The sequence below is a fragment of the Molossus molossus genome, unplaced genomic scaffold (assembly GCF_014108415.1).
Source record: "Molossus molossus isolate mMolMol1 unplaced genomic scaffold, mMolMol1.p scaffold_m16_p_9, whole genome shotgun sequence".
In the NCBI taxonomy this organism is placed as follows: domain Eukaryota; kingdom Metazoa; phylum Chordata; class Mammalia; order Chiroptera; family Molossidae; genus Molossus; species Molossus molossus.
This window is the reverse complement of record NW_023425403.1, coordinates 17,649,254-17,721,342: the sequence shown is the minus strand read 5'-3', so window position 1 is coordinate 17,721,342 and position 72,089 is coordinate 17,649,254.

Sequence of the window (72,089 nt, the reverse complement as noted above, 5' to 3'; positions counted from 1 at the left end):
TCAACAAAATCTTAGCAAATCAAATCCAGCAATATATTAAAAAAATTATACACCACAATCAAGTGGGATTTATCCCAGGGATGCAAGGCTAGTACAATATTTTAAAATCAATAAATGTGATACACCACATAAACAAAATGAAAGATAAAAATCATGTGATGATATCAATAGATGCTGAAAAAGCATTTGAAAAAATTCAGCATCCATTTTGATAAAAACTCTCAGCAAACTGGGAATAGAAGGATCATATCTCAACATAATAAAGTCCATTTATAAGAAACCTCCAGCCAACATCATATTCAATGAGCAAAAACTAAAAGCATTTCCCTTAAGAACAAAACAAGACAGGATATCCTGTCTGACTGTTTTTAGTTCAGTTTTGGAATAGTATATGATTCTAAGAATTTGTCCATTTCACCGCTTTTATTTGACATAATACAGAAGTCTTTGCCACAGCAATCAGACAAGAAAAAAAAAAAAAAGGGATCCAAATTAGAAAAGAAGAAGTGAAATTGTCATTATTTGCAGATGACATGATATTATACATAGAAAACCCTAAAGACTCCATAAAAAATACTAGATTTAATAAATGAATTTAACAAAGTAGCAGGATACAAAATCAACATCTAGAAATCATTGGCATTTTTTTTTTTATCCTCACCCGAGGACATTTTTCCATTTTTTGTACAGATAGAGTGGGAGGGAGAGAGAGGAAGAGACAGAGAGAGAGAAACATCGATGTGAAAGGGACACATCGAGTGGCTGCCACCCGCACGACCAACCAGGGCCGGGGACAAACTGCAACCGAGGTACATGCCCTTAGCGGGAACCGAACCCGGGTCTCTCCGGACTGCAGGCTGATGCTCTAACCGCTGAGCAAAACCGGCCAGGGCAAGAAATCATTAGCATTTTTATATACCAATAATGAACACAGAAAGAGAAACTAAAAAAACAATCCCATTTACCATTGTAACAAAAAAAATTAAGATACCTAGGAATAAACTTAACCAAAGAAGTAAAGGACCTATTTTTAGAAAACTACAGGACATTGGAAAAAGAAATAGAAGAATATATGAAAAAGTGGAAGCATATACCTTGTTCATAAATTGGAAGAATTAACATCATTAAAATATCCACACTACCCAAAGCATTCTATAGATTCAATGCAATCCCCATTAAAATACCAGTGATATAGTTCATGGAACTAGAACAAATACTCCAAAAGCTTATATGGAACCAAAAAAGACCCTGAATAGCTACAGCAATCTAGAAAAAGAACAAAGTAGGAGAAATCACAATACCGGATATCAGGTTGTACTATAAACCCATTGTAATCAAAACAGCCTGGTACTGGCACAAAAACAGGCATACAGACCAATGGAACTGAACAGAGAACCCAGAAATTGACCCAAGACATTATGCTCAATTAGTATTAAACAAAGATGGTAAGAGCATACAATAGAGTAAAGACAGCCTGTTTAATAAATGGTGTTGGGAAAATTGGACAGCTACATGCGAAAACATGAAGCTAGACCACCAACTTACACCATACACAAAAAAGAACTCAAAATGGATAAAAGACTTAAATGTGACTTGTGAATCCATTAAAATCCTAGCAGACAATGTGGGCAACAACATTTCAGACATCACATGCAGCTGAATTTTTACTGATATAGTGCCTAAGGCAAGAGAAACAAAGGCAATAATTAGTAAAGGGACTACATCAAGCTAAAAAGCTTCTGCAGAGCAAAAGAAACAAGCATCAAAATGGAAAGGGAACACACTGTGTAGGAGAGCAAAATTGCCAAAGATACATCAGATAGGGCTTAATTTCCAAAATATATAGAGTGCTCATACAACTCCACAAAAGGAAAATAATCCAATTAAAATGGGAAGAGGACTTAAATGGACACCTCTCTAAACAGGACATATAAATGTCCAAGAGACATATGAAGAAATGCTCAACATCACTAATAATCAGAGAGATGCAAATTAAAACGACCATAAGGTATCCCTTCACACCTGCCAGAATGGCTGCCATCAACAAATCCTAAAACAAGTGTTGGCGAGGGTGTGGAGAAAAGGGGACTCTAGTACACTGCTGGTGGGAATGCAGGCTGCTGCAGCCACTAGGGAAAACAGTATGGTGTTTTCTCAAAAAATCAAAAATTGAATTGCCATTTGACCCAGTGATCCCACTTCCAGGAATGTATCCTAAAAGGCCTGAAACACCAATCAGAAAGGATATAAGTACCCCTATGTTCATAGCAGCACTATTTACAATTGCTAAGATCTGGGAACAGCCCAAGTATCCATCAATGGATGAGTGGATAAAAAAGCAGTGGTACATATACACAATGGAGTACTAGGCAGCTGTAAGAAAGAAAGATCTCTTATCCTTTGAGACTACATGGAGGGACCTGGAGAGTATTATGCTAAGCGAAATAAGCCAGTCAGAGAAAGACAAGTATCATACGATCTCACTTTTTTTGTGGAATATAATGAACAAAATATGGTAATGAACAAAATATGGTAATGAATAAAACAGACCCAGAGTCATGGAAGTAGGGTTCAGACTGACAAACTTCAGAGGAGGGGGATGGGGGAGAGAAGAGATAAACCAAAGAACTTATGCATATAAGCATAACCAATGGACATAGACAACAATGCTGGGGGGGGGGGGGAGAGGAAGAGGGACTCAATGAGGGAAGAGGGAAACATCTATAACAAAAATAAATTAATCAAATAATAAAAAATAGATTAATAGAGACATATTTTATGTTCATAAATAAGTATAATTAATATTATTTTTATTTATTCTATCCATAAAGATAATACAATTGTAATAAAAATCTTGAAATAATTTGGCATTTAAGAGGACGATTCTAAAAATGCATAAAAAAATCAGAGCCTGAAACAGGTAAGATAATTTTAAGGAAGAAAAACTTAATGGGTGCATTTTTCTTGTTATATAGACATATGAGAGAAAAACAAATGGCCAATAGTACAGAAATAAGGAGTCAAAGAATTGACTCACGTGTGTGTGTGTGTGTGTGTGTGTGTGTGTGTCTATATATACTTTATAGATGACAAGTTTGACATTCTAGAAAAAAAAGAAAAGAGAGGAAAAGAAAGAACATTTTAAAATAATTTAAATGAAAAGATAATAGAAAATTTGTAGAATTTTGGAATGAGAGGGGAGATTTCTTAAGAGAAACAAAGCAAAATGCTAAAGAAAATGATTAATAAATTTGACTGTTTAAAAATGTCCGGGTAGCAAGAGACAAAAAAAATAAAAAAATAAAAATAAATAAAAAGACCGAGACAGTCTGGGGGAAGTTATTTGGAATGCAAAAAATTAACAAAGATTAGTATTCAAAATAGATTTTTCAAGCTACAAATCAAAATGAAAAAGAAAACAACCAAGTAGAAAAATAGAAAAAGATATGAAAAGGCAATTCACAGAAGAGGAAACACGAATGGCCAAAAAACACACCAAAAAATGCTCAACCTCACTGGAAATCAGGGAAATGCAAATTAAAGTCACAAAGAAATACCATTTCTCAGCCCTCATACTGGGAAAAATCTAAATAGTCCAACAATAACAAATGCTAGTGAGGACATGAAGCAACAGGACTTCTTTTCACTGATGAAGAAATATAATTTTAGCCATGCCAGAGAGCAGTTCGCTGTTATCTGGTAGATTTGAGATGTGTATAACTTATGTCTCAGCAATTCCATTTCTAAATGTATATCCTACAGATTAAGGAGACTCGTATAATAATGATCATAGTAGCATTGTGAATCTTAGCAAAGAACCAGAAAAATAAAATGTAATCAATAGGATAATGAGTATATACATTAATGTGTGACCACCAAAAGTAATAGAAACATCAGTGAGAAATGAGTCAATAAGAGGTAATATATGCTCTTGGATGGGTCTCACAAATATTATGTTGAAAGGGAAACAGCAAGTTGTCAAGGAATTTGTTTGTTTACTATGATCCATAGAAAGTTTAATAATCTTAAAGAGTATACTATATATGGTTTAGGATATATACATATGTAGTTAAGGACAAAGAAATGCTTAGGAATAACTAAAACTAAATTCATATAGAGGCAACTCTATGATGGAGGTTGGGAAATGTATTTGGGAAAGGTATACAGGAGGTTTCAATTGTATTTATAACGTTGTTGAGTATATGGTTGCTTATGATATTATTATTTATGCCTTTTTATATGTCAGTATGATTTCATAACTTTTTTCTCAAAGGATACACATTCTAAAACCATAAAAATCTAGTATGTATCCATTGATTGATTGATAACTGAGACCTAGAGTCAGGAAATACCTTACCACTACCTAACTGGTTAATGAAAGAATTAAGACTAAATCCATGTATCTGACTCAAACTCCAGTACTCAAGAACTCCTGTTACTAAGCAACATTAGAGAATAAAATGTTTAGCTCCTTTTTGCAATTAGGAAAATTGACTCTGAGAGAAATTTAACCAGCTGTCTTAGGGTTAAGAATTAAAAAATAGAACAGTGTTTTTTTCCACCATGGCATAGTCAATAAACAGATTTATCAACCAAAGTGGCTCAAATGGCTATGATTTTTTAATCAAATAAAAGATAAGTGTGATATATCTGACCTTCCAATGTAGAAGTTACCTGATTTAAAAATGTCCACTAGCTGATTCTGACACATTATTTCCCATCGCCAATGGAAGGAAGGGCTTAGGGGGAAATATTTCTACCCATGAAATAGAGCAACAACTCAATTCAGAGGAGTTCTGAAAGTATCTTTGTTGTTGTTTATTTGTTTTGTGCCGTGAATGCATGAGTAGATTAGTTATATCTGTATAAGGTGTGTGCATGTGTGCTTGGCAAGCCTACACATTTTCTAAGTTGGAGGTAGAGAAGGGCATTATCTATAAATTTTCAATTTAAGAGGGCTTAAAGAATTAGGAGTGAGGATGGAAAATGCATATTAAGTAAAATCTATTGGTCAAGTCAGGAGTCCAGAGAGTCAAAGAGGGTAGGTACGGTGTGGCCCTGCAGGTAAAGGAGAGAATGCGCCTCCCACTGTGGAGTCTACCTAACGGGTGGTGCCAGTAATTCAAACACCGGTTTCTTACTTCATGCGTTAGACAACGTCCAGGTGAGGAAATGAAAAATGTAGAAGCTGAGCAGATTTACTGAGATTCCTTTCACGTTGTTAATCCTTGAGTTACAACACAGCTACTGTAACATTTTACAAACCCAGTAAAGCGACTCAGATTGGTCTTGACACCTGAGAGGTCTCCTTTCTTCCACTGAATCAAGCGAGCTATCTGCCGTCTTCTGTTTTGGTAAATAGAGATGGAAGTGGACGGCAATAAACACGCTCGTGTTGGGGTTCTGTGAAACTCCCAGGCAAAATGATAGGAACAGAAGAAATCAAGTAGAACTAAATTAAGTAGAACTTTAAAAAGTCAAACTCCAAAATTAGTAAACCTAGCAGGATTTCTGGAATTAGCAGAACAAATATGGGAGGAAAAGAATCAATTTGGTAGTTTTATTTTTATCTTTTTTGAGAAAATTTCTTTCTGTTTTCCATAATGGCTGTACCAATTTGCATTCCCACCAACAGAACACAAGGGTGTTCTTTCCCCCACAGCCTCTTGCTTTCTCTTATCTTTTTGATAATAGCCATTCTAATAGGTGTGAGGTGTTTTTATTTGCATGTCCCTGATAATTAGTGATATTGAGCACCTTTTTATGTACCTGCTGACCATTTGCATGTCTTCTTTAAAAAAAAAAAAGTGACTTTTGGGTTTATATTCAAAGGAAACAGAATCACTATTTGAAAGGGAGGCCTGCACCCCATTATCATTACAGCATTATTTAAAATAGCTAATACATGGAAACAACATAAGTGTCCACCAATGGATGAATGTGGTGTACAATATTATACGATTAAGTCAGGCAGAGAAAGACAAACAGTGTATGATTTCACGTCTGTGTGAAATCTAAGACAAACTCATAGAACCAGAGCGGAGTGGTGATTGCCAGGGGCTGAAGGGGTGAGGAAGATGGGAAGATGTTGGTCAGAGTCTAAACTGCCAGTTACAAGATGAATAAGTTCTGAGGATGTAATGTACAGCATGGCGATTATTTCAAACAACACAGTTTACTTAAGATTTACTAAGAAACCAGTAGATCTTAAATGTTCTCACTACAAAGAAAACCAGGTGACCGTGTGAGGTGATGGATGTACTAACGAACTTGATTGTGTTAATCATTTCACAGTAGATACAAGTATGAAATTATCACATTGCACACCTCAAATTTATATAATTTTATTTGTCAAGTATACCTCAATAAAGCTGGAAGAAATTAATTTGCACTTGGGTTTTTACCAGTGTAAGGAGAAGAGCTACCTAGGCTTAGCCTGGTAGAGAAAGTGGTGGCGTACAAAGGTGGTCCAGGTGGTAGTGGTGACAGCATCTCTAGTTAAAAGATGAGTGCTATTCCAAGGAGAGTCACTTTAAGGAGAACACTGGCAATTCAGATGTTACCCTGTATAAATACAAAGAAAGTGGCCAAAAATCTCCTTACTCCCCCAAATGAAGGTCCCCCTTCATCTGACACCTGTTAAGGGTGTGTCTAGGGTCAGATGGAAGAGATGCTGAAAGTATAGTAGTCTCCCCTTATCCACAGTTTTAGTTACCCCCAGTCAGCTTTGGTCTGAAAATATTAATGCAAAATCCCCCAAATAAACAATTCGTACATTTTAAATTCCCTGCCATTTAAGGAGCTTAATGAAATCTTTGTTGTCCAGCTCCATCCTTCCAGGGACTTGAATTATCCCTTCATCCTGTGTCTCTGTGTTGCAGCCACTTAGTAGCTGTCTTGGTTATCAGATTGACTGTGGTGAAATTGCAGAGCTCGTGTTGCTTAATAATGGCCCCAAAGCACAAAAAGTAGTGATGCTGGCAATTCGGATATGCTGGAGAGAAGCTAGTAATTGCTGCCTTGAAGTGAAAGTTTTTGATGTGAGGCATTGTATCATCTCACATCATCTCAGGAAGGGTGACTACATTACAATGAGGTGTTCTGAGAGAGAGAGACAGCATTCACATAACGTTTCTTACAGTATATTGTTATAATTGTTTTATTTTATTATTGGGTATTGTTTTCAATCTCTTAGTGTGTTTAATTTATAAATTAGACTTTATTATAGGTGTGTATGTATAGGGGAAACATAGTATATGTAGTGTTTGGTACTATCCGAAGTTTTAGGCGTCCACTGGGGTATTGGAATGTAGCAGGCCAGGCGTGAGGAGTGGTCTGTAGGAAGGGCATTTGTCACTGATCCCTTAACTTGGCAGAGAAAAGACCTAGGAAAATGGTCTCTTGTAGTAGCTGCCTCTGAGCCCCAAACAAGGAAGGAGAGGGAGCCCTCATCTGCAAAGCAACCTACTCTGTCCATTCAGGATTCAAAGCCATTATATGGACCCACCTCCAAAAAGGGCAGGCTTTGATACAGTAAAACAAACAAACAAACAAAAAAAAACAGCCAAGTTTAGTCAAATTCAGGGAATAAGTCAACCGAAAACCAGCTGGAAAATTTTTAATGGCTATATTAAGAAGCTGAAGGTCACATGTGTCTAGCTGGACCCCAGCAAAAGTTACAGATGGTTTTATTTAAAAACGACTATTAAAAACCTAAGCCTGTAGTTTCAACAACCACCGAAAGGCTCATTCAAGGAGACTCAGGATTTACTATCAAACCTGACACATTGTCACCAGCACTGTAGCATTAACAAAGGGGGATATAACAAGACATGACCCAAAGACACTAAAATCAGTTCACTATTCCTGACTCAAATTAAAGAGTTGGCTAATATTTTCAGGTAACTGCCAGTGACATGTAGCTTTACAGTACTTTCAGATTCTGGTACTGGGTGTTATCTCTCATCCAGGCAGTTATAACCTAGACACAGCAGTCAAAACTGACAATGCTTTATTATGACCATTGAAAATCAGCTTCTAGATACATGTTCCCTCAAAAAAAATCCAAATAAATCACTTTATAATTTTTAAAAATTTTTGTTATGTTAAGCAGGGATTTTTTTTTTAACTCATGTTTATTGTTGAATGTATTACAGATGGTCCCCCCTTTTTTCCCATTGACCCCCTCCCCCCCCAATCCTGCTCCCCTCCTGCCTTCCCCACGCTTTTATCTATGTCCATTGGTTATGCATATATGCATAGAAGTTCTTTGGTTTATCTCATCCCTCCCTCCCTTCCTTCTTCCCTTTGAGGTTCATCAGTTGAACAAACAATTTGTACTTCTTAATTCCTTCATCTTTTTCACCCACCCCCCAACCCCCACCCATCTGGCAAGCAACAAAAATTTCTCTGTATCTATGAATCTGTTTCTGTTCTGCTTGCTCATTTTGTTTGTAGATTCAATTGTTGATAAATATGTATTTATTGTCATTTTATTGTTCATATTTTTGTTCTTCTCCTTCAAGAAGACCCTTCAACATTTCATAATACTGGTTTGGTGGCGATGAACTCCTTTAGCTTTTTCTTGTCTGGAAACTCTTGATATGTCCATCGATTCTAACTGATAGAATTGCAGGATAGAGTAATCCTGGTTGTAGGTCCTTGCTTTTCATCACCTTGAATATCTCTTGCCACGCCTTTCTGGCCTGAAAAGTTTCTTTTGAGAAATCCGCTGACAGTCTTCTGGGAGTTCCTTTGTAGGTAACAAACTGCTTTTCTCTTGCTGCGTTTAAGATTCACTCTTTGTATTTAACCTTTGGCATTTTGATGATGATGTATCTTGGTGTAGACCTCTTTGGGTTGATCTTGTTTGGGACTTTTTGTGCTTCTTGGACTTGTATATCTGTTTCCTTCACCAAGCTAGGGAATTTTTCTGTCATTATTGTTTCAAATAGGTTTTGAATTTCTTGCTCTCTCTCTCCCCTCCTTCTGGCACTCCTATGATGCAAATGTTGGCATGCTTGAAGTCATTCCAGAGGCTCCTTACACTATCCTCATTTTTTCTGGATTCTTATTTTTTTCTATTTTTTGGTTTTTATCCTCACCCAAGGACATTTTTCCATTTGTTTTACAGATAGAGTGGGAGGGAGAGAGAGGAAGAGAGAGAGAGAAACATTGACATGAAAGGGACACATCGAGTGGCTGCCACCTGCACGACCAACAAGGGCCGGGGACAAACTGCAACCGAGGTACATGCCCTTAGCGGGAACCAAACCGACCAGGGCTGGATTCTTTTTTCTTTTTGCTCTTCAGATTAGGTGGTTTTTGCTTCCTTATATTCCAAAGCAATGGTTTGCTTCTTGGCTTTACCTACTCTACTATTGATTTTCTGTAAATTATTCTTTATTCCAGTTAGTGTATCCTTCATTCTGACTGGTCCTTTTTTATATTGTTGATGTTATCACTAAGTTCCTTGGAGGTCTCCTTAAGTTCCTTGAAGGTCTCACCCAAGTTCTTTAGCAACCTTGTAACTAGTGTTTTGAACTCTGCATGTGATTGATTGCTTATCTCCATTTTGTTGAAGTCTTTTCCTGAAGTTTTGTTCTTTTCTTTCATTTGGGACATGTTTCTTTGTCTCCTCATTTTGGCTCCTTCCCGGTGATTATTTCTATGAATTAGACAGAGTTGCTATGTCTCTTAGGCTTTGTAGAGTGACCTATTGTTGTAGGTGTCCTGTGGGATCCAGTGGCACAGCCTCTCTGATCACAGCAGCTGGGCCCTCGAGGTGCACCCCTCATGTGGACTGTACACCCTTCTGTTGTAATTGAGTCTTGATTGCTGTTGGCATGTCAGTGGGAGGGATTTCCTCAGGCTGTTCAGCTGCAAGGACTGGCTGGGCCCTCTGACCACTGACCTCTGACTACCTTGGAGGATCAGCTGTGCAGGGCCCACCACACAGAGCAAGACTTACTTCAGCAGGGCTCTGGTACCCACTGAGTCTGATCTTTGAATGTGTCACTTGTGGAGGTAGATGGGTGGTGTTTCGATGTGATGTAAAGCTGTCCACTTGGTGTACTGGCTCTAGGGCAAGGTCAGCCACTGCCTGTGTTCTGTCCAGGGCCACCTGGCATAAGCTACAAAATGATCTGCCGATGGCTGCTTCTCTGCTGGGCTTGGAGGTGCCCAGGAAAAACCAAGTTGTGGACCAAGGCTGGCTGCTTCTAGTGCCAGGCCTGGGGCCACTTAACAAGCAGTATGGGGATCACTGAGACCAGATCCTGCTTGTTTGAGAGATTTTAGGAAACTTGGAAGCAGGATCCAAGACAGGCCAATGCTATGGTAAAGCCTTTGGAAACAGCTTGGGTGGGCCCGAAATTTGGGTGGGGCGGGGCCTCAGGGAATCACCAGGGCAGGGCTAACAGTGGGAGCCAGGTTGCTGGAGTCCCAGATATGGTGGGTGTCTGCTGCCCCAGGGAAGGGCTCCCCAAAGCTTTCTCTCCAGCCCTTGTCCCGAGGCCAAACAGCTCAGTTCTTCCCTGTATGTCTCTGGTGCCTCTCAAACTGCCTCTCCTTGGAGCTCAGAGGGAGGGAGTCTGAGTAAATCCATGTGCGGGTCCTTTAAGAGGAGCTGCCTGGGGCTCCAGAGACCTCAGCCTCCCTCAGCCTCCCTCAGTCTCAGTTTTTGGTGGTTTTATAGCCAGAAGTTGATGGGGATTCTCTTCCTGGCACTAGAACCCCGAGCAGGGCACCTGGTGTGGGATGGGGACCCCTCACTCCTCAGGGAGGACCTTCACAGCTGAGGTGTCCCTCCTGATTTTTATCTGCCACACGTGGGTGTGGGACCAGCCCGTCCGCCTCCGCCCCTCCTACCAGTCTCCATGTGGCTGCTGCTGTAACTCTGTGGTTGTAGGACTTCCATTCAGCTCGATGTCAGCCGGTTCTGAAGGATGGTTGTTCTGTAGTTGTCATTTTGATGTGGTTGTGGGAGGAGGCAATACTGCATTTACCTACCCGCCATCCTGACCAGAAGTCCCCCCAATAAATCACTTTAAACATATACAAAAAAAACCACACCCTAATAAAACACTTCAAACATATACAAAGTGTAACAGAAGTTTAGTTAAATCTCCATTGAAATTAGCTTGATGCTAACATTTTGTCCCTTTTTTTGTGACGATGTCTTTATAGTTTTTAAAGAAATATTTAAAAGCATTCAAAGTCCTTTTACTATCTCTTTTCCATTCATCTTTTCCCCAAGTAACCAATATCTAGAAATTAATGTTTATCATCTTCACATTTGCTTCATTATTACATGTGCTATTTTTTAAGTGTCTGAGACATACTAGCAGTATTATGAATGATGTCTTCTGCCAATTACTTAAAAAATTTAACAGTATATTTATTATATTTTTATCATCATTTATTTACTTCCCCATGTTGATTTGTTGATTTTATTTACACTGGTTATAAATGTTTTGTCTTTCATGTGTGTACAACTATCTCCTACCAGTTTATAGTTTAGCTTTACATCTTATTATGAAGTTGTTTATTATATGCAAGTTTTCTATTATTTTCTAATGTTTAACTAGCCTTATATTCCTGGGATAAACTCAGTTGATATGATGTAAGATTTTGTGTGATTATTTTGTACTGTGCTTATACATTGTTACTATTTTGTTTAGAATTTTTGTATTTCTTCTCTTAAATGAAGCTGTGCTCTAAACTGTCCTTTATTCATTTTATACTCATCAAAGCTTTCCTATCATAAATTTAGTTAAGTCCTATTTTCTATGTTCTTTTCTTTAAGAGAGTTTGTATAATGTGAAGCAACCTGTTGCTTGAACACTTAGTAACTAACTGTATAATTGTCTGGGCCTGATGATTTTGTTGCGAAGTGAAGATAAATTTTTAACTGTGAATTCAACTTATTTAATTATTGTTGGTGTATTCATGTTGTGTGCATGTGTGTGTGTGTGTGTGTATACCACCACATGTATGTGTACATGCATATACATTACATATGTATAATTTGTATACACACATACATTCTAGGAAGGTCCCTATTTATGCACCTTTTACATCTATTGTCATAAAATTATTCATCTATATTTGTAGTTCTCTATTTTTTATTCCTAATAGTGTTTTTTTATTGTTTGTCTTTGCCTTTCTTATTCAAACTCTCTTTCTAACTTAGCTCATTACTTTTATTTTATACTAGTGCATGAATTTAAGGCTGTACGTATTTTTGGTGCTAATATAAGCTATATTTCACAAATTTTGAGATGAAGTACTTTCATTGTTATTTTGTTTTAATTATGCTTTATGTAATATCAGATTTTTTTCTTTGACTTATCAGTGATTTGATCACCATATGTGTTAACAGTTGCTGAGTCTTTGCTAGGTACCAGGTACTATTCTAAATGGCTTAAATGTAATAGTTTATTCATTACACAGCCCGATGCCATAGGACCTCTATTCCCATTCTACAAATGAAAAACTGAGCTTGAGAGGTTAAGTAAATTGTCCAGATAACAAGTGACTATATTGAACTTCTAACATAGGCAGGCTGTCTCCAGAGTCCTTACTTTTAACAGAAATGTATAATGCCCCTCATTGAGAAGATGTGAGTGTGTGTGTTTTAATTTTCCAAATAAGAAATATGGAGAGTTATAGAAGATATCTTCTTATTACATATTTTAAACTGTTGAGTTATGGACAGAAAATTAAGTCAATATGAGAACAATTTTGGGGGTCTTTATTGAGAATAGATTTTTTTTTTTAACCTAGCACTTGTCTAAAGAATTCACATATGAGGGAGGGGGGAATCAGTGGGGGAAAAAGGAGAAACATCTGTAACAAAAATTAATTAATAAAAAAAAAATTAAAAAAAAAAAAGAATTCACATATGTTTGAATAAAAATGTCTATCCTCTAATAGGATTGTTAGATTTAAGGTCCTATATATTTCTAGTAAATAAAACTTATTTTTTGTTCAAAGCTTCTACATCCTTTCTTTTTTTGGTTACTTGACCTATGTATTTCTGAGAATGGTAGCTTAAAATCTCCAACTATGACAATGAATTTATCAATTTCTCATGGTGATTATAACAGTTTTTACTGTATATATCTAGGGTATATGTTTTTAAATACATACAGATTCAGAATTATCATATATTTCTGTGAATTATTTCTTACACTATAAAGTGTTACTCTTATTCTTGAAATTGTGATTATACTAATATTTTGGATATTATTACAATAATATATTTTATTTATTATTATTATTATTTTGCTTCAGTCTTTTCCTGATCTATCTTTCACCATCTTTTCCTTGGAACACATACTACAAAAATCTCACTAGCAAATATATTATGATTTTATAAGATGAATATGTGGGTGTTATTGGAACTAAATCTGTAATTAAGAATTCATTGAAATCCAAGAATGATAACATTAGTCTAGCAGCTTGTCTGAAGACATATTAATAAGATGAAACAGTTAAAGACAACAGTCCTTTATTCCTGGAAGGTGTGTGGTGATTTATTTTTTATTTTTCTATGACTGCTACTTTTGATGTTAATTTTGATATGTTGCAATTGTACCCTTGTACACTAACCTCGGATATTTTAAATTAATTCTCTCTCTCCCGCTCTGTCTTTGATTGCACATTGATTTTTTTGGTCACTGGTGGCACTTTGTAAGTGCAATTGGTAGGTGAGGTGTATAATTTTTTAGGGACAATTGCCATTGTCAAATAATTAACAGCGAGTGAGGTTGCCATCAGGGAGAATAATAACTATGTAACTATGACCAGTTACAAAGAAGTACCTCACAGACCCTGGATAAATTTTATTATGCTATGGTTGGGCAAGATCTGCGCTAATGGATTATGGGAGAATTTGAATAGTATCCAGTAAGGCACTGTATCAGGGAAACTTAAAGGCTCCTACTCAGATGCCACTGTTAATAACAATACGTCTCCGTGTCTGCTTTCTGACAAGTGAGTAGGAGTTAACTCAGACCTTGCTGCTCCCATGTGGTCCCCAGACAAGTAGCATCAACTTTGCAGCCCAGATATACTGAATCAAAATCTTCATTTTATTAAGACCTGCATATTAGTTTGAGAGCTAGAAAAACTATAAAAAGGGTGGCTGGAGTATAGGGTATGCTAAGGAGACACTCCAAGAAGAAGAACTAGAATTTTTGAAGACAGTGAAGCATAAAGCAGCATGTACTATTTGGAAGAATGGAGCTATAAGACATTCCTTTTAAGTCCCAGTACATGAGTGTGTATGTGTGAATGGTAACAGTAGCAGCAGCAGCAGCAATAGCACTAGTAGTAATAGCAGTGGTAACAGTAATGACAGTAAGAGAAGCAGAGGAGTTTGAGACTGGAGACACAGGCAGGAATTCAACTTTGAAGAGTTTAGATTCATTGTTAATAATCAGATGGAATTTAACTAGAGAGTAATGTAGTGGAATTTATGATTTGTAAACATCGTTTTGGTAACAGAGTGGGGATAAGATGGAGGAAAAAACGCTAGTCAGGCAGACCACTAGCAGGTAGATGTGGGAATCCTGATAATCAATGATGAAGACCTGAACTAAGGCAGTGGGGACAGAGACTTAAAGAACGGGGGATTGTTTAGAGGAGATAATTCATAGAGCGTGTGGCGCATTGCAGGAAGGAGATGAGGCAGATGGAGTCTCAAGGCCGACGCTGAGTTCCTGCTAGCTTAGGTCGAGTCTCTTCGGAAACAAACACTGAGGCAGGTATTTTGTGCAGGGAGTTTTTTGGGAGTGCTGTCAGGAATAACAGGTGTAAGTGGTTCAGGAAAGCAGAATTGGGAAGAGTGAGAAGTGAGCTGTTGAGTACTTGATGTGGAGGACTTCGCTTACCCTAGAGACAGCTCTGGAGCTGGGTAGCCAATCAGAGTTGTTCTCAACAGAGAAAAGGAGTTTGCGACTTAGTTCTCCCACATTCAACAATCACTGGATGTGGGCCTCCCAAGAAAGGGGTATGACTTTGGGCAAAGGAGCTCCCTTTAGCCAACGGCACTTTCCAGAGAGGGACTCAACAATATGCTGTCAGCATTCCTGTAGCCACTGGGGAAATGCGTGCCTTGGACATAAAGGGGGGATCTGGATGGCACATTCCAGAATCTACTATTCTTGTCTGCTGTACCAGGCAGATGGCTTTAATATACATTAATTCAGGAGAAGAGATAGGTTTGAGATAAAGGTAGATTAATAACTGGACATGTTGATTTTGAGGTACTCAAGTGACCTCAAACTAGATCTGATAATGAAGCTGTTGAACATGTGAGCCTTGAATTAACAAAGATCGGAATTACAGACTTAGGAAGCTCCATCATGTAAGTGGTAGTTGAAACCACAGTGATTATGAAAATCATATAGAATTAGAGAGGTGAGCACAGAGACTTGGCGAACAACATCATTGAAGTCAGGAGTATCAAGCAGGAGCTTTTAAGGAGATAAATAAGGAAGTAATATGGCAGAAACGGAACCTGAAAAAATATTTGAGAAAGTAAGCATAAGTAATATTCGCCAGGGCTTTGAAGGGCGCAACTAATCTAAGGTAGACTGTTTCTAAAATATCCGCCTTATGGATGCCAACGGACCAGTGGCTTCAATTATAGCAGGCTCAGTGCAGTGATGGGCAGCGAGGACTTATAGGTAGAGGACATAGATTACTTTTTAAATAAATAAATTGCTCTCCCTATTATTAGGGGCAGAAGAAGAATAGTGGTTGGGCTGGAGAACTAGGGAAGAAGCAAGTTTAGTAAAAGACTATTTTCAAATATATTCGGTGTAAGGAAACTGAGAGAATGCAAGGATTTCAGGGTTATAAAAATATTAAGATCATCGTGGCAGGTGGGGGAGAGGGAGAGAGAGAGAGTGAGAAGTGTATGAAGAGAGTGGCCTGACATTAACTATGACTCCTTTAGTTGAAGGATGTAACCAATCTCCAAGGTGACCCTCCTATGAGGGAAAAAGGGAGTTAAAACCATGACCCCATTCTCCTTTTCCCTTTCACCTTCTGCTGGCCTTCTCCATTCAACTGACATTGACATCAGGAGGTGGGGGGGGGGGGGGTTGATGTAGTCCATCCTGACCAGAAGAAGAGATGGATTGTGGACCTGATGGGCAAAGAGACGGTCTAGCAGATGGACCTGTGCTCTCTTCTCTCTCACATGTCAAGATGATTTTCTCTATTCAAAGAAAACTAAAGGGATCAGTCAACTATCCAGACAGTAGGAATGAAGAATTGGATCTGTAAGGCTAGAAATATTCATAAGGCATGAAATATATAATTGATAATATTAAAAAATTCAAGAAAGTCAATACTCTATGATGCACAGGAAAATATTCCATAGAAAATGCACTTTATTAATAATATGTAGACTAAGATTCTGATACTAGATTATTAAAAAAATAACATGATGTCAGAGTTTTTAAATTTGTCCTTTAAAAAAATTCGTTCTCAAGAAATGGAAAGCAGAGAAGCTTGGAGACTTACCAGGACTGAGTCCTTTACAGTCAACAACTGGCTCTTTAACTTGCAAAATATTTAGAGCATGTGTTTTTCTTTGCTTGTTAGTTTTCCCACACCACAGATTTTCTAGATTTTGCTAAACTAATCCAAGTGCCTGGCTCATTTCTCCCTCAGCATCCTTATGCATTTCCTTTGTGGATCCAATTCCCTCTCTAAATTAGTACACATTTTTCTTGAAGGAAGGACCAAATAAAAAAGAATAAAAACGAGCCAACATTTCTTAGCAGTATTTAAGACAAACGGCTCTAGTATTATTCATGTCAGTTTGTTCACTTAAAAATCATGACAGAGCTTTTCTGAAGAATAAATAAAACTCGGGGTGGTGTGTGTGTGTGTGGTAAGAACATTTAACATCATAGCTACCCTTTTATCAAACTGTGAAGTCTGTGATAACTATAGGTATGCCGTATAGTGGATCACTAGGGATTTTTCATTGTGAATAATTGAAACTTTGTTCCCTTTGACTAATACTTCCCTGCATTCCCCTGCCCCCAGTCCCTGGCAACTGACATGCTATTTTCTGCTTTAGCAATAATAATAATGATAATGATAACAAAGAAGGTGGGCAGAACCCTTTGAAGGTAAAGGATATGTTTATGGCCTAGATTGTGGTGATGGTTTTGTGAGTGTACACCCGCCTCTAAACTAATCAAGTTGTACACTTTAAATGTGTATACTTTTTGGTAGGCGAAGCCTACCTCAATAAAGTGGTTTTAAAAATCATAGGTATGTCAAGTTTGAGTTTTAAAAATGTAGATACAAATTCGTTGTGTGTTTTTTGTTTTGTAACAAAGGTATTTGGCTTGGTGCCATTTAGGGATAAACTGGGAACAGAGGGAGAAGCAGATAAATTCTTCCAAAGAAGTTTCACTCTTCCCTCCTCTCCTCTTGGTTTAACTAGAGTAGTAAAAACACACAGGACAGCCTAGGACAGGTCACATGGCACAGGAGGGGTGAGGACGTGGAGTGTGGAGAGAGAACCCTGGGGAAGTTTCAGGACAGGGTTTGATGCAGTAAACGTTTTTCTTTGAAAGTCTCTTCCTTCTAATATGGAATCTACCCTGTACCACCCTACTACCTTCTGTATTAACTGCAATTCCATAAAAAATTTCAAGGACAGATCCTTCTGGAGCTATTATATTGTTTAAGTAAGTTGTCAAAACAGCAACAAAAATTTAAAGTCTTTCAGAGTCGTAAGAGATACAGTAAGAAGGTAGATGATTTGAAAGGCAGCGTGTGGCTGATGGTTTGGCTAAGGACCTGCCTTAGCTGATTACTCGCTAAATAGACCTGAATTAGAAAGGACATTCTCACAAGGTTCACTTTGTTTTGGTGTCACTGAGTCTGGAACATCAGATCAACAAATTTCACTGCAGCCCTAGCAGGTTCCCTTGGCATTTTTGAAAGGGCTGCTAGAAACTCAGGCCAGGTAACAAGAATGAGTTAGTGATACTGTATTCTTATTAACAGAGAACAAGGTCTTAAAATAAATACTTTGACTTTCAACACTGTAGTCCCATCGGCTGTTCTCTCCCTTCTCAAGTTTTCCTTAGAACTGTCCTTGAATATTAGGATTTAGTAAGGACTTTGGGAAAAAACCCTCAGCAGGATGTCTCTGTGGTATTCCAAGGGAAGAGTATTTATCAACAGTAATTTCTATTTTTATAAATGTCTGAGATCATATGAGTTTATAAGAAAGACTTGTCTATTTATTATAGTGAGGGCCTTCATGTTCTCCCATGACAAGAGCAGACACAAGACTAGTCATTTATCTTTTCACTCTGTATTTACTTTGAGAACAGTAACTCTTCCAGCACTGATTTATGTGTGTGTCAAAATGATTTCTGCTAAATATTTACATGTTATGTACACAAAAGCTTCAATTTTCTGAGTACTGGGGTAATTTATTAAAACAAAGATATGTTGATATTTTTAAAATGCAAAATTTCACTAATCCACATTAATTAAAATAAAAACCAGCCTGAATTAAGATATATCAATTTCAGGAGATGTTTGAAGGAAGCCAGTCTTATGCTTTCAACACACACACACACACCCGGGATACAATTGTTATTAATCAAAATCTAAGATAGCCCTGGCCAGTTTGGTTCAGCGGTTAGAGCATCAGCCCACGAACAAAGTCTTGGGTTCGGTTCCCGCTAAGGGCACGTACCTTGGTTGCAGTTTGTCTCTGGCCCTGGTTGGGGTCGTGTGGGTGGCAGCCAGTCGATGTCTCTCTCACGTCAATGTTTCTCTCTCTTCCTCCCACTCTTCCTCCTGTGCTATCTGTAGATAAATGGAAAAATGTCCTTGGTTGAGGGTGAAAAAAAATCTTGGGATAATATGGTTTAATAAACAGGTAAGGAAGAGCTAGAGTTAATACTTATGCAGGAAATGAAACTAATGTAACAAAAAGTTCTAAAATAATATGTTAGCATTTAAAATCTTGCTTTGACAATGTATGTTCTCTCACACTCAATGTATATTCTGTCATAACTACAGTAGCTTTTGGTTGAACACATGCCATCCAGGATACAGTGCGTTTTAAAGTGTGGAATCTTAAGATTTTTTTTTTCCACTAAAAGAAGTCAATTTCAAAGTGATGCTATTTTTAAAATGTTTATAACTATTGTTTGGGACCTTGCAGAATCGTGAGAAATAAAGTAAGATGATGGATGGTTTGAAAGGCAGTGGGTGGCCGATAGTTTATATGACATTTAAGAATTTTATGTGCCCTGGCCAGTTTGGCTCAGCAGTTAGAGCGTCGGCCTGTGGTCCGGAGAGACTTGGGTTCGGTTCCCGCTAAGGGCACGTACTTTGGTTGCAGTTTGTCCCCGGCCCTGGTTGGTCGTGCGGGTGGCAGCCACTCGATGTGTCCCTTCACGTCGATGTTTCTCTCTCTCTCTCCCTTCCTCTCTCTCCCTCCCACTCTATCTGTACAAAAAATGGAAAAACATCCTCGGGTGAGGATAAAAAAAAAAAAAAAGAATTTTATGTAAAACTCTATTTTATCTGTGTGTCTGATATGTGGCACTATGTTAGGTTAATACCGTCTCAGGGTGGTATTCATGCTCAGTGTGAACTTTCGCAGCTACTCCACCGTTGTAGCCGAAGAGTAGACAGCAGGCTTTAGATAAGTATCTTGATAGGAACAGCGTACGCTGCCCCATTTCCCTGCATGTACATGAATCAGCATGTCCACAAATCCATGTTCCCCCAAATAGACTTCACGACTCACCCCTCACTTTCAGTCTAGAGTCCTGTCAGTACTTTTGGAAGGTTGATTGCAATAATGGCCTCTATTCTTCAGCTCTCCCTGTACTCATACCCTTGGTCAGGTTACTTCTCTATTCCTTTCACTAAAAGGTCAGAAAAAGAGTTTCCTGGCTTGTAACTCTGAGCTCAGCTCCGTGACTGGCTTCGTCGGGCGGAGCTCCTTGGAAGTGGCAGGAGGCGTGTTCTGAGCCTGGGTCTCCAGAGACCTGGACTGCTTCTACTTGCTCTTCTGCACCTCGGCCATCACCATGGGGACGTGCTGAGCTTGTCTGCTGGAGGCTGAGAAGAGCCCCAGTTATGTCCCCTGAGGCCAGTCTGAATGAGCAGCTTGGCCTGCCCACCCCCGGACATAATAGCAAGCTCAGCCTTTGTGCACAGAGACGCTTAGAAACACTCAGTTGATTTCAGCTATTTGAACAATAGATGCCTACTGTTATATGCCGCTGACATTTTGTGTTTTGTTGTTGAACAAGCAAAAATTAACTAATGCAGCCACATGAGAAAATTCATCACATTGGAGGCAGGCAGTTTGGTTTTCAGAACAGAGGACTTCACCCTCCTATAGCAGAATGATTTTAGTGTCTTGTTAGACTGTAGACGCCTAAGTCACGTCTCAGACTCACTGAATCGGATTCTTTGAGGGGAAGTATCTGGAAATAGATATATAACCCAATAATTATTATAGACATTAACATTTGAAGACTACTCATGTATGGACTCCATCTCTGGAGAAGACGTTTCTTTCCTGATGGTGGCAGCAGAAATGTCCCCAAGAGAAGTATGAATGAGACATTTTTTGGAGACCCCCTTAAGCTGTCCTTTTTGCTAGAGTCACAGAAGTAGAGAAAGCATGAAGTCACAGCAGAAAACAACCACATGTATGCTTTAATAGTCATGTCTGTTTTATGTTCTGTAAATAAAGTGTTTTAAAGTCATGATGTATTTTTGCAAACTTAGACAGATTTTCTGGAAAAACACCAAGCTCTGGGCTAAAACACTCAGTGATCTAAGTTTCTTGATATCTATATATTCATAAGAATGTTATTTTCAGTTTTTTATTCCTGGATACAATGGATGTGGGAAGTCCTAGAATTTATAACCATATATATAATCTTAAGACAGTCTTAGTTAAATTTAGTTTCTTCTCCTGTCTTTCTTTCTTTCTTTATTTCTTTCTTTCTTTCTTTCTTTCTTTTTTTTTTTTTTACTTTTACGATTCATACAAACCATTTGAAATGGCTGGTACTGAATGTTCATATGACAGATCTGGACTTCATAAAATCCCACACGGTCAGCCTGGGTTTGGACTACGGGCTATTTAATGATCTGGATTCAATTGTTGAAATAACATACATTATTGCTCTCTCTTTTTTTTTAATCCTTACCCAAGAATATTTTTTCATTTATCATCAGATAGAGTGGGAGGGAGAGAGAGAGAGAGAGAGAGAGAGAGAGAGAGAGAGAGAGAGAGAGAAACATTGATGTGAAAGAGACACATCGACTGGTTGCCTCCCGCTCAACCCAACCAAGGCGGACGAACTGCAACTGAGGTATATGCCCTTGACTGGAATTGAACCTGTGACTCATTGGTCCATGGGCTGACACTCTAACCACTGAGCCAAACCGGCCAGGGCACATTATTGCTCTTTTATATCATGACATCCTGACGAAATGTTTTCCATCCTCTAGTTTTATGATGAATTTATTTTAACATAATTCTTAAAATACAAGTAGATAAGTGGCCATTATTTGAGCTGTTTGTATTAGTCAGAATTCTCCAGAGAAAGAGAACTAATAGGATATGTCTATATCTGTATTTATTTCTATATCTATACTTATAATACATACAGGAGATACACATGTGTATATATAGATACATATATGTGTGTGTATATATAGGTGTGTGTGTATGTGTGTATATGTAGGGGTGTGTGTGTGTCTAGGTGTAGGGAGGGGTATACATGTATCCTAAGATCTGTAGTCAGCCAGTGGAGACCCAGGGAAGCCGATGGCATAGTCTCACGGTGGATCTGTTGGCCTGAGAAACAGGAGAGCTGATGGCATATGTTCAAGTCCCAGCTCGGGTCTGAAGGCAGGAGAAGGCTGATACTCCGGCTTGAAGACAGTGAGGCAGGGTGAACTTTCCCTTGTTCAGCCTTTTTGTTCAGTTCAGGCCTCAACTGATTAGATGAGGCTCATCCACATGGGAGGGCCATCAGCTTTGCTCAGTCCACAATTCCAAATGTTAATCTCACCTAGAAACATGCCCAGAATAATGTTTAATCAAATAACTGGCCACCATGTGGCCCAGTCAAATTGACACATAAAATTGTGTGACACTGTCACATTGTTGAGCATACAGATACCTATTGTGTTGGGGGTAACATTATATGATTGCCAGAGGTCAGTGTCTGAGAGAAGGTATTTTTGTGCATGTTGAATCTGACCGCTTTGTGTGAGAGATGAGACATGTGGTTTCTAAGCCTGGATGCATATAAAACAAAGTGCTGGTTTAAGTGAATGAAAAAAAGAGTGGCCAAGTTTTTTATATGTATTTCTATTTCTTTCTTTTTTTTTTTTTTTTATGAAATTTTTATTTATTTTTTTGTTACAGATATTTTACCTTTTTACCCCATTGTCACCCCCCACCCCACCTCCGCCCCGTCCCCGGCTTAGTTGTCCATGTCCATAGGTCATGCATAAATGCATATAAGTTCTGTGGTTTATCACTTCCCACTCCCCCACCCCCCCACCTCCTCTTCGGAGGGATGTCAGTCTGTGCCCTACTTCCATGTTTCTGGGTCTACTGTATTCCTCAGACTGTTATGTTCATTATATTCCATATATAAGTGAGATCATGTGGTATTTGTCTTTTTCTGCTTGGCTTCTTTCACTTAGGATAATACTTTCGAGGTCCCTCCGTGTCGTCTCAAAGGATAAGAGATCTTTCTTTCTTACCGTTGCATAGTACTCCATTGTGCATATGTACCACAGCTTTTTTATCCATTCGTCTTCTGGTGGACACTTGGGCTGTTTCCAGATCTTGGCTATTGTAAATAGTGCTGCTATGAACATGGGAGTACATATATTCTTCCTGATTGGTGTTTCAGGCTTCTTAGGGTATATTCCCAGCAGTGGGAACACCGGGTCAAATGAAAGTTCAATTTTTAACTTTTTGAGGTAGCACCATATTGTTTTCCATAGCAGCTGCCCAGTCTGCATTCCCACCAGCAGTGTACTAGAGTCCCCTTTTCTCCACACCCTTGCCAACACTTGTTGTTTGATGATTTATTGATGGCGGCCATTCTGACAGGTGTGAGGTGATACCTCATTGTTGTTTTAATTTGCATCTCTCTGATGATTAGTGATGTTGAGCATTTCTTCATATGTCTTTTGGCCATTTGTATGTCCTGTTTGGAGAGGTGTCTATTCAGTTCCTCTGCCCATTTTTTAATTGGGTTCTTTGTCTTCCTTTTCTTGAGTTGTATGAGCACTCTCTATATATTGGAAATTAACCCCTTATCTGATACATCATTGGCAATGATGTTCTCCCATACAGTGGGTTGCCTTTCCATTTTGATGATTGTTTCTTTTGCTGTGCAGAAGCTTTTGAGTTTGATGTAGTCCCATGTGTTCATTTTCTCCTTTATTTCTGTTGCCTTAGGTGATGTATCAGTGAAAATTCTGCTCCGTATGATGTCCGAAATTTTGTTGCCTACATTTTCTTCTAGAATGTTTATGGATTCACGGGTCACATTTAAGTCTTTTATCCATTTTGAGTTTATTTTTGTGTATGGTGTAAGTTGATGGTCTAGTTTCACTTTTTTGCATGTAGCTGTCCAATTTTCCCAACACCATTTATTAAAGAGGCTGTCTTTACTCCACTGTATGCTCTTGCCACCTTTGTCAAATATTAATTGAGCGTATTGCCTTGGGTCCATTTCTGGGTTTTCAGTTCTGTTCCACTGGTCTATCTGCCTGTTCTTATGCCACTACCAGGCTGTTTTGGTTACAGTCGCTATGTAGTATAACCTGATATCTGGTATTGTGATCCCACCTACTTTGTTCTTTTTTTTCAAGATTGCTGTGGCTATTCGGGGTCTTTTTTGGTTCCATATGAACTTTTGAAGTATTTGTTCTAGTTCTATGAAATATGTCGTTGGTATTTTGATGGGGATTGCATTGAATCTATAGATTGCTTTGGGTAGTATGGACATTTTAATGATGTTAATTCTTCCAATCCATGAACAGGGTATGTGCTTCCACTTTTTTATATCTTCCTCTATTTCTTTTTTCAATGACCTGTAGTTTTCTGCAAATAGGTCCTTTACTTCTTTGTTTAAGTTTATTCCTAGGTATCGTAATTTTTTGGCGCGATGGTAAATGGGATTGTTTTTTCAGTTTCTCTTTCTGTGAGTTCATCATTGGTGTACAAGAATGCCATCGATTTCTTGACATTAATTTTGTATCCTGCTACTTTGCCAAATTCATTTATTAAGTCTAGTAGATTTTTGATGGAGTCTTTAGGGTTTTCTATGTATAATATCATGTCATCTGCAAATAATGACAGTTTCACTTCCTCCTTTCCAATTTGGATCCCTTTTATTTTTTCTTCCTGTCTGATTGCTGTGGCTAAAACTTCCAGTACAATGTTAAATAAGAGTGGCGAAAGTGGACATCCCTGTCTTGTTCCTGTTCTTAATGGAAATGTTTTTAGTTTCTGTCCATTCAGTATGATGTTGGCTGTAGGTCTTTCATATATGGCCTTTATTATGTCGAGAAATGATCCCTCTATTTCTACATTGCTGAGCATTTTTATCAGAAATGGATGCTGGATTTTGTCGAATGCTTTTTCAGCATCTATTGATATGATCATGTGGTTTTTATTCTTCATTTTGTTCATGTGGTGTATCACATTTATTGATTTGCGAATATTGTACCAGCCTTGCATCCCTGGAATGAATCCCACTTGGTCATGGTGAATAATTTTTTTGATGTATTTCTGGATCCGATTTGCTAATATTTTGTTCAGGATTTTGGCGTCTATGTTCATAGGGATATTGGCCTGTAGTTTTCTTTCTTTGTAGTGTCTTTTTCTGGTTTTGGAATTAGAATTATGCTGGCTTCATAGAACGAGTTTGGAAGTCTTCCTTCTTCTTGAATTTTTTGAAAGAGTTTGCAGAGAATGGGTGTTAGTTCTTTTTTGAATGTTCGGTAAAACTCCCCTGTGAAGCCATCCGGGCCTGGGCTTTTGTTTGCTGGGAGAGTCTTGATTACCTCTTCAATTTCCTTAGTTGTTATTGGTCTGTTCAAGTTTTCTATCTCTTCTGGGAATAGTTTTGGGAGACTGTGTGTTTCTAGAAATTTGTCCATTTCGCTTAGATTGTCGAATTTGTTGCCATGTAGTTGTTCATAGTAGTTGTTAACGATCTTTTGTATTTCCGTGCTGTTGGTTGTTCCTTCTCCTCTTTCATTTCTGATTTTGTGTATTTGGGTTCTCTCTCTTTGTTTCTTGGTGAGTCTAGCTAAGGGTCCATCAATCTTGTTTATCTTTTCGAAAAACCAGCTCTTTGTTTCATTGATCCTTTGAATTGTTTTTTCGGTCTCTATGTCATTTATTTCTGCTCTGATCTTTACTATTTCCTTCCTTCAACTTGCTCTGGGGTTTTCTTTTTGTTTGCTTTCTAATTCTTTAAGTTGTGAGGTTAGACAGTCAATTAGAAATTTTTCTTGTTTTTTGAAGTAGGCCTGTAGTGCTATGAACTTCCCTCTCAGAACTGCTTTCGCTGCATCCCATAGATTTTGTGTTGTTGTGTGTTCATTTTCATTGGTTTCCAGGAAGTTTTTAATTTGTTCCTTGATCTCCTCGGTGACCCATTCATTGTTTAATAACATGCTATTTAGCCTCCATGTGTTGAAATGTCTTTGCATGTTCTTGTTGCAATTGATTTCTAGTTTCATGCCATTGTGATCTGAGAAGATGCTTGATATGATTTCAATCTTCTTGAACTTGTAGAGATTTAGTTTGTGTCCTATCATGTGGTCTATCTTTGAGAATGTCCCATGTGCACTTGAGAAGAATGTGAATTCTGTAGTTTTGGGGTGTAATTCTCTGTAGATATCTATTAAATCCATTTAGTCTAGTGCTTAATTTAGAGTCTCTGTTTCCTTGCTAATTTTTTGCCTAGAGGATCTATCCAGTGCTGTCAACGGGTGTTGAAGTCCCCTGCTATGATTGTATTGTTGTCGATTTCTCCTTGGAAGTCCTCCAGAAGATTTTTAATATATTTTGGTGCTCCTATATTGGGTGCATATATGTTTATCAAGGTTATATCTTCCTGTTGGATAGATCCTTTCAATATTATGTAGTGGCTGTCTTTGTCTCTAGTTATGGTCTTCATTTTGAAATCTATTTTATCAGATATGAGAATTGCTACCCCAGCTTTTTTTTGCTTTCCATTTGCTTGGAAAATTTTTTTCCATCCCTTCACTTTCAACCTATGTGAGTCTTTTGTTGAGAGGTGGGTCTCTTGTAAACAACATATAGATGAGTCATGCTTTCTTATCCAATCAGCTACTCTGTATTTTTTTATGGGAGCATTCAATCCATTTACGTTTAAGGTGATTATTGATATGTACTTATTTATTGCCAGTTTTGTTTAGTGTGGTTCTATTTTTCTTCCCATTTCTACTGCTAATTACAGCAGTCCTTTTAACATTTCTTGCAGTGCTGGTTTGGTGCTAATGTATTCCCTTAGCCTTTTTTTGTCTGGGAAGCTCTTTATTTGACCTTCTATTTTGAATGATAGCCTTGCTGGGTAGAGTAGTCTTGGATTCAGATTCTTGTTTTTCATGACTTTGATTACTTCATGCCATTCTCTTCTGGCCTGTAGTGTTTCTTGTGAGAAGTCAGCTGAGAGCCTTATGGGCTTCCTTTGTAGGTAACCTGTTGCTTATCTCTTGCTGCTTTTAGGAGTATCTCTTTGTCTTTAATTTGTGGCATTTTGATTACTATGTGTCTTGGTGTGGGCCTGTTTGGGTTCTTCTTACTTGGGACTCTCTGTGCTTCTTGAACTTGAATGCCTTCTTCCTTCACCAAATTAGGGAAGTTTTTTGACATTATTTTTTTGAATATATTCTCTATCCCTTGCTCATTTTCTTCTTCTTCAGGGACCCCTATGATGCGAATATTATTACGTTTCCAGTTGTCCCATAGTTCTCTTAAGCTGTCTTCCTGTTTTTTAATAGTTTTTTCCTTTTGTTTTTCTGATTGGTTGATTTTTTTCTACCCTGTCTTCTAATTCACTGATCTGGTCCTCAGCTTCATCCACTCTGCTTTTTAAACCTTCCAATGTGTTTTTCATTTCTGATATGTCATTTTTTATCTCTTCTTGTTGGTTTTTAATTTCCAATTGGCTTATTTTCAGTGTCTCTATGTCCTTACTCATGCTCTTCAGCTTCCTCAAGATCATGGCTCTGAATTCTAGCTCTGTTAACATGCCTAATTGCTCCACATTGATCTCATCTTCGGTGGAGGTCTCTTGCTCTTTCATTTGGCTTCTGTTTCTGTTTTTCACCATTTTGGCTATCGCTGTGGGCTTTGGAGCCTGTCAAGTTTTCCCTGTGGGTGTTGGTGTTCTGCTGTTTGTGGCTCCCTCTCCTTTGTTTAGATGAGCGAGGGAGGACCCACGTTGAACACCACTGTCAAGTCTTACTTTCCTGGTTAAAGTAGCTAGCCCAGGAAAGGTACTGTTATCCTCTAGCTTTTTGCCTGGAGGCAAGCAGTCTAGGTTACTTGATGAGTTTTGGGTAGTCAGTTGATTGAAAAACTCCCTCTGGTGCTCAGCCAAGGGGCTTTCACGAGGGTGGGGCAGATGCTGGTTGTTAGTGAGCCTCAATGAGCACTTCAATGGCCCACAGGGTGGGGTTGGATCTCCGAGGGAGGGGCTGCTGCCTCTCCTCAGAGCCCTGGGAAGGAGCAATATGCCCACTGTCCTGCGTGGCTGCACTCAGCAATAGCTCTGAGCGCCCTCCAAATCCCAAGTGTCCCCACACAGTTCCAGTCCTGTCTTCCCTCCCTCCGCCGGAGCCCAAGGTGAGTGGCTGTGGCTGTTTCAGCCTCTGTCCCGGCTGCGCTGTGGAGCCGCCTGGGAGTGTGACCCGAGGGCGCTGCTCCCAGCTAAGGCTGCTGCCGAGCTGCCGACCGTGGGCTCCCAGCCCCGTCTCGCGCCTTCGCAAGCCTACCGGGATGGGGTCAGTGTCCCTCGTTGTATGGTCCTCGCAAGCTGCTTTTCTGTTGGTTTTTCCCGTCGATTTGTCTGTGTTTTAGTTGTAATTCCAGTTTGGTTCTGGGAGATGGTCGGTGTAGCTCCATTCACTCCGCCGCCATTTTTCCCTCTGTATTTCTATTTCTTAATTGCAAAGGTTTTTTGTTTGTTTAATAATGAAATAAAGATCAAATATTGGCTAATAAAGAAAGAAAGTGCCAAGATCCCAGAGAAATCTCTGGTATAATAATCAAATAGTTATAGAATTTTAAAATTTAAATTTATTCAATTAATCTTTTTGTATCCATAGATTTAACTTTACATGATATCTGTAAGATTTATAATGCTTACTTCCTTTCCAAGGGCCCATGCATGGACTTGCTTGGACACACTTTCTGAGTTCCACTGCTGGGCACCAGCTCGAAAGGAACCAGGGACACACAGGGAGGAATTAAAGAGTCTGTCATCAGGGAGGCAGCTGGTGGGCCGGCTTTCTCCAGGAAAGAAGTGCAGGCAGAAACTATTGTTCTTTTGCTGAGCCCCTCCCCCACCATGGAGCCAGGGGCAGGCTCTATCCACCTGCTATCACCATTTGCCTGGTTGGTGATTCCCTGATGCCCTGCCCCACACAAGCTGCTCCCAGTGGCTTTTCCATATGAATGGCCTGTCTTGGCTCGTGCTTCTGACTTTCCTGAAACATCAGAAATAAGTAGCATCTGACGTCAGTGTGCCTGTAGTACTCTCACCAAGTGGCCCCAGGTCTGGCACTAGAGGCAGCCAGCCTTGATTCACAGTTTGGCCTCTCTGGGCACCTCCAAGCCCTGCACAAGTAGCAGCCGTCTACAGATCCATTTGTAGCTCATGCTGGGTGGCCTCAGGCAGAACACAGGTAGCAACTGATCTTGGCTTGTGCTTCCTAGAAGGCACACAACCAGCATACCCAGTGGACAGCTTCAGACCATATCAAAGCACCACCCGACCACCTCCATAAGCGACATACTCAAGGGGTGGACTCAGCAGGCACCAGAGGCCCCCTGAAGTACCTGCTTTGTTGGGTTGGTACCTGCATAGCTGATCCTCCATGTTGGTTTCATCCAGTCCTTACAGCTGATGGGCATAAGGGTAAATCCCTTCCATTGACATGCCAACAGCAGTCAAGGCGCAGCTTCAACAAAAGAGTAGTCAGCCTACATGAGGTGGGGAGGGCCCACATGGAGTGCCCAGCTTGGGTGATCAGACAGGCTGTGACACTGGACCCTACAGGACACCTACTACATAAGGCCACTGTACCAAGCCTGGAAGACGTAGCAGCTCTACCTAATACATAGAAACAAACACAAGGAGGCTGACAATATGAAGAGACAAAGAAACATGTCTCAGATGAAAGAGTAGAACAAAACTCCAGAAAAAGCATTAAACAAAATAAAGACAAGCTATCTACCAGAAGCAGAGTTGAAAATACTCAGTGAACTCTTGAGAAGAGTAAATGAGCTTAGTGAGAGCTTCAACAAAAAAGATAGAAAACATAGAAACAGAACTAGAAAACATAAAAAAGAACCAATCATAAATAAAGAATACATTAACTGAAATGAAGAATTCATTACATGGAGTAGATGAAACAGAGGATCAAATAAGAGATTTGAAAGATAAGGAAGCAGAAAACACCCAATCAGTGCACCAAAAAGAAAAGAGCATTAAAAATATGACAATAGTCCTGGCTGGTTTGTCTCAGTGGTTAGAGCATCAGCCTGCAGACCAATGGGTCGTGGATTTGATTTCAGTTAAGGGCACATACCTCAGTTGCGGTTTATCCCCGGCCCTGGTTGGGGCTGTGCGGGAGGCAACCAATCAATGTGTCCCTCTCACATCAGTGTTTCTCTCTCTCTCCCTCCCTCCTACTCTATCTGAAGATAAATAGAAAAATAGTCTCAGGTAAGGATTAAAATATATTTATATATGAGAATAGTATAAGGAAACTTGGGACAACTTTAAGCGTACCAATATTTGCATCAGAGAGGTGCCAGACAGAAAAGAGAGCAAAGAATTGAAAACCTATGTGAAAAAATAATGACGAAAAACTTCCATAACTTGGGGAAGGAAATTGGCATGTAAGTCCAGGAAGCACAGAGTCCCAAACAAGATGAACTCAAAAAAGGCCCACACCAAGACACATCATAATTAATGGAGTTGAATTTGGCAAAGTAGCAGGATACAAAATTAACGTCAAGAAATCGACAGCATTCTTATACACCAATGATGAACTCACAGAAAGAGAAACTAAAAAAACAATGCCATTTACCATCGTGGCAAAAAAAATTAAGATACCTAGAAATAAACTTAAAGAAGTAAAGGACCTATTTGCAGAAAACTACAGGACATTGAAAAAAGAAATAGAGAAAGATATAAAAAAGTGGAAGCATATACCTTGTTCATGGATTGGAAGAATTAACATCATTAAAATGTCCATATTACCCAAAGTGGTAGATTCAATGCAATCCCCATCAAAATACCAATGACGTATTTTACAGAATTGGAACAAATACTTCAAAAGTTCATATGGAACCAAAAAATACCCTGAAGAGCCACAGCAATTTTGAAAAGAAGGACAAAGTAGGTGGGATCACAATACCACATATCAGGTTATACTACAAAGCCACTGTAATCAAAACAGCCTGGTAGTGGCACAAGAACAGGCAGATAGACCAGTGCAACAGAACAGAGAACCCAGAAGTGGACCCAAGACAATATGCTCAATTAATATTTGACAAAGAAGGCAAGGGCATACAATGGAGTAAAGACAGCCTCTTTAATAAATGGTGTTGGGAAAATTGGACAGCTACATGCAAAAAAATGAAACTAGATCATCAACTTACACCATACACAAGAATAAACTCAAAATGGATAAAAGACTTAAATGTGACCCGTGAATCCATAAAAATTCTAGAAGAAAATGTAGGCAACAAAATCTCGGACATCATACGGAGCAGAATTTTCACTGATACATCACCTAAGGCAAAAGAAACAAAGGAAAAAATGAACACATGGGACTACATCAAACTAAAAAGCTTCTGCACAGCAAAAGAAACAATCATCAAAATGGAAAGGCAACCCACTGTATGGGAGAGCATTATTGCCAATGATACATCAGATATGGGGTTAATTTCCAAAATATATAGAGTACAACTCAACAAAATGAAGACAAGAACCCAATTAAAAAATGGACAGAGGAGCTAAATAGACACCTCTCCAAAAAGGACATACAAATGGCTAAGAGACATATGAAGAAATGCTCAACATCACTAATTATCAGAGAGATGAAAATTAAAACAACAATGAGGTATCACCTCACACCAGTCAGAATGGCCACCATCAACAAATCATCAAACAAGAAGTGTTGGCAAGGGTGTGGAGAAAAGGGGACTCTAGTACACTGCTGGTGGGAATGCAGACTGGTGCAGCCACTATGGAAAACACTATAATGTTACCTCAAAAAATTAAAAATTGAATTGACATTTGAGCCAGTGATCCCACTTCTAGGAATATACCCTAAGAAGCCTGAAATACCAATCAGGAAGAATATATGTACCCCCATGTTCATAGCAGCACTATTTACAATAGCTAAGATCTGGAGACAGACCAAGTGTCCATCAGTAGACGAATGAATCAAAAAGCAGTGGTACATATACACAATGGAGTACTTCGCAGCTGTAAGAAAGAAAGATCTCTTATCCTTTGAGACAACGTGGAGGGACCTGGAAAGTATTATCCTAAGTGAAACAAGCCAAGCAGAAAAAGACAAATACTACATGATCTCACTTATTTGTGGAATATAATGAACATAACAGTCTGAGGAATAAAGTAGATCCAGAATCATGGAAGTATGGTACAGACTGACAACCCTCAGAAGAGGGGGTGGTGGAGGGAGGGAAGAGATAAACCATAAAACTTATATGCATGCACGCATAACCAATGGATATGAACAACAAAGCCAGGGATGGGGCGGGGGGGTTGGGGAGGAGGAGGGTATCAATGGGGTAAAAAAGTAGAAACATCTGTAACAAAAATAAAAGAAAAAAGGAAAAAGGTAGCTACTTAAGAAAAAAAATGTTACTTAAAAAAAAAAAAAAAAAAAGACACCTCATCATTAAAATGTCAAAAGTTAAAGACAGAGAGAATCTTAAAAGCAGCAAGAGAAAAGCAGTTAGTTACCTACAAGGGAGCTCCCATAAGTTTGTCAGCTGCTCAACAGAAACTTTACAGGCAAGAAGGGAGTGACAATAAATATTCAACATAATGAAAAGCAAGGACTTACAACAAGATTATGCTACCCAACAAAGCTATCATTAAGAATGGAAGGACATATTAAGGGCTTCCCAGACAAGAAAAAAACTAAAGCAGTTCATCACCATCAAACCAGTACTACATGAAATGTTAAAGGTCTTCTTAAAGATAAAAAGTGTGAGCAAAAAATGACAATAAATACATATCTATCAAAAATTGGATCTAAGAAACCTAAACAAAATAAAGGAACAAGCAGAACAGAAAGAGACATAGATATAGAGAACATTTGACAGTTACCAGATGAAAGGAAAGTTGAGGGGGTGGGTGAAGAAGGTGAAGGGATTAAGACATTCAAATTGGTAGTTGCAGAATAGTCACAAGAATGTAAAGTACAGCCTAGGGACTACAGTAATTAATATTGTAATAACTGTGTATGGTGTCAGATGGTTACTAGATCTATTGGGATGATCACATAGTAAGCTATATAATGTCTAATCGCTGGGTTGTACACCCAAAACTAATATAATGTTATATGTCGACTGTAATTGAAAAATAAAATATTATTTCAAGTAAAGATTTGTAATGCCTAATAGTTTGCCAAGTATAAACAAAATTATAATTCTTAATTTTGAGTGAACTATACTTTTAAAACAAATATAAAACTTACTTGGTTATGACTTACTCTTCAGTTAAAGGTTAATATGAAAACATTTTGTTTATTTACTTGTCTTCCAGTGTTTTCCATCCTCATGTAGATAACATAGCAATAATGATTACAAAAATGAAAAGAAGGTTGTTCTTGTTTCAATTTGAATACCTTGTTGCTTTATATATTAGTTAAGGTGATAGTAATTACCAATAAATAAAAAAAATGTAGCCCTGGCCGGTTTTGGCTCAATAGTTAGATAGTCAGCCTGTGGACCAAAGAGACCTGGGTTCGATTCCAGCCAAGGGCATGTACCTCGGTTGTGGTTCATCCCCGGCCCCATTTGGGGTTGTGCGAGTAGCAACCCGTCCATGTGTATCTCTCACATCGATGTTTCTCTCCCTCTCCCTCCCGCTCTATCTGAAAATGAATGTAAAATAAAAAATAAAAAAATGTATAGTGTTGCCGAATGAGAAAAGTTTAATTATCTTGCACAAAGTTCAAAATAGCTGTTCTGAAATTGGGCAACTCTCCTCCCACTAGGAACCGAGGAGTCCAGGCTGTTTCTACCTTATGGGTGTGCCTTGTTCAATATGCAGGTTGCAAGTTCTCTATATTCATTTTGTATCAAGCTGATGGAAGGGAACAATAACATGTGTGAGGGGTTTACAGAGTGCTTCAGAAATGGGCCTGCACGTCATTTCTGTTCACATTTATGAACCCAGCTGCAAGGAAAACTGGGAAATGGTCTGATTGTGTGTCCAGTAAGAAGGGAAAAGCTATCCAGACTGCCTAATTTACTTTTCCACTGGCTGGCACTGAATGTTCATATGACAGATTTGGATACCATAAAACTTACATTTTTCAGCCTACTTTTGGACTCTGGGACCCAGAGAGCACACAAATGCTGCTTATGGACTTATAAAGACCATATTTATTTACTTTCATACTGCACATTTTAATCGGTGATTCACCAGCATCAATGTCTGCAAACTTTCTTTAAAGGGTCCAGTAGTAAACATTGTAGCCTTTGTAGGTGATAGAGGCTCTCTCTCGGTTACCCAACTCAGCCCTTGTGATATAAAAACTGTAAATGTGGGAGGCCGAGGGTGTGCTCAGATAAAACTATTCATAAAACAGGTAGTCCATGGCCACAGTTTTGTGGCTACTTCTCTACTTGAAAAATTCATTGCTTATATTGTTTTCTTCTTATGAGAACAGTGTTTTTTTCCTAATTGTTATTGTAATTAAATTTAGTTAACTTGGCATTTATATTTATGTATCCTAACTGTATTTGGGGGATAGGGTTGGAAGCTTCACATAATGGTCATAGCAATCGAGTTGTTTGTCCTGAAAATAGTTGTCCATGTGAGACTAGGGTTTGGGGAGAAGCTGCTAGAATTGTTGAAGGGTTGTAATTTGTTTTAATCAGGACCTTCCCATTTCAAATTGGCAGAATCTCAATTTAAGAATGGTTTAAGGGGGAAAAAGAAACCTTTATTAGATCACAGAGCTGAAGAATTCGGAAATAGATCTTTAGGTAAAGCAAAGATCTAAACGATTAAACAAGGTTTTTAGAAATATATCTCTATCTGTCAGCTATATTTTCTGTATGTGGTCTTTCACTTTTAGATTAGTTATTTCCAAGTGATTTTAAAAATAGTCTCCAACATCTCTGGTTTTATAGCCTACTTTCTTAGTATCTCAGTAAATCCATGGATCTCCTTTCCCTGTTTCTGCAAAAGTTGTGGGATACTAGTATTATTTTAAGTTAAGTCAAGTAGTCATTCCTTATACCTTACGGCTAAAAAGATGGGATAGACTCTGGTCAGGCATGTATCACATTCCCACTCTTTGGAGCTATGAGATGGATTTGGATGGTTTGGATTAAAACTAAAGTAGATGAAGTTAAGCAAAGGCAAATCAAGCTGTTATATCAGAAACTGAGGGAATGCATAATAGGTAAGCAAAAACAATAGCTATCAACCATATGCTGCAATTTAAGAAATGCGTTTTCATAGGTTTTCAAATAAACTTTAGGTGAATATATTTTTAAAACCTCATGCACAACTACTGTTTTTTGGGGGGATAAGGAAAAGCATAAAAATGTTATGAAGTTGAGTTCTATCTCTGGGAATACTTACTATCAAGGCATAATTCGATTCAGCTGCCCTCTGACACAATGCTCCTACCCACAGAGGATGCTTATCAAATACCTTAGAGAAAACGATGTTCTTTAAGATAATGAATGAAAATAATTTACTTGGAACATAAAACTATCTGATAAATGAATACTCTGAATTTGTAATGTAAATATAAAATATAGTGTCAATACCATAAAAATATCCATTACCATTAAAATAAAATAAGGATGTATTTAAGAATTAGATTTAAATTTGTTCCAATGTTACATATTCCAGATGTTTACATTTATTACTTGCTTGTTAATGAATACAGATTTGGAATTAAGTGACTGATTTGTTATTTTCATTTTGTTTTATATTTACGGCTATGTGTGCCAAACCAGCCTTCCTAGAATACTATGTAATTCTTTCATTCCACAAGGAAATAACATGTACCAGATGGTACAAGTGCACACACATAAAGCCCAGATGTCAATATTTTCAAAACGTCATTTTTAATGAGTGGGGATGAACACAAACAGGCATTACATAATGGTTAGCATCCAACATTATTGAAATTCTGGGGGGAAAGTTGAGAACATTTTCTACTATTACACGTGTTGCTTATTTAAAATCATAGACACTTAGAATAAATTACAGGTAAAATCTTTTTGCTTGAAATGTGTTAAGGATAAGTGCAAATCTTGAATTAAGGTACAAAAATGTCATCTACAAACGTGCAACATTAAGATGACAGATGATATGTTTCTGTTTACAGAAACATGTGAAAATACTTGTGAACCTCAACATGAGACGTCATTTGATACCACTTGAAAAAATAAAAGTTAATGTGATGATGAGTAAAATAAATTCAGGAGATGACAGTCTTGTTCCAGTATGTCCCAGTGTGAAAACACATGGGGAATTTTGTGAAGTTCGAGGCAAGAAGCACTATGGGGAAAAACTACAAACAGGAATTCACCCAGAAAACAGCAGCTGTGTCATTTGGGGGATGCTCATTACAAATGGAAATATTTAAGCTGGAGTAAAGAAGAATTAGAAGAGACAAAGCGTTGTCACAAGCGTGTCATGTGGAAGAGTCTGTGAAGATGGTAAGGGTCAAATTTTCCATTAACACAAACTAAAACATTCGAACATTAGTGTTGATTCAAAATGCGATAGGTTTTCTCAGAGGGTTGTAAGTTCCTGCATTGGGGACAGGCACGGAGACGTGGGCTCTGAAGGCAGACGCAGGTGTTCTTATCAACATTTTTAGAAAGAATAAGTGAAGAGAAAGAAAATGATTTAAATTTAGTGAGCACCAACTATTTATATAGTTACATAATTTATTCAGAGCACATATAATCTTTATTTTATTGATTAGACAACGGAAGTCCAGAAGTTATTAATCAAAGACCACAAAGTAAGTGACAACCCAGAATCCTTCCCAAGATCTTTCTGGTTTCAAACCTATGCATATGTTGTCTAGGATTTATAAAAAAATCAAGATTGTATAACCCGTTGGTTAATATAGATAATACTGGGGTAGAGGCTGATAAAATGCAGATACAAGAGCATGTATCAATTAGTAGATATATGTAAATAAAGATGACCCTGTCGATCATGGATCTTTCTTCTGTTGAGGGGAAACAGAAAACAAGATTATTTCGATAGTGCTAAGTGCCATGAAGAATATGTAGATGCAGGACAACTTTACATGAGGTGGTCAGGCGAGGCCTCTTTGAAGAGCTGAGATATAAATGAGGCTTTAGTGATGGGGAGGAACCTGGTGTGCGGATACCAGAGGGCAGAAGTCACAGAAACCATGAAGCCAGAATGGGTGTGGTATTTTTAAAAACCTGCTCCCCAAAGCTCTACTATTGAAAATTGGTGAATAAGAGAGATAATTCATCAGCGATGTTAGAGAGAAGGTCTGACAATAGGTAGACCTTCCGGTGTATGCCCATGTGTCTGGGTATTAGTCTTTGTCAGTGGAAAACCTAACACGATCTGAGTCATGTGCTAAAAGTTGTTTATTGTTGGATGGGGATAATATTTTTAAGAAGACAAGGGTAGAAAGAAAGGGATCACCAAGAAAAAAACAGTTGGGAGAATGAGAAAGAGAGGTTAACAGTGGAAATGGAGATAAATGGATGCTTTACAGCTTATAAAATCAACTTTTTTCAAGCATAAGTCACATACAATAAAATGCACACATTTGAAACTCAGTGAGTTTTGACACATATATGTACTCTCAGATACAATTGGGAAATAATAATTTGGAATAATAAAAATATAATTTGCAAAATAAAGGTGAAGTCTTAAAAAATACATTGGGGTGAACTTCCAGAATATAGGACAAAGAGACAAAAAGACTACAGTTATTGACAGTAAAGTTAAGAGACATAGATGATCATTACAATCTCAAACTATTAAAATTTTTCAAAAAGTGAAGAATACAAGTGATATAAAAATGATATTTCATACAGTTTCATGAGGGAAAATGCAAATAACTTTGAAAGGAACAAAACTCAAGCAAGGTGAGTCTCAGCAGCAACACTGATTATTAACTGACGAAGCAACAGTGCCTTTAAAATTCTTATAGGAAAACTCTTTGCAGCCTAGAATTCTATACCCAGCCAATTATAAATCAAATATGAGAGTAGAATAAAGTAACTTTTATATACATATAATCTCAACAAATTTACACTCTACATACCATTTTTTTTTTGTTAAGGTTTTGAGAATGACCTTTAGCAAAATGTGGAAGAGAAAGATGTGGGATTCAGTAAATAGTAAATTCAAACTAAGGTAATAACAAAAGGTCTTTACAGATGGTCACTTGGTAGTAGGCCCAGAAAACAAGAATGAGAAGAGTTAATGGAATTATCTGAGAGCCATCTTTCTCAGAAAAAAAGGTGGTCTAAAATATGATTGAAATTTTGGAAAAACTTGAGACTATGATTAGGCTAAGAGAAGATTTAAAATATTTTCTTGTTGTTGCTGTTGCACTCTACTGGTCAACTCATTTCAGAGATCAACTAGACCCAATAGAATCTAAGTATAGTCAGCTCTGCTGATGGAAAAGCAAATGCATGGCTGTCGTATCTGGAAGGGGCAGGAGGGTGGAGGGTAGGAGTGATAAGTTTCTCATTTTTCAAAGTGAAGAGTAAAGTGGAACTATCGTTACTGGATGAAGAATGAGTGGTTTAAATCGACTATTTGAAGTTGCAACAGTGACCAGGGAAGCGTCTGTAAGCAATGGAATCACTACTGGGAGGAAAGCGCAGAAAAATGTGGTGTAAGTGAGCTGAAGTCTCCTCTCTCCCATCAGAAAGTCAGTAAACACGCCCTGGCCGGTTTGGCTCAGTGGTTGGAGCGTCGGCCTGCGGTCCCGAGAGACCCGGGTTCGGTTCCCGCTAAGGGCACGTACCTCGGTTGCAGTTTGTCCCCAGCCTTGGTTGGTCGTGCGGGTGGCAGCCACTTGATGTGTCCCTTTCACATCAATGTTTGTCTCTCTCTCTTCCTCTCTCTCCCTCCCGCTCTATCTGAACAAAAAATGGAAAAATGTCCTCGGGTGAGGATAAAACAACAACAACAACAACAAAACAATGTCTGCAGTCAATAAACCAAAAACATCAATATAGTCACATGACTTAGACATAAAGTGATAACTATGCGAAGAATTCCGAACAACAAATGGTTTTTTCCACTGAAAGAAAAAATGAAGAAAAGTAGTGATTAGGCAGATAACTGTTGTTTTCATCCTGAAATTTTCAGAAACATTTGGGTTTCTAAACCACACGTATGTTTTATATATTTCTCAGATAAACTTTTTTCTTAAAATAAAGGTCTGTTATTGCTAATTAGTAATAGAATTTCTGAAACATTATATATATTTAAGAACTTTTAATTGTTATGAATTGGTTTTCTTAATTATGTATCTAATAAATCCATCCATTAACTTTGTTTCAGTAATATTAAAAAAATATGAACATGATTAAAGGTGTGTCTTTATCCAAATAGGTAGAACTGGTGGAATTACCTTTGATGGAAAAAGAAACAATGGATTTAGAGTAGAAACATTGTGATAATTTTCTGGAGTGCGCCTCACTTGATAATTATTTATCTTATTTGTGTGTTCTTTCTCATTGCTAGGCAATTGAGATATTTGTACAATTACATCACAGATTTTTATTATTGTGTGCTGGAAACTTTGATAATAAAATGAGAACTCATCTTGCTCACTAAACTCAGTTTAGAGCAATTTTAGTATAAAAAAATTGGAACAATTATGGAAGCAAACAGCCAAGCACTAATAAAAATCACATGCACTATAAATTGCACAATATCTGAATATAATCTCTTCTTTGTTAACATCAAATAATTATTCAGTAACATGAGGTTTCAATTCACTCTATATTAGGAATACTCAATCGTTGTTAGTGATAAATCACTTAGCAACATATATTAAGTGTAATAGTCAATTATGTTTGATGTGTTGCCATTTCTTGATGTCAGATTATCCATTAACCTCTAAATGATTTTTAATTGGAATAACGTGTATAAAAGTTAAAAGAATATGATCTTTATTATTCAGTATTATTTGTAGCAATATGTGCGTATGGTTGGCAATCTTTGAATTGTAGAGCACTTAATATTGCACAAACAGGATTGGTGAGTTCTTATTTCTTGGCTAATAATAACTTCCAAGGCATGTGACTGTGCAGACATGAGTTTGGAAGCAATCCAAGAACTTTTACCTCACTGAGGGACCAAGGGAAGGAACATGCAGACTGATCAGAGATATTTACTCTGTTTAAAAGTAGTTTTCTACATTAAATTTTAATTTTGATCTAGTTTCTAGACATTTGAAACATTCCCCAGAATAAGGATGTTGTACTTTGAAAATGATTTTGTTTAACTTGCCTTGGGAAGACATTACGGAATCCTTGGTCCTCAGGTCGGCTTCCTCTATTTTGACTCCCTTGCTTCTTCTCTGACCTATCACACGATCTATGTTTTGATCTCTCTACACAAAATGTATATTATGTAAATTTTGAATGATTTTCTTAATGGCTCATTGCAAAATTCACACCACTCAAAGGTACTTACTGATTAAGTTATCTTTTAAATTTGTTTTTACATCTTTAATATAACCCACTTTTATTACATAGTGATCATTGTCTATAATCCCCAGACTGGCTAATGGTACATAAATACCAGATGGTTGGGGTGTGGGGAAAGGGATGAAATACTCCAGGAAGCGAGCCTAGACTACTATTGATTACCTGCCTTCTTATAGCTCTTTCAGTGAAGTGGTGTCAATCCCCAACTTCCGTTTTCGTGTGTTGAGGAGAAGCACAATTTTGAAAAATGTCGATTAGAGCCAATTACGGTGGACTATGTTGCTTTTCCTAAGTAGCTACAGACTACTAACCTCCAAATCATAATATGTGGAAGGATAAAACATACTGAGAATTGAAAAGAGAGAAGAAAGACAAGGGAAGAGAAAAAGACTATGCAAATAGAGATAATGTGTTTAAATGATCAAGTATGAACCAAAGTAACCCTGCACGTGTGCATTTATTTATTTATTTTTATTTTTTTATCCTCACCCGAGGACATTTTTCCATTTTTTGTTCAGGTAGAGCGGGAGGGAGAGAGAGAGAGAAACATCGACGTGAAGGGACACATCGAGTGGCTGCCACCCACACGACCAACCAGGGCCGGGGACAAACTGCAACCGAGGTACGTGCCCTTAGCGGGAACCGAACCCGGGTCTCTCTGGACCGCAGGCCGACGCTCCAACCACTGAGCCAAACCGGCCAGGGCTGCACGTGTGCATTTAGAGTCTGAAATCCCAAAAGAATATCTTTAGAAATTCACCCTTCATTTGAAGGTAAAGCTGATCCTTCATAGGATTGTTTTCCGTGGATGACACGAATGATTGTAACTTAGACTGTGTTGGCAACTAGGTGGGTAAATGGGGAGGTGGACTCAGTCTTTAAAAACATTTAGAAACCAATCTTTAAAAGGTTAAATTATTACTCCTGGTGGGCATCTATTTGCATCACGCGTGGAGACCATCACTGGGCTTCCCTAGGTCCTTGCAGGAGGGCGCTCCCCTGGGCACTTCCTGGCCGGTGACCGTCTGCGGTCAGGCACCCTTGCCTGTGCCAAGGCAGTTGGTCCCCAACTCCCGTATACCAGTAACCCTTTGTTACTGAGGCTAGCTCAGTATGTTTTATTATGCCACTTTTAACATTTCTTTTCCACTGGGTAATTAATCCCAATTTTGAATGAATTCTTTTTTCGAGCCATATTATTTTTCAAGACATAGGAAATCCCTGTGAAACTGCTACAGTGTCTCCAAGCCACTGTTCAATGTTGGCAAAGATGCGCTATCCTGTGACCCTTTGTACTAGATAATGGATTTGGATTTCATTCAGACAGGTATGCGAGGCGCCGGAGGCAATTACTGTCTGAGTTAAAAGGTGTGACTAAAGATCACATTTGGATTCAGGAAGGTTCATTGTGTTTCTCAGCTTAGCTACACGACAGAACCTTATTAGGCAGAACACAAAATTTACAGGGAAAAAAATTTAAAAGTCAACCAATCTGTTCTTTAGTCTCCCAAATACCACGTCACTGCCATTAAAAAGAAAAATACATTATTGGTTAGATTGTCTTTGGTAGAGTAGAAAAACGGGTTAAACAGAACAGTGGGGTTTTTTTCAACCATGGGCTGTTCTTTCCTCTATTATTTGATTGTAAAAATTAAATTATACCATAAAAAGTTCAATTATCCATAATGCCAGAAATCTAACAGTGCTATTCCAGTTTGGCCTTTTCCTTCCTTAACCTTGACAGGGGCATTTCGTAGACACAGAAACACGACTTGAATCCTGTTAGCCTGATATGACAAAGAGAGTTCGAAAAGGGAAATCAAGAAAAAAAGAGAGTAAAAGGTTTACTGTTCCAGCAGGCAGTCTTCCCACAGTAATTCCTTTTGGCCCCAAATCAAAGGGACTAGATAAGCAGTTCCTCCTACCATCCTGGGAAAAGTGCAGAGCAAACTGATTTTGCAATTTACTCACAGAGGACGTGTGGGAACTGTGAGATTTGAAATGTGGTCAAGGTGAGGTCTGTGAAGGGTTATTCATTTATTCATTGATGCAAACCTTGACCGAGAACCTACTAAGTGCTATACTTGGCACTATGCACTGGGAAGGCAAAGATGAATAAAATATATAGTTCTGACCTTGCGAAGTTCATGGGCAATTGGAAGATGCTCATGTTCAGATAAGTAACGCTAGAACTTGGCAAGGTTGTAACAGAAGTATCAATAGAGTTTGGCAGGAACAAGGTGAGTGGACAACTCAATACGATTATGTAACTTGGGAAATTCAAACAAAAAACTGGAGCTGGCTCCCGGAGAATGAACAGGGTGGCGGGCACCATGACACAGGGAGGAGCATGCCCAGTTACCCAGGAGGATTAGCTCCCCGGTGACAAGGTGAAAGTGGGCAGCACTCCTGAAAATCAGAAAGAGACATAAGAATAGCTACCATTTAATGTCTAATCTATCAGACCCTGCTTACAGCGTTACATGCTTAAACTCATCCATTTTCGCCACAACTGTTTCGTGTTAGATACTATTATTTCTATGTTACTAACAAGGAAACCAAACTCAGAGAGAGTAAGTAAATAGCTAATGTCACAAAGATTCAAATCCACGTTTGTCTGGTACCCGGGGATCAGTGAGGTCATTCAGGCCAGCCATGCAGTGGTTAGACTATCAGAAAACCTAGTCTGTCTTGGGTAGCCAAAGAGAAACACAATCATGAGAAGGGACCACCCGCTTCTATGGAACAGAAAGGGCTACAAAGAAAACCGGAATCAGAACCAGGCGAGTCCAGCAGTGGCCAAACCAGGGGCTTCGAGGATTCTTTAAAGTCATATAAGTCATGCAGTGAGCACTCCATTTCGACTTTGCTGCTCACGGAATCTACATGAATATAGAATACATCTACCTTTATACAAACGAAGATTAAATGCCAGGCACTTTAATTCCGTGGGGTTCACTTGGCAGGGTCTACTGCAAGTAGAGACTTGTGGTGTCTACAATTATAAGTTTTTGTTTTTTAAATCCTCATCCAAGGACATTTTTCTGTTTATCTTCAGATAGAGTAGAAGGGAGAGGGAGAGAAAGGGAGAAAGAGAGAAACATCAACGTGAGAGGGACGCATCAATTGGTTGCCTCCCGCAAGTCCCCACCAGGGCCAGGGATGAACTGCAACTGAGGTACGTGCCCTTGGCTGGAATCAAACCCGTGACTCATTGGTCCACCAGTGGACTCTCTAACCGCTGAACCAAACCATCCTACGATTATAATTTTGATGAGACACTGCAATCTAGAGGTCATTTAGAAGGCATAGCAATATCTAGATTCAGAGTCGGGAGGCATTTTGAAGTCTAAGGTTAAAGAAACTTAAAAATATATACTTTAAGGACATTATTATACTTCACATGCAACCAGATAAACTGCCTGATGCTACTGCTAGGAACTCATTAAATTCAGTATTAGCAAAGGTTAAGATGCAATTGTTAAATTTGTTTTTCCATTATAGTTATATAACAATAATATATTAGTTTCAGGTGTACAACATAGTGATTAGACATTTATACATGTTGCAAAGTGTTCACCCTGATAAGTCTATTTAAAGTATTCTGGTCACAAATAAGTTTTAAAATTTATTGATTCTTTCTTTTTAAAAATATTTATTTCTTGCTGTGTTGTTTTCCCTTAAGATTAGTGCTCGATAAATTTAGGTCAATCGGTTTTGCATTTGTTAAGCAAAATCAAGTAATTGTAGCTCATTTTTAAAATTATTCATGTATTGCCTTTGTTCCGAAAATTATTTTAAGTGGTTGGGGAGCATACTGGATTTTTTGTGTTGTTTTGTTTTTGAAGGACAGCTATTCTAAATGAGAAGTCACAGGGCAATTCATTTAGCATACGGCTTTGTTGAAATACTGACTGTTTCTGCTGGGGAGAAAGGAATAAATCATGTGCACAGATGGTGCATAGAAGGCAGGGTTGGATGTGAAGTAGGCGTTGAATTGGAAATAGGTTTTTATTTAATATCAAATCTTGTATTTGATTGTGTTTCTTCCAAAACTCCCTTCTTCATCTTATCTCTTTGAGGCCTCATTAGAATATCTATTCTTACTTTATATTTTAGTCCTCATTGCTTATCAGGAACCGTGCCCCCCGTTGACTTCAGGTCCTGCTCCCCACTTTCCACTTCTTTCATCTCAGTCATCTTAAGCTTGTCAATGTCCCAACACCTCCAGGCGATTCCTGGAGAGTGATCTCACAATGAGAGGGTACTGCAGGAAGAGTGGGGATCATCCGTTAAATCTTCCATCTCCATCTGCCAAGTTAGATAACCAGGGAGCTAAAGATGTAAGCTTTGGTTTATTCATTCATTCACTTACCTGTTCATCTGTTGGCTCACACGACATCCACGCATGCAGCATGCCTGTGGGCACAAGGGCACTTGGGAGGGGAAGCACACATGCTTAGAGAACAGCTAGTCGTATCCTTGCGGCAGGAGAAACTATATATTACTACATGAATATTAACGCAATTGAGAAATAATTTTAGTGTGTTCATTGTGGTCTGAAAATTATTCTTTTATAAGCAACTCTTAAATTATGTTGAAACCACAGCATCCGATGTTTATTCTTCTTAAATGTTCAGAAAGTGTGATGCTTTTAGTTCGGGAATCATTAAGCAATATGACTAAACAATGCAATCCATCATTTACTATTTACATCACGTTTATATATCTGAAACATGCATAAAATAATAATAAATTATGCTTCAGCTTAAAACCACAGCGATGTCTCCTCTAGGATAAACTCTAAACCCCTCTCAGGGCCTTGAACACCCTTCACGATCTCGTCCTTCTCTGCGTTTCCAATGTTCTGCGCTCCTCTGTGTCGTCGACTCATCGTACTTCCTACATGCGAGCTTTCTTTTCTGCTTTCAAGTAATTCAGGAAAATTACATTGTCAGGACCTGTTGCTCATTGTTCCTGTCATTCTCCTTCCCAGGTCAGAGCAAGGATGTCTTTTCCTCAATACTCAGGTCGAACTCAAATATCACCTCTTCAGGAAGACTTCTTGGTCTCTCTACACTACTTCATTGGTTTCGCACTACCTTCCCTTCTCTGCGAGGGCAGTCTTTGTTCTCTGTTCACTGATACTTATCTTAAACACATGGACTGTAGGTATTTGGCTTTACAGTAAGCACTCAATATGTAAGCTAAGTAGGACATAGGTTTTTCCTTGGTTTGAAGATCCAAAGAAAAAACGGGATAAGAAGCTTTAAACAAATTGTGATATGATTTTTGTTTTATAAAATAAAATCATTATGACCTACAGACGAGTTGGGCACATGTTGCATTTAACGGTGTGTACGGACATGAGATGCACCTTTTGAAAACCTCGTATGTTCAGTGTGTATGTACATCATCCAGTTTGACAATGAAAGTAACTGCATGAGGAGTGTAACAATGATCACTATCTAGACAAGGAAATTCTGACTCAATATGTTTAGCAAAATTTCAATTCAATCAGGGAATAAGTCAATTAAACGGCAGTTCAAACCCAAGTCTTCCGGCTCCGGAGCCCACGGCCTTCGTCCATGTCCTCCATATTCACAAGTACTTCACCTGTAGCATCCTTCCCATCCATGGGAATTCATTAAAACTTTAGTAAAATATATTTATTTTGCCACATAAAAATGAATCAACTAACCTACCAAAACACCAAACTCTTGTAGCCATGGAACATAGTGAATTCTCTAATCCCAGTTTGGAAGTCTAGCACATTTCAGAACAATCTAGACTTTTAAAGAGGTTAACATTAAGAAATAGTGCCACCTTGTGGCCATTTTTTATAGCTGGGGCATCCCTGCTGTCTCAGAAAGGTTTTATGAAAGGGTGCTAATGAATTTGTATTCTACCCATAGTATACCTTCGAAATTCATGGACACATGAAGTACATGAACATTCTATTGAATATTGAAAAAGAACCACAGTCTTGGAACGTGAGTCATAATTAAGATCCCCTCATATTTCAGGGCAAGAAGAATCTCTCCTATGCCTCAGTATGAATTCATTTTTCTGGTTTAACTTTTGGGAGGTTAACCATGCCTTATCCACTGTTTGCAAACACTGGAATCCACGTGGAAACTTTAGGGGAGGGTTGAGATGAAGGAGAGAATGACAGTCGAGATGAGGCTTCATCTCCTTTGCTCATTCTTTTGCTGTCGCAGATCAAGAAACGTGGCACAAGTCGTACACCGAATAGGAATAAGAATCTGATTATAAAGTGACTTTCTCATTCAGTAAAACAAGCTTAATGCTTTTTATAAAATTCAACCAAGAATTAATATTCATGTTTTGGAGTTAGTTATGAGAGAGACTTAGTCTAATGTCCTCCTGCAGAAATGAGCACTCTGGTATTTAGCCAGTGATACTTTCCTTGTGGAAAAGTTGGAATTATCTAATTATGACTGTTGTCTATTTTCTTAAGTAAGTGCATCAAGGTCAGTGAACATCATTTCCAGAAGTGTAGATAGTATTGAGAAGGAGAAATTGGTGTAGCTAAGTCTTCAGGTCTAAGCTTTGTAGTCTGAACATTTTTCTGGCTTCTTTTAGGGGGCTCTAAAGACAATTATGTCTATTAGTATCTCAAATTAGTGTGTGATTGGATGTCATCTTTAACCTTCCTTAAGGTGAGAGTAAAGTGTGTGGATGACACTTGGTGCTTAATATTTCTGCTCCAAGGGAGGTGGTAAACAAATCAGAAAATATTTCCCTTTGAAGCTGTCACTGTATGTCCCACACAAAACTCAGCTACTGACTCCACCATCTGTTCCCACCAGCTCCCTTGACTGAGTGAACGCTGGCAGCTTGAGGGTCTTAGACAGTAAAGAATCCCACCCTGGGCAGAGTGTTGGAGGCTGTGTAGACAATGTCAGCAACCCTGACATTATATTGACAGAGATGAGCTCATCACTTTCTTTTTTTTTTTTTTTTTCTTTATTGATTTTAGAGAGAGGAAGTGAGAGGGAGAGAGACAGAAACATCGATGAGAGAGAACATCGATCAGCCTCCTCCTGCATGCCCCCTACTGCGGATCGGGCCCACAACCTGGGCATGTGCCCTGACCGGGAATCGAACCAGCGACCTCTTGGTGCATGGGTTGATGCTTAGCCACTGCGCCGCTCTGGCCGGGTAACTCATCACTTTCTTGATGTCCTGAAACTTCCAGTGCTGTGGCATAAAAACAACCTAAGTAAGGTGTGGTTTACTAACAAGATGTGGTGCTTAGTTTTGACTAGTCTTAGGTGAAAGGAAAAACTGATTTCTTCACTGGCAAATAGAAATACTCTCATATGAATTTTTCTGAAGTAGTAAGGTGCACAGGGTTTAATTGAATATCTGCAACATATTTGGCTCTGTGCGGTGGGCTGGGTGCCTCGCGAAGGGGTGGTCCAGTGAGCACGGTCCCTACACAGCGAGGTACCTCTAGTGGGCATTTGAGAAAGAAAAAGAAAAGATTAAACGAGGTTTTAAGAGGAAACGAGCAAAGAGAAGTAAAAACACACACACGAGAAAGCAAACATCAACCCGGAAGGACATGGTCTTTGCTGTGATTGAAGAGAAACCAGGGACAAGATAAGGCTGGAGAAATAGACATGGGTCAGATCACACAGGCTCAGCGCTGTACTGCCAATGACTGCGGGCACTGCGGGTAAGCTAAGAGGACGTGACCATGGCACACCTGCCACGTGACGATTTCACTGGAGGCTCACAACTCTGCATGTTCAGATTCTCAGTTTGTAGGCGAGAAGGAGGATTTAAATTACTCAGCTTCACCTGAAAATGTGTTGCAAACCCTGGTGAAGAATCCAGTGCTACGTGCTTTTTTTTTTTTTTTTTTTTTTTTTTACATGATACTTAAAATATTAAAATATTTGATCTGTCGAACATTTTATGCACACAAATCACATATTCTCTCTATAAAGGCACTCAGCAGTTAGAGCAGGTGAAATAGATCTGTGGGCTGTGGATCAGTCTCCATGTGTGGGTAGTAGAGCGCATCCTCAGTGTTTGGACTGACACCAGCTGAGTCTGTCCAGCTGCACGTCCTTTTAGTCCTGCCCGTTTCCTGCCTCTTCCATCGTCCTTACCTTTTCCCTGCTCGCCCTTCTGATTCTCTTTTATTTTTCATTTTTTATCCCTCTCTCAGCTGGGTGAGAGTTAATATTGGTTGTACTCATCAAATACCAAGGTGTTATCTCATCTTAGAAATGTTGTACTGTGTAGTTGTCATGCACAAACAAGCAAGACCAACCACAAAGCCAATAGTAGATCCAACAAATAAATCGCTGGGTTGGGAATAGCTCCATAGTCTGGAGTCAGAAGACCCACACTTCAGCCCTGTTTCTGTAAACCCTTGCAAAGCATGAGAATTTCAGCTTTCTTATTTGTATGATGGATAAGACTGCAGAGGGTCATTGTTTGGCTTTCTGACCTCATAGGGTCTTTGTATGAGCCAGTTTGAATATTGTAGGTGGAAGTGATTTCTCACTAGTAATGAGACCTTCAAACTTACCACTACTTTCACTGCAGGTGCTCATATTCGTCATCTGACCCATGTCCTACTGTTGCTACCCTTTTGAAAGCCTTTTAAATGAACACTTAAAGTATTGAAGCACAAATTACCTTAGGCTATTTTGTTCAAAACTGCCTTTAAGTCATGAAAGAATGGCATTTGTGAATTTCTGTTTTATGTGTGTGTGTGTGTGTGTTGTGTATTTTGGAAAAGACAGTCGTTTTGCTGACTTGGAATAGCTTAGCTTCCTGTTAGTCAATTCACATTTCCTGACATGTTGTTATAGCGCCATCTGCTGGAAGTTATGGAGGTTGACAATAAAGACTTGAAAGCCTATCAAATATGTATGAAAACAGTTCAACATTATTTAAGCCTTGTGAGCTACAAATAACCACAAACTTTGTTTGAAATAATGACTCATATTCTTCATATATTATATATATGCAACAAAATATTACACAGTGTTTAAAACAATAAAATAATCCTGAAATAAAATTAATTCCAAGATTTATTAGAAAAATCTAAGGGACAAGGTTCGGAACAGTGTGCATTATTGTATTAATTCAAATATATACCATATATGTAAATGTATATGTTTTAATAACTTTAAGAGAAAATATTATACATGTTGACCTTTTAACTCATAGTATTTACTTTGGAGAAAAAGGCTTAATAGAAGAGAAGTTCTATTATTTTTTAAATGTCTATATTGTTTGAATTTCTATTTTACTTTTGTATTATTTTTAATAAAATAATCTACATTTTCTGGATTTTGAGAGTTTGAGCCATTCATTTCACGTTTATCTTTGCCTACATTTAAAATTATGTTGATGTGTGTGTTAACTACTTTATTTATGCCTTTATAACATTTTTCTATATTTGTTTTACAATAATTATATCAATTTGGCTCCAGCATAGTTACTATAGCAATACATAGAAGCATGCAACAGACTGACAAATCTCAGAGGGACCGAGTAGGGGGGGAGAGATTAACCAAAGTTCTTATATGCACATATGCACAACCAATGGGCACAGACAATAATGCGGTGAAGGCCGGGGGAGGGGGAGGGGATGCAGGATTGAGGTGGAGGAGGTTAATGGGGGAAAAGTGGGGGACATCTGTAATACTTTCAACAATAAAGAAATTAAAATAAATTGCAAAGATGATAGATCTCTAGTGTTCTCAGCACATACATGCACAAATGGTGACTATATGCAGAGATTTTATATACATATATATAAACATTAAGTTGTATATCTTAAATATATATATTTTCTATTTGTCATTTATACCCCAATAAAGCTGTGAGAAAAAAGAAAAAGAATGTAGCTGGTCTTGAAAATACTGTCAAGCAAAGTGGCTTCACTCGGCTGTGCCTGTGCGGGTAAGGCAGAGGGAAGCAAGCCTGGGGCATGTAAACAGTGGGGTGCGAGAGCAGGGCTTGCAAGTAAAGCTGGAGTCCCCCAAACAGAACACAGGCATGTGGTTATCCAGGGGAACATCTATCCTGCAGAGGAGATGGTACGAGCATTTGTGTGTCTCAGACTTGTCTCTGCATGGAGCAGTCAGAAATGCAAAAATCCCCTGAGAATTCCCAACTATATGCATATTTGGAGTCAATTTTTACAGCTCCTATGTGGCCCGTACACACTCCAGCTAGACTGATCAGTGTTCCTGTCTTAGTCTGTTTGGGATGCTGCCTCATACCAACGACTGGATGGCTTATAGATAGCAGAAAGGGAATTCTTACAGTTGTGAGCTTGGGAAGTCTACATGAAGGCACCGACATGGTTGCCTTCTGGTGAGGGCCCCTTTCCTGGTTCATAGCTGTGTCTTCTATCTGTAAACTCACATGGTGGAAGGGGCTGGAGACTTTTCTTACAAGGCACTGGTACTATTTATGAGGGTGCCATCTTCATGGTCTGAGCACCTCCTAAAGACCCCACCTACTCATACTATCACATCTGGTATTAGGATTTTAATATATGAATTTGGGGGGCACATTCAGACCATAGCATTCTGCCCCTGGGCCCCCAACATTCATGTCTTTTTTTTATATGCAGAACAAATTCAGTTCATCCCAGTAGCTTCTGAAGTCTTAACTTGTTCTAGGATCAAGTAAAAATCTAAGTCCAGTCTCATCTATCAGCTAAATCATCTGTGAGGAGGACTCATATACTGTTCATCCTAAGGCAAATTGCTCTCCAACTGTGACTGAAGTCAAGCAAACTGTTATGTGCTTCCCAAAGACAATGGTGGGACAGGCACAGGAAAAACATTCCCATTCCCAAAGGGAGGAGTAGAAGAGAAAGGAGAGTAACAGGTCCAAGATAGGTCCAAAGCCTAATTGGATAAGCAACATTAAACCCCAGGGCTTGAGAACAACCCTCCTTGGTCCAGGGCCCCACATAATGGACCTGCTGGGGCTGCAGTTGGGCCCCCGAGACTTTGAGGGGCCACCCCAATGACTCTTCCAGGCACAGCCCATGCATCAGCTTCTCACAGTTCAACTGGAATTGCACACCGGTAGATCTACTGTATGGGGTTGGCCATGACCTTGCCTGCCCCTATGGCTCCACTGAGCAATGCCCTAGTAGGGACTCCCTTCCATGCCCCTGATCCATGGTTGGATGGAGGCATTCAGGGACATCCTTTGAAAGCTGGGCTGCTGTTTCCTGGCTGATGGAGAAGGCACCTCTGGAGGAAGAGCCACCTCAAAGGTGCAATACCTGGGACGGCGAGGATTACGGTCCCAGAATTGGAGTTCGACAGCTGAGCCCAGGATGTGACGTGGCTCTGGGTAGCAAGCACCCCTCCTTTGAAATCGTCCTGCCACGCAGGCTCTTGCACTCTACTCTGATGATGGGCGATGTGAGGGCCAACCCTGAGGATCTCCGGAATGTCTGCAGGTCATTTTTCCATGCCTGGATGATAGGTCCTGGCTGTGTTTGATGGAGGACCCACCTCCCACTGTCAACACCTCACATCCGTTGAGATGGTTGATCTGCATCAATCCCTTTATCAAAGTGGGCCACAACCTTTGCGTTCTCAACTAAACACAGTTTCTTATTTCTTGCAAAATGGGTAGACTGAGAATTTTTTAAAATTTTAGGTTCTGTTTCTCTTTTTATTAAACATTCTGTCCTTAAATATTTTTTTCTCTTCTTGAATTTTACTGTAAAGCATTCAAGAGAAGCCAAGCCATTCCTTCAACACATTGCTTACAAATTGCTTCAGCCAAATATCCAATTTTACTGCTCACACATTCCACCTTCCATAAGACATTAGGCCACAAGCACAATTCAGCCAAGCTCTTGGCCACTTTCTAACAAGGAACACCTTTCCTCCCATTTCCAATGGCATCCTTATTTCTGTCTGAGACCTTATCAGAATAGCCTTTCATTTCTCTTCCAGCATCCTGATCACAACCACTTAGATATTCTTTAGAAGTTTGGGGTTTTCTCTCCAAAACCCCTGAGTCCTCGCCAGCTTTGCCTGCAACAGCTCGTGCACAGCAGTTAGACGTGTTCAAACCTGCATCTCCAAAATCTCCTCGGTACCAATTTTCTGTCTTAGTCTCTGTCCCAGGCTCACTGGTATGGGCTATATCTACTTTTAATTGGAGCCAATTGGTGGGGAGCACTGGTAGAGATTCGGAGGGAGGAAGAAGAATGACGTAGGGATAGTTAACCTCTGACTAGTTGCCGTAGTTAGCTTTATCCTTCTCCTGATGTTCTTGCTTGTCTCAAGGTGGCCTGCAGTGCACCCAGCTCTCTGTCTTTCTGAGGGCTGGTAGCCGCTTCACCTCCCTGCTCCTTAGGACCTAAGACACTAACTCATTCTTCCTAACCAGCTTGGTTGCCGCATGGCTCATGGTTCCCTTCATCTGTCCAGCTTTTAAATAGGCATTTTTAGCCCGGGCCAGTTTGGCTCAACAGTTAGAGCATCGGCCTATGGATCGATGAGTCGTGGGTTCGATTCTGGTCAAGGGCACGTACCTTGGGTGCGGTTCATCCCAGGTCTGGGTTGTGCAGGAGGCAGCCAGTTGATGTGTCTCTCTCACATCGATGTTTCTCTCTCTCTCTCTCTCTCCCCCCCCTCCCTCCTTCCTACTCTATCTGATGATAAATGGAAAAATATCCTCAGGTGAGGATTAAAAAATAAATAAAATGAATAAATAGGCACTGTTACATACAACCTCTTTCACTTAGAATTTATATAATTTGGGTGTGCTATTTATTTCTTGTTTCCTATTGGTATAAAGAGAACTGGAAGATAGATTGAGGTAGTCTAATACGGGCATAATCTAAATTCCATGAGGAAATGAGAGAAGAAACACAATGAAAAATACATAATATATAATAATACAAACATATGAAAACTGATAAATATCCTGAACTGATTAAATATAGTAATCCTCATATATGGAAAGCAAACTGCATACCAAATAAAATAGAGGTAAATTCGCCCTGGCCGGTTTGGCTCAGCGGTTAGAGCGTCGGCCTGTGGTCCGGAGAGACCCGGGTTCGTTTTCCACTAAGGGCATGTACCTCGGTTGCAGTTTGTCCCCGGCCCTGGTCGGTTGTGCGGGTGGCAGCCACTCGATGTGTTCCTTTCACATCGATGTTTCTCTCTCTCTCTCTCTCTGTTCCTCTCTCTCCCTCCCACTCTACCTGAACAAAAAATGGAAAAATGTCCTCGGGTGAGGATAAAAAAAAAAAAAAAAGAGGTAAATTCAATCTATGTATAACAGATATGGTAGAAAAAAGAGTAAAAAAAAAAAGAGAGAGATCTTAAAAGCTGTCAGAATGAAAAATGGGTTACACATAAATGAATTGTGGTTAAACTGATGTCTTTCTTCTCAGTAGCAACAAAGAAAGCCAGAAGACTGTGGAATAATAGATTTAAAAGAGTAAGAGAAAATTACTATCCATCTAAAATGATAGACTTGGGAAAAAAAGTTTTGAGAATGAGGGTGAAACAAAGAGTTTTAGCTACATTAAAACAGAAAAGGTTTATTACTAACAGACTGTGCTAAAAAGAGTTTTGACAAGTGTGGAGGAATTAAAATGACCCCTGAAGATCTGAGGAGCCAGCTCTCACAACGGCAGGCTGGGGGTACGCCTCTGCAAAGAGCAACTGCACAGATTAGTAATGATGCACTAATAACGGTACATTAAAATGATACACTAATAATGATAGATCTGGAATTTATAAAGAGAGAGACTTTAACCGGTAAACAGCAAGGGCATGTATTTGGGAGCCTCAAATGAAGCTCCGCTCTCCTAGGAACTACGGTTGATGTTTATGAGTTTGTACAGGTGGGATAGGCTTGTATTTCCTTAGTAAAGACTTAAGGCAATCGTCTGAGAGCAAATCGGGGGGTGGGGTGGGGGGATCTCATGAGATTTGCTGTATCCAGAAAAGCGCTTGACCTTTTGCAGAGTGGCGTCTTCCTAGCATCGCTACAGCAAAGAGAAACCCTGTCTTGTGTTGAGTCAGAAAGTCCAAGAGGCTGATGGGCTGAGATACTGTGGCAGTAAGGAGTATCAGGAGGGGCTTCTTTCCCCAGTGAACCATCCTTTTTTCTCAGAGAGGCAGCCGATAGGGAAGGCAGCTCTAAACTGGAAAAGGGGTTGGCGTGCTCATGGGCCAGCTGGTAGTAACCAAACCCGAAAGGAGCAGACAGAAGGGCCCCTTGTCGCTTTAGGGATTTCTTTCACTGAACTAGATTTCTCTTTGCTTTATGCAGTTCTGGAACAGAGCTCACTACATTTTATGGGCAGAAGGGAAAGGCCATGGAATCTGTTGTTTGATGTACTGTTTTAGTCGTTACCCTCACTGGAAAGCAACAATGATTCCGCCTCTTCGCGACGCCGGCTCCATCACGTGGTGGGTTGGGTTTCGCTTGGGTTTGAATGCTTTCTGTGGACAGGGTCTGATTTCTGCTAACACCTATCTTGGCTCATGCTTACGGACTGGCTGGCTCTTCACTTACCTTGTTATTTCTTAATGCTCTATTAAGCCCCCAATTCAGTGCCCAGATTTTTACTTTTCTGTCCAACAGAAATAACTGACTTTGGGCCCCATGATTCAAGGACAATATGAGCAGTTAATAACCTAGAACAATGTTCATCACTTCTTCCCTTCAATGTTTTACCATTACCCACGGGATATAAAAAATAAAGAGACGGCTTTTCACATTGGTTTTCTTGGCTCAGCACAGAATTCAGCCCTCGGTCCCACTCTGGAGGCCACCAGCGCATCCAGCTGCTGCTCCGGAAGCTCTCGGCCCCACCTGAGTGGCTTCAGAGATGCGTGGACGGAGGGGGTCCGCGATCCTGCAAACCACCACCTTTCAGCCCGCCGGTGTGCTGCTTGCCCACATCACGCTCTCACATAAAAAGAATTTGGCCCCTAAAATATTAATTTGTATCTTTCAAGGGACCTTGACTCTATGACCTAATTTTTTTTTTTTAGAGCCAGATTTCCATCAAACACTGCAAAGGAAAAATGTTTTTCCCCAGACAAGGAAGCATCGAGGTTGAATTCTCTCAAGGCCCTTCATGTTCAGATGAACAGGCTTCAGAGAATCCAACACATTTCTATGAAGAAGATACGATCTGGACAAGGGCTTGGACCAACCGCCTCCAATCAGGGATTCTTTGTCTCTGTGGTGTTGGTGTCACCCTTAACCTTGGTTTTTGATCAGTGACATCAGTTGCTAGAACTCTGTTTTGTGAGGTGACTGGGTTCCCATGTTCCACATGAGGCACTGTGTTCTGTAAACCTTGACTATCTGCCTGTTCGGGTACAAATGTTTCTTCTCTTCACTTGAAATAGGAAGATCTGTATTTATTTAAAAACAAAGTTGTTCAGTTTTAAGTAAAATTTCTAGTTTGGAAATGCCTTTCCTCGGGATAGCAAAGTACACAAAAACTATAAATGTATTGCTCAATAAACTCTCCCAAAGTGACCACCTATGTAACCACTGCCGGATCAAAAGAGAAAGCTCACCCTAGTCCAGGAGCACCTCTCATGAACCCTCCCAAACCCTAAGCCCCCTTTCTTCCCAAATGTAGCCACTATCTTGATTTCTGGTATAATAGTTTCGTTTTCCCTGCCTTGTAAATATATTTAATTGGAATCCTTATATATGCATACGTATGTCGATGTAGAGTCAGATGTGTGTATTTCTGTTGGTAGTACACCTAGGAGTATATTGTGAAATCGTTGTGTTATATGTTGGTTCATATTAGTAGTGAGTAAAATGCTCTTTCTAAATAGTTGTGCCCATTTACTCCCCTGCGAGGCACTCAGTCCCTTGTTCCATGCCCTTCGTAGTGATGGGTGGTGCTAGTCTTTCTGGTTTTAGCCATGTCAGTGCATATGTGCTACTAACTCATTAAAGTTTTAACTGGAATTTACCAGATGACTAGTGAGATTTGAGTCCATTTTTAATTGTTAGTTTCTTTGTGACTTTTGCCCAGTTTTCTATTGTGTTGGCTGTATATTCTCTTATAGATTAATGATAGTTTTTTGATAAACATTCTGGGTATGAGGCTTTTCTTGATTAGATGTTGCATGTTGTATTTTGTAAAGTATATTTGGATGAACAGACGTTCTTAATTTTAAAGTGGTTTGTGTTATTGATCTTTCCTTTATGATGAATGCTTTTAGTATATTGTTTAAAAAAAAAAAAATCTCTGTCCAAATCAACGCAATGAAGATATTTTCCTGTATTCCCTTCTGAAAGTTTCATCATTTTGCTTTTCTTACGTGCCCAGACCCTCAAGTCAACACCAGTCCTGCATGGAAGAGTTATATTGGACTATTCAAGACACTACTTGACTTTGATGGATGTTCAGATTCTTTCTCAAAAGAGTTGTTACATGTCCAGAAATAACATCTTACATTACTGAATTATGTGTTACTTCAATCGAGAGCAATCTTGGCTTAAAAGACATATGAATTACTGAAATTACCCATTTATAATTATTATTTTTTTATATTTGAGAATAGTAAAGCCTCTTGTCAAAAGCATTGCTTTAATCAAAAGTATAAGATACATAGAGAATCATCCCTACTTTTAAAATAACACAAAAATATAGGGATAGGATACTAATTTCAATTAGTGACTCCAGCCAGTATTTGATACATATATAGTGTCCAAAAAACCTTTAATTGCAATAGTTAAATTTATTGTATTCATTTTGATTTGATAAACATCAGAATGAGAATGAAAGCAAATTTTTGGTACTAAAAAAAAAAAATACATTCACTTGTATTAATATTAAAATTTTTAATCACTTGTCAAATCTCCAAATCTTATGTTCCCGACTTGTAATGTAACCAATATTATCAGTTAATCATTGTATTTTGCATGTACTTTTATTTGCTATATATGAAAAAGAATAATAAAACATGGCTAAACCCTAATGTGAAATAATGATTAAAGCATAGTTAATTAAATTAATGACAGTTTAGCCCAGCCGGTGTGGCTCAGTGGTTGAGCGTCGACCCATGCACCAAGAGGATGCTTCTATTTCCAGTCAGGGCACATGCCCAGGTTGTGGGCCAAATCCCAAGTAGGGGCATGCAGGAGGTGGCCAATCAATGTTCTTGCTCATCGATGTTTCTATTTCTCTCTCCCTCTCCCTTCCTCTCTAAAAATCAATAAAGAAAAAAAAATTTTTTTAATTAAAATAATGAAAGTTTAAATGTTAAGGACTGAAAGACTAAAAATGAAATTAGCCAGGATAGAGCCCTTTTAATAAAAATCACTATTAAGGCATCTTTATGGGTCCATCCATTAATTTCTTTTTACAAACTGGAAAAATCTAGGTATTTGAAAGATACTCTTTAAAAACCTATCGTATTTCTTGTATTCAGTGTGATTATATTGAAATCTCTTTCCCAGCTCTGTCTTTTTCTAAGCCCTGATGTATACCTAGTTTTTGACTGATTGTTCCACTCAAATTTCAGTGTCTTAAACCAGGCATGTAACATTTGCCTCGAAGTGTGTATTCCCCTTCTCATTCTTGTCTCTGTTTGGTTTGATATTTTAGATCTCCTTGGACTTCTCATCCACTCATTTTCAAAAGGTCAGCATGTCTTATTCATTCTAATATATCTTCTTGGCTGTATGAATTGTCTTTTAACTCCCCTGAATCTGACATAGATATCAACGTTTTCTCCACTCTTGCTCTGTTTTTCCAGCCCATCTTTTATTCCACTGAGAAATTTATTTTAAAACCATTGTTTGAATAAGACCATGCTCAGAATAAAATCTTTAACTAGATTCTGAACACGAATCTTGGAGTTTTCTAAACTTACCTCTGTTGGCCCATACGAGACACACCACGCACCCCTCTCTCAGCAGCCCTTGGCTGGGCTGTGCGCGCACCCCCTCCTCAAATGAACCCTGTGCTTACTTGGCTTACCTTCCAGGCCCCATACCATGCTCTCCACTCCAGTGGTGGTCTTGATCTAAGGGCAGATTTCTGCTATTAAAACCTGAGGTGAGGGAAGGGAGGAGGTGGGGAGGCCAGGAGGGAGGGAGGGAGGGAGGGAGAGAGAGAGAGACCTGGAAAAGGAATTTCAGAGTCAATAGCTTTCACCTTCGCCACACTGGCCCTCCTTTTCGTCCCACATTGGATCTCGGCATTCTCCAAATCCAAGAAACCCGTGCGCTGTGGGATAAACGGCTCCCTCCTGTGAAAGGCTGTGGTGCTAGCAGCTTCACAAAGGGGAGCGGTGTCCTTAGGGCTCCTCAAGCACTTCCTAAGGGTCCAGTAGAGAGTGATGGGCACGAAGACCGGCTATCTGCTCTCCACCCAGGGAAGACGTGCTGCCCTATCTTCTGCGAGTACTTTCACCAGGGTGCCTCTGACTGCCAACTTCCTTACAGACCATGCCCTTCCCAGGATCGAGGAGAAATGAGCTCCAGCGGAGGCTGCTGCCGGCCCGAACTGCACTGTGTTTCCCGCCGCCCCAAATGGCTTCTTCCCTTTGAGACTGATAGTTTTATGGGGACACCGGTCACATCGGAGTAGGGACCAACCATATTACAGTATAACTGATCCTAACTAATTACATATACAATGAAACTGTTTCCAAATAAGGTCACATCCTGGGGTACTGAGAATTTGGGGAACATAACGCCACTCATCGTAATAAGTAAGGTGATTGTATTGTTTTACATGAAGCTGTGCTATAGGAGACCAGCTTGGTCTCCAGGCCGAGAAGACGCTGAAGTCTGGCCTCTTTCATGACCGTATGAACCTCAGCTCTTCCTGAGGACCAACACGGGAAGCTGCACCCACCCCCTTACGTTGCTGTCTGACTCTTCCCTCCGTCACCACTGCCCAAAGCAGAATGATGGTAGACTATAATAGGGTGCGGTCCTGGGGTTAGCTCTGGCGTCACTCTGAGCTCCACCTTATTCTCGGCAGCATCGCGTTACTGGGCTACCTGAGCTGCCAGGTGACTCCCAAATCTGACATTCTACAGTCTCAAGGCGAGTGTTATCCTTTACTGTGCTCTGAGTGTGTTCTGGCCTGTGTCCTTGAATGTATTGCATGATGCTGATGTCATAATTGGCATTGAACAAACCCTAAATTAAAATATGCATTGCTGCTACTGGAGAAATATGAAAAAGGAGAATAACTCTAGTACTTTAAGTTGCTTGTAATAAAGAAATTTTTAAAATTTTTTATTATTTCCCCATTACTATAAATAAATGGTTTCATAGTAAACATACTGCGTTTAATCGAAGGTGTCATGGAGGGTAATGTAAACATAGTCTTATTTGTAGCAATTATCTAAGGCATGTGAGTAGTAATGGAGATATTTCCAAGAGATTAGGTTTTTTTTTTTTTTTTTAAATATTAAGAAAAATTATATAGTTCTACATAATGACACCATTACAAAAAATTAAATCATTTTCTTGCATTTATAGCTTGTAGATTAAGACAGCTTATTCTGTACTTGAATTATACTGTTTTGAAAGGGAAAATGCTAATATAGTTTTATTTTATATTCCACAGGAAGACATTTGTAGTAGATATCTTTTGTTTTTCCTTCCCAGTTCACAGTCAGCCCTTCTTTAACTGTGCTTTCTGACCCACATGGCCACTGTGGCGTGTGTGTGTGTGTGTGTGTGTGCACATGCACGTGTGCACGCATGACTGTGTTTGTTCAAAATGACATTTTGTTCACCATGCGCCTGCCTCAAACACTGGCCACAGCTGACTGTAATAAGGGTAGGCACCTGACCTAAGTTATTTCCTTAGAATTTGGAAATTCGTGTGAGAGAAAAATCAAGAGAGTTTGAGAGAGAGACAGAGAGACAGAGAGAGAGAATGAGAGACAAAGGTAGAACTTTCTGGTTGGTAACCTTTGGCTCAGGACCTAAGGGTAGTTATTTCTTCTCTACTATGTGAAGTAGATAATCATAGTGTTTTAGAGAGATTTCTGATGCCTCTAAGAGAAATCTCACTTAATTCTAGATTAATCAATAAGATCATTTATTATATCTCATGCTGGGACATTGAGGAAGTGGCATGAACATCAGGTATGTTCAACAAGATCTTGAAGGTTCTTTTCCTCTCTCCACTTTATCATCTTCAATGCCACCCCAGTCCTCAGGCTGTTGGAAGCATGACTGTCGCAATATGAGTGTTCGCATCTGTTATGATACCACCCAGAGTGGTGAGTCCCTCCCCAGAATCCCTCCAGCAGGTGGCAGCCACGAGCCTCCGCCGGGTGCTGTCCCTCTCCCTGGAGCCGTGGCTGCGGAGGGAATGGCATGACCTCTGGTGCCTAACAGCCCACATTTGGACGCAAAGGTGGCCCGGCTTCTCCTGAGACAAAATCTATGTACGAAAGAGGAAAACTTGAACCGAAGGCCTATGTTAAGGAAGATGGATGTTGGTCACCCAACAAAAATATTCGGCCACGCAGAATCGAAAATGAAGACATGGAACAATGCGAAATGGATGATGTCGAGAAAGACCAGATCATTTCCAGCCTAACCAGCTAAGGAGGAGCTCCATTATTTTGAATCAAATAAGTCCTAACTAAAATGAAATTTAAAAGTTAAAATCTAAAAGCCTTTCAACTTTGTGGAGAAAAGGCTATTTTTAGTTCCTTAATCTACTTTTGGAATGTTTTTCAGGTAGCCAATACAGGGTGGGCAAACGTAGGTTTACAGTTGTTTATATGGTAAATAATACAATTATTAATAAATAATAATGCAAAGAAAAAACAAAACACTTTGTTTTGTGCCTACTCACAGCTGCAACCCTACTTTGCCCCATCCCGTGTATTGTGTTCTGACGTTATGTATTTAATGAGGCATGTTCCTCAGCCGCAGACCATCAGGGACCCTCCTGCATTTGGACAAGTTGGGCTAATTACTTGGTTCCAGCAAGGAAAACACACGCCAGGGGGCACTGCAGGGGCATGCCAATCAGAGGTGTGAGAAAAGATGTATTACAGAATCTGGGCTTGTGTTACGTGACTTTGGGGGCAGTTTAAGGAAGGACGGCTTTGCTCTGCATTGGCTGTTGTCAGGAAGCAGAGTATCAATAACACTCATCTGGAAGTACACACATATATGCTATGTGTAAAATATATGCATAAACACATACACTTATATGCTAAAACTGTTTGTTAAATTGTGGGACTAACAACCACAAGTACCTATGTACTGGAGACAAAGACAGCAGTGGGAGAGAGTGCCTAGGTAGAAAAGATTTTGTCAAATATTATAGAGTTCATGTGGACATTTATTCTGTAATTAAATATAGGCATTCATTTTATTATTAAAATAAATGAGTATTTCCGTATATATTTGCATATATACAAAGAAACTCATGTATAAACTACTCATAAGAATGTGTCATGCAAAAAAAATAGAGCTTGTATTTAAAAGAATTCCTCATTTCACCCTGGCCGGTGGGACTCCGTCGGTTGGAGTGTCATCCCACGCACCAGAAGGTGGCTGGTTTGATTCCTGGTCAGGGCACATGCCCAGGTTTTGGGTTTGATCAATGTGATCAATTTCTCTCACATTGATGTCTCTCTCTCTCTCTCCCCCCCGCCCTTCCTTCCAATATTAAAAAAAAAAAAAGGATTGCTCATTTCAATCATTTTAACTTAAGCATTTTCTACCTTGCTTTTAGCTTAATGGTTTCCTGAATCAGGTGCTAAGACTGTTTGTTATTTATCTTGTACAACTATATTTGGTTCATTCATTGTCTTATCAATACCCTTGGTTGAAGCATTTAGAAGTTTTATTAAAATAAACGATTAAATGAACAAACTAAGCATTAAATTAGGTCCACTTTATATGTAGGTTTTTATACTGTGGTCCTAAAATACGCTTTTAAGCATTTTATCATGTAAAAGAGAATGATTAGTCCATATCTCAGTAAGACACTAAATCAATGCACAACACTTCACATGTTGAGCTTAAAGAGTGATCACTTAAATTTTCTTAAGAGCAATCTTTAAGTGAAACAAATGACTTTTTAATAAGTCTTTTCTACTCCCAATTTTATCAAATTAGAGAAGATTTAGTCATATTGATTATTTGTAAAGGGAAGACAACAAGCATAAATTACTCCCGTAGGTGGCAGTCAAACTCTAAACAATGAATTAAAATGTTCTGCTTGTTACAGTGGGTTGTTATCCTTGGAAAGAACTTGGAGTTTTAAAAAACCAACACATTTTACTGTTCTCTCTTTATCATTATTTTGTAATGCTGGATTGTTAATTTTTTTGTACACACTCATTTAATATGCATTGTATAAAACCTCTGGAAAACTAAAACTAAGGAGTAGTAGGATATATAATAGGAAAGTACCTTTAAATCAGCTAGGTTAGAAATATATATTCATTACATTTCTAACTTATGAGTTATCATAAGCATTTAAAGTAAGATAAAAAGTAAAGTACATAAAGAATATATTTTTCTTAATATTTATCAAGTAAAGAATATCTGAATGTCAAAAATATATTAATGTAATGTATTAATGTAAGTTGCCAGTGAAAGTTGGTTTTGAGAGGCAGACATTGATGTAGCTTTCACCCTCACATGTCTGTAAGAGCATAGGTGCTAAAAGCAATATAAGCATCTTCTTCCAATATCATGTCTTTTTGTTTTTAAATTTATCTTTCTTTATTGATTTTTTTTTTAGAGAGAGAGGAAGGGAGAGGGAGAGAGAGAGAGATAGAAACATCAATGAGAGAGATCTTATCTTTCTATCAAAATTTAAAGGCATACATAATAGCAAGTACATTCGTACAGCAGTAATCTTTTGTTGTTGTTGTGATTGCAAAGTAGAACTAAATTAACCAAATGACTAACTCCATTCTCTTATGACCCTAGTCCACTGTCCTCAGGTCCATTTGAGACAACTTCTGAGAACACAAGGCATTGTAGTTTAATAGCTAAGAGTCCAGGATTGTTCAAATTAGACACATTACACTGGCTTTTGTTCTCAGATAAAAATGCATGAAATTCCATTGTTATTTATCATATTGATGTAGATTGTGATGCAGCATCTGAGAAAAATTGGATTTCAGGAAAGAGGAGAGTGAACTAGACTTTTTTTGGTAATAATAATAATAATTATTAATAATAATATAAGAGAGTGGTCCAGTTTCACTAGTGGTGCTGGTAAGGAAGTGGGTGGGTTACTTCATTATTACTACAGTGTGATGTATGTCAGAGAATGTTACACACCTACCAGATGAATGTTTATTATCTCCTTATTTTGTAACTGAACTCCATTTTTAACAGGACCGTTAATGTGTAGCTATAATAACACATTTTCATTCTTCCTTGAAGCTAAATGGGTCCTTCTATCCCTTCAAAATAGAAACAGAATAATTCTTCCTAGCCTTGAAATTAATTTAATATCTATTGAACCTCTAATGTGCTAGTCATTATCTATCTATAGTTTCATGTGCCAGGCTAGATTTTAAAGATGCAATAAATTTCCATTGATTTTTCAAGAAAATTTTATACTTTCAAGAGATAACGAAAGGGTAGGAAAATCTGTCTAGATGTACAGTAAGTGGCATTTTAGAGGTTTGCCCTTGAGTGCTTAAATAATTCCTCATTTTATTTATGTTATGCAAGTAAATAATCTATTCTGGAAAAAAGATCATCACAATCTGATTCCTATTATTGAGGTTATTTCCATCTGCACCCAGGGGAAAATAAAAATTTAGACTTTATAGGTTTTTGATGGCATACAATAATATAATACTCCTGGCTAAATGTGTGCACCTGTATATATACTTGTTTTTTATTTTCACTTCCATAGCCCACTGTGTGAGATGAGCTAGAGAAAATAAGTTATTCAATAAAGGCTCCTTATATATTTTCTATTCTCTTATAACTATTGTGTTTTCTTTGAAGGTGAACAGATACTAACTCATCCACTAAGTAAAGGCCCTTTATAAAACTGAGGACCTATACACCTTGATTTAAGCTGAATAACCCCTTAAGTTTATCCATCTTGGTAGGCATGGTTATATAGTATTTAATTTTCTAAATCATCTTAAAATTTCTCATTAGCCTCTTCAATTTTAGGTGTCAGAAGTAAGCATTGACCACTTGTCCATTTTTTAAAAAAGATATTGAAAAGTAATTCTGCTTCCTTAGTGGACATTTTCTGGGACTCCTCATACATGACATTTCAAAAATAAAATACAATGTTTTTACATATATCTATTGGTCATTTCCCAAAGTAGTATTATGATCTTTTATAATCTTGTAAAAGTCACCATAAATGTCTAAACACGGGACTTCAATTATCTGTTTTCTTTTAGTTCATTGGGGTGTATCTACAAAGTAATATCGATTTAAATTTAGCATTTTATTTTTAATATACTTTCTTTACATTTTTACCTACACTCTTTCAACTGCATTAGTTTTCTTTTTTTCTTTTCTTTTTTTTTACTTATTGCTCTTTCTAGAACTATAGGTTCAGAAGATTCTCAAATACTGTACTGGGGGCAGTATTCACATTTGTAGGCTATAATTTCTTTATCTAGAAGACTAAAAAGTTGGATTAGATGAGCTTTCAGAATCCCCCCAGATTTAGGTTAGAAAGTGTCAAAAAGTAAAAAAAAAAAAAAAAAAAACCCATAACTTATTCTATCATTTTGTGATATGTTGAATTTATATTCCTCTCTCTTTTCTTTTCTCAGTTATACCACATTAATTTCATTTTTGGCTTTTTGGCTCTCTATTATGGTCTTCCTCACCAGTCTTTTCTGACTCAAAAGCCTTCCCATTTGTATTATAGCTCCTTAGATAGTTCTTATATTGATTGTAACCTTGACACCTTATTGAGAGTCGGATGGCTTTGGATATGGCCCCTGGACCATGGTGATGAAAAATCAGAGGGTCTCACTTGAAAGAATTGGGACATTACATTTTCTTTCTGGGAGGCAATGATTTTTCCAGAGGGAAGGAGTCATTCTACTTTGGCAGATTTATTTATTTTTTTATGTTTTTATTTTTGCATCTTTACCCTTGGACTCTAGTGCCTGAACCTACACGTCTGCTAAATCCTTCCACGACCTTTTATCACACTGTATACAATGTCCTTCCACATGCAAGGTCAGGGAGTAAGTCTCTTTTGATACCTCGGTTGTAAAATGAGAAGCGCTACTTATTTCAGATAAAACCTCTTTTTACCTTTCCATAAAAACTTTATTCTTCCACACATAATATCTGATTTTTACATTTCAGTAAAAAATAGAATAAAACTGAGGATATGGAGTGATAAAGTTTCTGGCTTTTGAAATCACAAAAATGCGCGGTTGGATGCTGCCTTCACAGGTCACGTATTTCACCCCTCCGCCGGCAAACACATCCGCTGGTAAATCAGCCTGGAAACGCGTCTGAAATCTTTTCTTGCTGCTCTGTGGCTTCAAAGTCTAATGCTCCACCCCCCACACAGAATTGTTAATTTATAAATTTAGGATTTAATTATACTTGTCGTTGGACCTTCAGCCTATAGGAATTTTTTAAATGACTGGCAAATTTTAATTGGGCATGGCTCTTAACACATTCAAATTGTAATTTCCTTCATGCTTTGGGAACAAATGGAGGTGACACTGGACACTTTTTAAAAAATCCTCATCTCTTCAAGTAAGTCCTGCTTTTTTAAGATCTAGGTGTGAATTCCTCATGGAGAAGTCACTCAGATTCATAGCTCAAGGATTATAACAAGTACTATTCCTTCTTGAAGTTTGGAGAAATAGAATAGAGGTAAAAAGCTTATCTCTTCTTAACTAATTTAAAAACAAATTATATAAAAAAGATGTGTATGTAATTGTATCGTTTATAAAAATATTATTTTTGCCAATAACACCACGGAGGAGGTGAGTGGCAGCAAAGCTGTATTTAGTAAGGAAACACCAGATGGCTGCTCACGTCCACAGGGAAAACTGAAGAGAAGCATGAATGGCATATATAAAATATAAATACTTATACTGTAAGTGCTAGAAACATATGCTTGTTCTCTTTCCTAGGTGTCTTTAAAATAAAATTTTATGCCTGGCCAGTGTGGCTCAGTGGTTGAGTGTTGACCCATGCACCAAGAGGTCGCCAGTTTGATTCCTGGTCAGGGCCCATGGCCAGGTTGTGGGCCCGATCCCCATTGGGGAGCATGCATGTGGCCAAACAATGTTCTCTCTCATCAATGTGTCTATCTCTCTCCTTCTCCCTTCCTCTCTCTGTAAACTCAATAAGGAAAAAAATATTTTTAATAAAATAAATTATAAAATAATAATTATAGCAATGCATTGTTTAGTTTATATCTTATATAAATATAATAAGTATAACAAGAATGCCACAAAATGGGATCAAAGTAATCAAGCTATCTAGAAATAATGTTTCTCTATCTCAGTGGAATTAATTTAATATAAATCTAAATGAGGTTCTAAAAAGTTAAGGTGCATATAAAACCCCCTAAATCAACTACTAAGAACATTTTTTAAAAAGTAAAAACATCATTAAAAATATTAGTGAAAAATTATTCACTTAACGTGAGGGAGGAATAGAGGAACAAAAAAGACATAAGAAATATAAAACAAAAAATAATATAGCAGATGTAATCTATCAATAAAAATATTAAACGTAAATGAAACAATTCACTCAAAAGGCAAAATTGCATTTAATATAATAATGTAATTTAATATAACATATCTTCCTCCTTTTGGGTTTATAAGAATCCTTAAGCTTTGAGAGGAAATATTAACAGGAGGAAATCCAGATGAAGCTTATGCAAAAATTTTCAACGCATGGACATCCTTCTGGGTGTTTACCTGGCAACGTGCTGCTACTAATAAATTGAAATCTTCTGTAAATTATATCGAAAAAGATCGTTGGTGGTTCCATGAACAAAGGGATGAAGTTTGATGGGATGAAGTTCGGGCCATTGATGAAGTTTGGGCTATTGATGAGCCCTGCCTCTCCTCCTGTGGGACCACCTGAGCCTTGAACATCTCTCACGGTAGTCATTTGCCGGTTGCATGCCATACCTGTAATGTGGACAGTCTCACTACTGCTATGTTGTCATCTTTCTCAGGAGGTTCTTGCTATCTATAATTTGTGATCCATGATTCTCATTTCAATTCTTTCTTTTTTTCTTATTTACCTGACTGTGCCCCCATCCCACCCCAAAGCCAGGATAATTATTTTACAGTCTGAAAAAATCTTTTCTTTTGAATTTACTCCCTTTGGTCAAAACCAAATTCTTGTAATTCCTCCAAATCTTAGAATTTTGGAGAAAAGAGCTGGAAATGGAAATGTTTGGAAGTTACTTTAGTTTTCCTATCTTACCCTAGCCCTCCTTTAAGACAAGGAATACACACTCAAGTTCAGTTTTTACTGTGAGAAACGAAAGGGAAGATATGGGGAGGAAAACAACCCAGTTTTAAAATCCAAATTATATGTCACTATAGCTTGACATTTTAGGTATTGTATTTTTCCAATTTGGTTGAAAACTTCATGAAGGGAGGCAGAATGCAAATATATATATATATAAAATTATTATTATTATTGTTTGATCAAACTTTGCCAAAATCAATTTTTTCAATTCCTGGGGGATATGTGCCCCCTTTTAATACCTTACTGATTCCAAAAGATAACTTTATAAGCAACGGGAGAGTAGCCAGTATCGGGAGACTTACAGGATATCCTCCTTTGCAGGAGAAGATTTTGCCGTTAGTGTATGCACTCAGATGTGAACAGGTCACACTGGGATCATCCAGTTCATTTTTACTCGTTTCCATTGTGATTTACTTAGAAACCTCCATGTGGTACCATTTGAGATAGCCCCTACGTAATTGGAAATGTAGAGTTATGCTTTTTAAATGCTATAGAACTTGTCCTGGCCGGTTTGGCTGAGCGGTTAGAGTGTCGGTCAGCAGACCAGAGAGACCAGGGTTCGGTTCCCGCTAAGGACACATACCTCGGTTGCACTTTGTCCCTGGCCCTGGCTGGTCATGCAGGTGGCAGCCACTCGATGTGTCCCTTTCATGTCGATGTTTCTCTTTCTCTCTCTCTTCCTCCCACTCTATCCGAACAAAAAGTGGAAAAATGTCCTCGGGTGAGGATAAATAAATAAATGCTATAGAACTTTACTTTGTTGTTTGTGAAATAGTGCTTGTAATGATCACTCTTTTATTTTTTTATTTTTTTTATTTATTTTTTTTATCCTCACCCGAGGATATTTTTCCATTTTTTTTTTGTTCAGATATAGCGGGAGGGAGAGAGAGGAAGAGAGAGAGAGAAAAACATCGATGTGAAGGGACACATCGAGTGGCTGTCACCCGCACGACCAACCAGGGCCGGGGACAAACTGCAACCGAGGTACGTGCCCTTAGCGGGAACCGAACCCGGGTCTCTCTGTACCGCAGGCCGACGCTCCAACCGCTGAGCCAAACCGGCCAGGGCATGATCACTCTTTTATACCTCAAGGAATTATAAACTAGAAACTGCAAGATTCGGTAAAAAAAAAAAAAACAAAAAAAAAACTCAAGCTATTCTCATTTAATGGAGTTAAAAATTTTTAAAGAAATCTTGTTTCTATAAGAAATAGTCTGCAAAATAATAAATTTACTAAAATTCTTTATTTCCATTGTTATAAATTGTCTAAAACATTGACATAGCATTACATAATGTTTAAAATCCATACAATTTTCTTTCTAGTTTTCATTTATTTATTTTTAAATCTTTATTGTTGAATGTAAAATGTATTACAGATGTTCCACATTTTTCCCCCATTGACCCCCTCCTCCCCACTCCCGCCCCCCTCCCGCCTTTTCCTACACTGTTGTCTGTGTTCATTGGTTATGCATATAAGATCTTTGGTTTATTTCTTCCCACCCCCCCAACCCCTTTCCCTTTGAGGTTTGTCAGTCTAGCAATGAATTTGTACTACTTAATCTCTTCACCTTTTTCACCCATTCCCCCAACCCCCCTCCCAACTGGCAACCAACAAAATGTTCTCTGTATCTATGAGAATGTTTCTGTTCTACCTGTTCATTTTCTTTGTAGATTCCATTGTAGATAGATATGTATTCATTTCCATTTTGTTTGTTCGTATATTTTATCTTTTTCTTCAAAAAGACCCTTCATCATTTCATATAATAACGGTTTGGTAGAGATGAACTCCTTTAACTTTTTCTTGTCTGGGAAAGTCTTTATATGGCCATCAATTCTAAATGACAGCTTTGCAGGATAGAGTAATCTTGGTTGTAGGTTCTTGCTTTTCATCACTCTGAATATTTCTTGCCACTCCCTTCTGGCCTGCAAAGTTTCTTTTGAGAAATCAGCTGACAGCCTTATGGGAACTCCCTTGTAGGTAACTAGCTGCCTTTCTCTTGCTGCTTTTAAGATTCTCTCTTTGTCTTGAACCTTTTGCATTTTGATGATGATGTGTCTTGGTGTGGGCCTCTTGGGGTTCATCTTGTTTGGGACTCTCTGTGCTTCCTGGACTTGTATGTCTGTTTCCTTCACCAAGTTAGGAAAGTTTTCTGCCATTATTGTTTCAAACAGGTTTTCGATTTCTTGTTCTCTCTCTTCTCCTTCTGGCACCCCCAAGATGCGAATGTTGGCACGCTTGAAGTGGTCCCAGAGGCTCCTTACACTATCCTCATTTTTTTGGATTCTTTTTTCTTTTTGCTGTTCTGATTGGGCATTTTTTGCTTCCTTATATTCCAAATCGATGGTTTGCTCCTTGGATTTACGTACTCTATTATTGAGGCTGTGTAAATTATTCTTTATTTCAGTTAATGCCTTCTTCAATTCTAACTGTGCATCCATGATTTTTGACTGGTCCTTTTTTATGCTCTTGAGGCCCTCACTAAGTTCACTGAGGTTCTCACTAAGTTCATTGAGCATCCTTATAAGCAGTATTTTGAACTCAGCATCTGTTAGGTTGCTTATCTCCATTTCACTTAGTTCTTTTCTTGGGGTTTTGTTCTGTTCTTTCATTTGGGACTTGTTTCTTTGTCTCCTCATTTTGGCTGCCTCCCTGTGTTTGTTTCTGTGTATTACTTAATGAGAGGTATGGGGCTCGCTGAGACCCGGTGCTGCTCGTTTGAAAGAATTTAGGAAAAACCTGAAGCAGGATCCAAGATAGGCCAATTCTATGGTTAAGCAAGTGGCAACAGCTTGAGTGGGCTTAAAAGTTGGGTGGGGCGGGGCCTCAGGGAGTCAGCAGGGCGGGGCTACCAGTGTGAGCCAGGTTGCTGGAGTCCCAGATATGGCTTCTGTCTGCCGCCCCGGGAAGGGCTCACCAAAGGAACAAAGGCCTCTGACAGCATGTTTGTCCGGAGAACGCCCCCTCTCCAGCCCTCGCTCCAGTGCCAAACAGCTCAGTTCTTCCCTGTATGTCTCTGGCACCCCTCAAGCTGCCTCCCCTCCAAGCTTAGAGGGAGAGAGTCCAATAAGTCCGTGCGCGGGCCCTTTAAGGAGCTGCCTGGGGCTCCAGCTGCGTCAGCCTCCCTGAGCCTCAGTTCCCGCTAGTTTTTCCAGCCAGAAGTGATGGGGATTCTCTTCCTGGCCTGGAACCCTGAGCGGGGCCCCTGGTGTGGGATGGGGACCCCTCAGTCCTCAGGGAGGACCTTCCCAGCCGAGGTGTCCTCCTGATTTTTATCCCCCACACGTGGGTGTGGGACCAACCTGTCCCCTCCACCCCTCCTACCAGTCTGGATGTGGCTGCTGCTTTAACTCCGTAGTTGTAGGACTTCCATTCAGCTCGATGTCAGACAATTTTGAATGATGGTTGTTCTTTAGTTTAGTTGTAACTTTGATGTAGTTGTGGGAGGAAGGATACCGCGTTTACCTACCCACCATCCTGACCAGAAGTCTATCTCTTTCTAGTTTTTAAATTTCCATTATTGCGTTACCATTCCCTGAATCTTGAAACAAGCTGCTTTGATTCTTCTACAGAATGAGCAGCCTGTGACTATTTAAACAAATCCTATGCACTCAAGTGTAAGTGAACAGTGATGTGGTGGTTTAGGTGATTTAGTTTACAGTTTATACCATTCAAGATAGAAAGCAAAAAAACCAAAACAAACCAAAACCTCCCTCAAGAGAGAAAGGCTTGCCCGAGAGATGCCTACATGAGCACTGTCACTTCGCTTGTGTCCCTTCATCGCCCGAAGTGGTATAGACCATCCCAGTGGAAGTAGAGTCTAGCTTTTGTTCTAATTTGAACAATTTCTATCACCAGAGAAGAAAACAACGGAGTTACTTAGAGACAGTATTAATCGAGAACAAGGACTGCGAGTCGTTTGCGTGAAGCTGAATGTTCTGCGGTACTGTACATCTCTTCACGTTCCCTGCTGAGCGCGGTAACTCGTCACTTCCTCAGGTGACCTCCAGACTCTGTCTGTGTGAAGTACAAAGTGTGTTCATCTTGCCCTGGCCGGTTTGGCTCAGCGGTTGGAGCGTCAGCCTGCGGTCCGGAGAGACCCGGGTTCGGTTCCCGCTAGGGGCACGTACCTCGGTTGCAGCTTGTCCCCGGCCCTGGTTGGTCGTGCGGGTGGCAGCCACTCGATGTGTCCCTTTCAAATCGATGTTTCTCTCTCTCTCTCTTCCTCTCCCTCCCTCCCACTCTGTCTGTACAAAAAATGGAAAAATGTCCTCGGGTGAGGAAAAAAAACAACAAAAAAAACAA